This window comes from Prunus persica, chromosome G4 (genome assembly GCF_000346465.2).
Source record: "Prunus persica cultivar Lovell chromosome G4, Prunus_persica_NCBIv2, whole genome shotgun sequence".
Classification (NCBI taxonomy): Eukaryota; Viridiplantae; Streptophyta; class Magnoliopsida; order Rosales; family Rosaceae; genus Prunus; species Prunus persica.
This window is the reverse complement of record NC_034012.1, coordinates 22,485,028-22,555,297: the sequence shown is the minus strand read 5'-3', so window position 1 is coordinate 22,555,297 and position 70,270 is coordinate 22,485,028. Positions and strand designations below refer to the sequence as shown.

General features: G+C 39.8%; 4 protein-coding genes and 2 pseudogenes across 7 annotated transcripts; 2 read left to right on the top strand and 4 right to left on the bottom strand.

Annotated features, from left to right (window-relative positions):
• LOC109948724 lies at positions 1,088 to 2,449 on the top strand (annotated as a pseudogene).
• Positions 2,731 to 4,818, bottom strand: LOC109948723. The gene is made up of 2 exons (XM_020562427.1): positions 4,337 to 4,818; positions 2,731 to 4,222 (listed from the first exon to the last, which is right to left on the bottom strand). Exons 1-2 carry the CDS (start codon positions 4,816 to 4,818, stop codon positions 2,731 to 2,733), a joined length of 1,974 nt encoding a protein of 657 aa, XP_020418016.1.
• Positions 14,506 to 18,774, top strand: LOC18780252. The gene is made up of 7 exons (XM_007213497.2): positions 14,506 to 14,805; positions 15,127 to 15,238; positions 15,575 to 15,736; positions 16,202 to 16,248; positions 17,238 to 17,364; positions 18,155 to 18,221; positions 18,341 to 18,774. Exons 1-7 carry the CDS (start codon positions 14,605 to 14,607, stop codon positions 18,390 to 18,392), a joined length of 768 nt encoding a protein of 255 aa, XP_007213559.2. The 5' UTR covers positions 14,506 to 14,604; the 3' UTR covers positions 18,393 to 18,774.
• Positions 19,655 to 20,558, bottom strand: LOC18778644. Its single transcript, XM_007213442.2, has 2 exons — positions 19,899 to 20,558; positions 19,655 to 19,814 (listed from the first exon to the last, which is right to left on the bottom strand). Exons 1-2 carry the CDS (start codon positions 20,387 to 20,389, stop codon positions 19,721 to 19,723), a joined length of 585 nt encoding a protein of 194 aa, XP_007213504.2. The 5' UTR covers positions 20,390 to 20,558; the 3' UTR covers positions 19,655 to 19,720.
• LOC18780284 (signal recognition particle receptor subunit beta) lies at positions 21,677 to 29,338 on the bottom strand. 4 transcript variants are annotated; one of them, XM_020561334.1, is made up of 9 exons: positions 29,193 to 29,338; positions 28,457 to 28,599; positions 26,874 to 27,026; positions 24,279 to 24,562; positions 24,123 to 24,205; positions 23,131 to 23,217; positions 22,770 to 22,918; positions 22,374 to 22,505; positions 21,677 to 21,972 (listed from the first exon to the last, which is right to left on the bottom strand). In XM_020561334.1, exons 4-9 carry the CDS (start codon positions 24,436 to 24,438, stop codon positions 21,783 to 21,785), a joined length of 801 nt encoding a protein of 266 aa, XP_020416923.1. In that variant the 5' UTR covers positions 24,439 to 24,562; positions 26,874 to 27,026; positions 28,457 to 28,599; positions 29,193 to 29,338; the 3' UTR covers positions 21,677 to 21,782. The 4 variants fall into 4 exon arrangements, with proteins under 4 accessions (XP_020416923.1, XP_020416925.1, XP_020416924.1 ...); XM_020561336.1 differs by having other exon boundaries at positions 26,874 to 26,977; XM_020561335.1 differs by lacking the exon at positions 26,874 to 27,026.
• On the bottom strand, positions 44,791 to 49,512 carry LOC109948722 (annotated as a pseudogene).

Here is a 70,270-nt window from a genome sequence, read left to right as displayed (position 1 = left end):
AAAAGGAAACTTGGGAAAATGCACAATAGGAAAATAGGGGAATAGGAAAAAATAGGCAAAAATAATGAAAAATTGAAAAATTGGAAAATTGGATGACACATGGAAAATAGGAAAATGGAAAAATGGAAACGAATTGAGATTGCTGAAATGAGAAATAAGACAATAACCATATTGGTCAATTTGAATGAGTTGGTCAATTAGGCAAATAGGCAAATCCCTTATTTGAATTACATAATGGGAAAATTACCAAGTTCGGAACGTCCAACATACAAATATATTACAAAAAGGCATACAATCAATTGGGTAATAACTCCTGCCCAATACTATCCCGCCTAAGACTCCCGCCAATCCCTCCCGCCAATTACTTCCCCTAATCCCTCCCCCCAATAACTCTCTGAGTTACTCCAGGTCATTAACACCTGCCTATATTAATCAACCCAGCTGTTTGAAATGAAAACTTCCATCACATTAACTCCTGCTTACAGCCATTACCTTCCCCACTGATTTCACTCACATCGCATGTAGTCCCCTTTTTTTCCAATTAAGTTGTACACCAGGCTACAATAAATATCGAAGACCATGGACCATAACCTCACACCAAACCCAACGCTTTCAATTACTGAAGGAGAGAAGACTGAAACACAAGCCAAGTCACCCAATTCACTCCCTGCAGACTTGGTCCATGGCATGCAGCAATGTCGAGGCAATACCATGTTTTGGAAAAATCTTCATGCAGACATAGTTTCAAAAATTGTGGAGGGCCAAGCTAGATGGGGTGTCATAAAAAACCGCACAATTCGCTCTCGTTATCATGCGCGCATGCATCTCCTACATATAAAGACAATGAAAGCAAAAATTGAAATTGCCCCTGCCACTGCAATTATGGTATTCAAGGAATCAGAAGCAATGGCCAAGTTGAAGCAAGAAGAAGTGGAAAGCGGATTCGAACTATTTCGTAAGTTTGCAAAAATAGTGGATCCGGCAGGAAACTGGGCCAACATCACTGTGGCCGGGGTCATGAATTTCATGGGTCGCGGTCACCGCACTTGAAGAGTATGCAACTTCGAATTTGTCAACAGTAGGGAAATGGAACTATGAGGTGGCGTATTTTTGTATTATGTAACGATGGGGTGGCCTGTTGTTGTATTATGTAAGTTTGGAAATAGGATTTTATGGAATGATGAAGCCTCTTTTTGTATTTGTGCGTGTACAGTTTATCGGTGTCCAGTTCAGTGGCGATATAGCAGCAATAACTATACAATAAACATGCGTATAATGGCAATATTATGTCAATAAGAGTACAATAGAGTGATGATAGAGTTACAATATGATCCTATTACAGTACGTACTGCATCAGAATGTTTTTTAAATTATTTGGTCCAAAAAAATACTAATAAATAAACAAAAAATTAATTACAACCTGGAAAAAGGATGAATTATACATCCCTTAAAAGACATATGGCCTACAGTACAGACCTTCAAAATGAACTCTATATATATATATATATATATAATGCATGCCTTGTAGCACCATCACATCCCCCCCTAAATTACACAAACATGACACCCCAAAACCTCATGCTCCTTCCTCTTTCAACCCCTAAATTATTCATTGGATGCCCAATACTAGATGACTGCTTGGGGGGGGGGGGGGGGGATACCCTGCAACTCCATAACAGAATTGGTAGGGGAGAGTGGTTCTGGGAAAAACCAACTTTTTCTCCCACTTACGGTACGAGCTCAGCTCCCACCCTCACATGGCGGACTAGGGGGCTCCTCCGTCTACATATTCACAGAATTCAGCTTCCCATTTCGTCGATTGCAACAACTAGGCAACCTTTATCATGCATCATACCCCAACTTAATAAGGTTGGAGCCATTGGAAGACATATATGTTCATGGTGTTCATGATGCTCAACAACTCATCCATGTCCTTGGAGACATAGAAGCATTTATTGCCATTGATCACACCCGCCTACCTGTGAAACTCATTGTCATTGATTCCATTGCTGCATTGTTCCGATCACAATATCAGACAACACCAGCAGATTTAAAACGGCAGTCTGAATTGTTCTTCAACATATCTGGGACATTGAAGGGTTTAGCAAATAAGTTTGGGTTGGCGGTGGTTGTCACCAACCAAGTGGTGGATTTTATTGGGCCACATGATAAAGTGAATGGGGTGAGGTTGGGAAACTTGGAGTCCCTGGACACATCAGGCAGACGGGTGAGTCCAGCTTTGGGACTGGCTTGGGCACATTGCATAAATTCAAGAGTGTTCTTGGCAAGACATGAGCAATCTATTGAGGTTAACATTCGTAATGCTCCTTCAACAAGTATATGTAGTCAAACACATAGGACATTTCACCTTGTATTTGCCCCACATCTGGCCTATGCATCGGCCGAATTTGTAATCAGAAAAGAAGGTATAGTCGGAGTATCACAGTAACTGTGTAATATAGGAATTCTAAGAACTTTAATGATTTGGATCCATTTGGAATTACATTCCAGTCCCTTTAATTTCGCACTCAAATTATAATAGCAATCTAGAAGCAATACCAGTACAATAAAAGTCCAATATAATAGCAATCTGTCAGCAATACAGCATGCTGTAGCAATGCAACCCAAATTATGCAAATTTAAAAGAATTCCCATTCAACATAACACGAAACCCACCACAAATAAAAGTAGAGTTTACATGACCTACCAAAGCAACACAAATCATATTGTCTAAGATACATTGCGCAATGGAATATTGTTTTTACAGGTGCTTTTATTGTGGCCTGCGGAACCGCACCTTGAGCATTTTCTTCTAATGGTGCCCTCTCCTTGCGAGGGAATTCTTATCTTCTTTCGTCTGCTTGGCATGACCCTTGCCATGGGAGGCAGCACAACTCGACTTCGAACATCTTCAGAAATATCCCACATTCCGTGAGGTTGTACCGGGTAGATGCTATCCGAATAAGCATCCATCCAGGTTTTCCGAGTGTAATACCGAGAAGCCTTTGCGTATACATTTACTTTCAAGAAGCGGCAAATTGCAACTACATGCTTGCAAGGTAGCTGCTCAAGCTGAAACTTTCTACAACTACAACTGTTGTTCGTCAAATCTACGAGGCCGTCCATATCACCGTCCAAAACATTAAACTGTGCATTATTTACTTTAACCACATTCATCCTTGCAGCATCCTCCAACCTGTTCCTCAACTTCTTCTCTCCAAAATTGGGGCACAATGTTGTTGTGCAATTCAAAGCCAACTCACGATGTTCGGTGAACCATTTCACAAGGAGATTAACAATTTCCCCTATCAAATGAACCACTGGCAGCATCCTTGCAAACCTAAGGACTGAGTTGATTGACTCCGCAACATTTGTTGTTATTACATTGTAGCGGCGTCCATCCATGTGAGCTCTAGACCACTTATGTAACCCTGCCTCTTCAAGATATTGAGCAACATGTTCCTTTCGCTTGATCTTGCGAAAATGACAATCAAATTCAGCAATGGAATAAGATTTCGCAGCCTGCTCAAAGTGCATAAGTATGTGATCACGCTTTTTCAACTTGCAAGTGCGTTTCATGTTCCCCTTCATATGATAAAAGCATATGCCATGTTGTGCAGTTGGAAAAATTTTGTTCCACACATTCTCTATGCTAACATTGCGATCAGAAATAATAACAAGATTGGGACACTCACCAATGGCTTCATGAAGTTTAGTGAAAAACCAATGCCATGATGCATCCGTCTCCAAATCCCCAATCCCAAAAGCAAGATGATATATATTTCGATTACCATCGAATGCATTTGCTACAAACATAACACCCTTGTACTTGGATTTTAAATGAGTGGCATCCACGGCTATCACTGGGCGCATGGAAGAACGGAATCCTCTAATACATGCGCCAACCGCCATAAATAAATACACAAAGTGATTGTTCTCATCAGTTTGGATGTGTGTTTTTGTGCCGGGATTCATACGCTCCAATTCATAGCAATAAGCTGGAAGGATATAATATGCCTCCTCCGCTGATCCTCTAATGGACAATAGAGCTAACTCCCTTGCTTTCCAAGCTTTCGAATAATGGATGGTGCAACCAAAGTTGTGTTTCACATCTCTCATAATGTCACTTGGTGTGTATATTGTCCGAGAATCCTTCAACTTCCTTTTAAGTGAAGTGGCTACAAGTGCTGCGGTTGCTTGACGATGCTTGTCACTTACGAACCTCAAATCACATTCATGGATAGTTGTACACCTCACAATCATGAAGCTGTATTCTCCAATTCTCGATGCTCAGACCCGCCATGGGCATGGACGTTGACAACAAACCACAAGCAACCTCTTAGTGCAAGAGAATTGCACCTTAAATTCAAAGTGGCCTCTTAATGCCGTCAATCGTAACTCTGTCAACAATGCTTTCTTACTAGGGAAAATTTGCCCAACTGTAATTTTCGGATTCCAATCACTTTGTGAAAACCCGCTGTCCAAATATGCTTCTTCATCATTTACACCGGCTGCATTGTACCGATTTTGTTCACCCATTTGACTCCAATAATGTTGACGAGTGGGTTCAGATTCTCCTCCTAAACGCATTATTGGCAACTGGGCAGCTGTGTTGAAGCAGCCCAAATTAGGAGGGGCAGAGTACACTGACACTTCATTTCTTTCAGTACTATTATCACCACCATGCATCTCCTCTACCTCGCTAAAATCAATCATATCCACAAAATATGTCCCTACTTCACCTCCCACAATAGTGACATTTGTATTATTCCAAGTTACTTCATTGCTTTCAACAATGGCAACTGAAGAATGACCCATCCGACTACTATCTGTCGTGATATGCATACTATGAACTACATCATTTGTCAGTCCTTTATCTTCTATACTCACGAGTAAGGGAGCTAGTTTTGAAGGTGTTACCTCGGAATTGTACTTCATAAAAAAATTGACATCATCATCGTCCTCAATCTTTATGTGCTTCCACTCATTCAAGGCCACCAAAACTGAGAATTTTAAGCAAACCTTGTCTTCCCTGCTGTTTATATTACCAATCTGATGCACACGGTCCAACAGTTCAGCAAATTTGATGGTCCCTGGAACTATTAAGCCTTTTGAGTCACCCCCTTCGTATTTGCACATCTTCTTCGAGGTGACCCATTTTTCATTGTAGCACACGAGAATAACAATTGTCTCCATTTCTGACCATGACAAAACAACATTTCATTAACACAATATAACCACAATAACCATACAATACAATAGCAATATAACCACAATATAATAGCAATATAACAGCAATATATAAGCAATATAATGGCAATATAACAGCAATACGACTGTAAAATAAGAGGAACACAACAGCAGTACACCAGTAACACATCAGAATCACACTATACAGATCTACTACATCAAATAGAAAATTCCAAGTTTCAAGATTCACATATCCAGACCAATCTAAATGCAATTGGTACAAACCCAGATGAATGAGCATGAATATTCAACAAAACCTAACCCAAAGAAATTAAAGCCAAAACGAATTTAACACAAACCCAAACAATCAAACTATAACCCATTTCACATAATCCCACTGATATTAAGAAAATAACCATCAACACTACCTTTTCGAGGTCGGCAATCCACTAGAGCTTCAAGGTTGCAAGCAGCTATTCAGAAGACATAGCTAAAGGGAGGGGTTCGCGATTCCAAACAGAGAGCAAGAGATCGAATAGGGGAGAAAGAGACATAACGAAGCTAGAGAGAGAAACAGCTGCGCTATGAGAAAGAGAGCAAAGAGAGAGACAGAGAGTTGTGCTAGAGAGAGAGAGAGCCAAGAGAGACATAGAGAGTTGTGATAGACAGATACCAAAGAGAAAGACAGCTGTGCCAGAGAGAGAGAGAGCTGTGTGAGCTTCTTCTCTCCAAAATTTCTGAACTTGTGAAAAATCAGCAATAAGTGGACAATAATTTTATATTTATAGGTGATAGTTGTACAAAAATTGGGAAGGGGTGGTATTTTTAATTAAAATTATGAAATGGGTGTCATTTTAAGCTATTTCCCAAAAAAAATTGGAATATTATTAAGGAAAATGTTTATGCTATCTTAAGGCCCTTCATTCGAATATGTCTTTGCAAGAAATTAATCATACTTATATAACACTTCTTCCTAAGGCGGAAAAACTACTCATTACCGACATGTTAGTCTTTGTAATCTTTCTTATAAAATCATCTCCAAAATCCTCGTTAATAGATTACGACCACTTCTGCATTCTTGTACCTCTCAAAATCAGGCTGCTTTTGTATTAAATCAGTTAATTTTTTATAAAATTCTTATGGACATAAAATTTTATCAAATTTTCCTCAGTATATTTTTAAGATGTCTCGTATGGCAATTAAATTAGATATGGAAAAAGCTTATGATAGAATCAATTGGGATTATCTCTTTACTTGTCTATCTAAATTTGGTTTTCCTCCACTTTGGTTTGCTAAATGGCAAACCTCATGGTATGATTAAAACTTTGTGTGATTAAACCTTTGTGTGGTTTTAGGGAACTATGTCGTTTATTCGGTGGCCATTCAAGGGGGAGTGTTATAAATATATGTGTTAGGCAAAAAATTGTACAAGTAATTTGTACGAACCTCAATCTAACACAATTTCACTTTCGTCCCTGACATACATGCGTTTTATTTAAGTACGACCCATTCAAGATAAAGTGTCTCTTAATAATAATCTCTCATTAAAAAGAGAACACCCTTTGATTCCAACATGGATTAAACTTTAAATGGGAGGTTTTTGTGTTTCTTTAAGTTTACGACTGCACCTAGGTTGTCCCTAGGTTGCCAATGTACCCCTTTTGAGGGATCAAGCCATTTGTAGTTGTTTAGAGAATTTGATTAGACTTTCAAGGAATGAATGACCCCTTGAAAGAATTTGTGGTGTGAGAAATATTGTATGGAATTTTGATGAATGTGGTTGGACCAGGGATTCAATTTGATTTTGTGGTTTGAAAAGTGTTTGGGGCGAATTTGGGTAAGGTAAACCAGGGATTCTGTTTGGACTTGCGGTTGTATCTGGATTGAATTTTCAAATTGCCTACGTTTCCTTGGCGGAATCAAACCGGACGTAGTTCAGAAGATATATTTTTTAACAAGGGCTTTCAAAGAGTGGATGACCCCTTGAAAGAATTTTGTGGGAATGTGGGTTTTGGCGTGGTTTTGTACCACTTAGGAGATTTAGGACTTTTGTATCAATTATTTGCTAATTGATACATTTTTAGCATGAGAGAAATCCAACTTGTGACTTATGACTTTGAGACTTGCTCGAGAGTTCTGAAGACAATGCCCTTGTTTATTGCTTCAGTTCATAGGCTTTGAGAAGTGTTGGGTCTTGTTCTTCTCAATCTTTTTGTAACTGACCTCATCTTGCTACTTTCTTTTGTTGGCCACGGGTAGCAATGAGAAGGCAAAGTTGTGGCAAGCCTTCTCACCCATTTCTTTAACATGTGGGCTTTGTTTTGCCTTTGTCTAAAATCTTGCTTTGGCTGTTGCAAATTCCTTCCCATCTTATTTGTCTTTTTGTTTATAGCCTAGTGGAATAAGTGTAGCACATCCTGTTTCACAAACCAAATTTTAGAACGAGTGACCTCTGTTGATTTACTTTAATTCCTACAAGATGTTCACAAGTGAACATGTATTACAGAAAGTCTTTGAGAAATTTGACTGAGAATTTGACATTTGTTTTGTCCGTTCTCTATTTAGTTTTGTTTGCACCTTGACTTGCAATTTGAAAGCTTCCGCCATCTTTTATGCCAGTAACATTTGCTGTTATTTTGGTGCCAAATGGAATTTTGAGGATTCCAAACTTTTGAGCACGAGCAATTCTCTTTTTTTTTTTAAGGTGGCAAAACATCTTGTCTTCGATTTCTTAATAATATAAGCCAAGCATTTTATTTTGGTGTTGACAAAAAGTTATTTCATGGCTTGTTGCAAATCATTTGGTGTTGAAAGAGAACAAAGTATGGTTTCTATTTGTTGAGGCTGCATTGAGGCTTGCCGAGAGTACTATCATGTGCCTTCAAACACTCAAAAGGTGTTTCTAGGCACTCGATACAATGGAGTTCTTGCAGAAGCCCATCTGTATATTTTCACAGAAAAGAGGTCCTTGCGAGAGCTCTTTCTATATATGCGATGTTGCAATGACACCACCGTTTTATCTCTGAGAATTATCTAATCCTTTCGTAGGCCCCTTTCCTTGTCATGTAATTTTTTGTGTTCAACAATATGGAAGGATGACCACCATAACATCCACTACCTCCATATTTTAATGGTTTGTAACCTATTGTATTACTATTGTAATTAGTATCTTTAACCTACAATTTATGAGTTAATTTCCTATGGTTATAAATAGGTGATTATCAAGGATGAATGATACAAGTTTATAGAACATAACCTGAGTCCTTTTGATTGAATCATAACCTGAAGTTCTTTGATTCCAAATAATTGAGGGCGTGAAGTTTTGTGAATTTAAAAAGCACATAAGGACATGAAACTCCTTCATTTTGTATTAATCAAAATCAATTCCATGAGGCCTACATATGTCAAGAATCCAAACCAGAAGTTTCAAATGCATATACATTGATTTGAATATGAAGTTCAAAGCACAACTATTAATTCAATTTAATTAAATCTACATATTCGAACCTAAAGCTTCGAATATATGTTGATATGAACTTGAAGTTCATAGCTTGTCATGGATCTTAATACTATATATGAACATGAAGTTCTATATCCATGAGATGAATTATCAAAAACTCAAATTTTATGATTTCATGGAAAGTAGCCTACTTTGATGCACATTGAATTGGTTGGAAATCCGATTTTTAAACTTGTAGTTCTATCTACATATTGAATCCACATTAATATTGGATTATCTTGGAATTTCATAATCTTTAATTAATTTAGTTTACTCCTCGTTTATACCACTTTACTCATTTATTATTATTATTATTAGATTTTATTTAATTTTATTTATGTTGGGTTATTAGTTCATTTTGTTTTACAAATGGTAATGTTTTGTTATCGCCCCAATATTGACAGCCAGAGGTGTCTATTGGAGAAACTTCATACTTTCTTTTGTGGGTTGTATTACACAACCATTAAAATAATTGAAGATTATGATGTCATGAACCAGAAGTTCATTGACCCGATAACTTTTATGTTGTGACATGACTGTCTTGGCAATCCATAGTCCATTATGATGCATAAGATTTTTATAAATTCGTAAGGACATCGTTTAAAGACTCAAAATATTGTCTTGTCTAACAAATACCATTGCAAACCATGCTCACAAAGAAAAGCTATCATAGGACCATCTCAGTCAAAAATTGACTTTGACTCCTCTTTCTTCAAATAATTCAAAGGGATTGTGAGCCTATACAACATTTAATTATGGACCACTTCACCAGTTTTATTGGATATGCCTAACAGATGGTCACATTTGTGTCTATCGTCAAGACGCTTACGAGCACAACTCCTACATTATCCAATCCAGTCAATTTGACTCGATAATTATGGTGCGTTTATTTTCCTAAATTTTGAGACAATTTTCTCACCGTTAGGGGGCAAAATGGCAGTTCCTGAAGAACGTCGTGAAATAGTGTTGAATTAGTTTGCTTTTGTCCCATCAAGATAATGCATGTATAAGTTATACATATGCTAACATGGCTTGATATTCTCGTATCACAATCCATTAACATGACAATAAGTGAGTATATATGTTGCATGACATAAATATAGGTTCTAAAGACTTAAATCCCCAGAAGTGGAGATTATTTGAAAAATTCAAACCCTGTCGAAAATAACGCTCTATAGGAGGTTATGATCCATATATTCTAAATAATTCGTCTTCAAATAGATGTTTGTCCCATAAGTGACAATAGAAGCCCCTAAAAAGGTATTGGTACCCCAAAGCAATGAGATGCTAATAACTCACATGTGAATTGGATCATGAATTGATAACACATTTGGTTTATTAGTAGCTACTACAATCATCAAGAGCTATGATTATATTAAATCATGCTTCATGAATGTTGAGTGATAGGCCAAAATATAGAAATAGGCAATTCCATTTATCACTAAATATGAAGTGTTGGATATTGAATCTATAGCTCAAACACCAAATTACAAATGTTAAGTATGAACGTTACGGATTGGTGTTTGTGAAGTGAAATAAGGTCACTAATATGACATAAGGTTCCCTGGTAGAGACATGGTTTTAGTCTCCCATCTCATCGTAGATGCATCCACATTTCTATAAGTTTTTTATACCATATATTAAATGCATATTGTCACGACCCGATTCGAAAATAAAGAATATTCTAGAATTTGGGTGCGTGAATTGAAAGAAATAAATAAAAAGACTGAAACATTGGTTAAAATACATTACCATTCTATATATAAATTATAATAATCTTATAAGTGTACAAGATATAAATATAAGTTTATCACTCTAAACTAATCCAACTTCTTTGGTTTCAGCTTTGTCTTGCTCACTAATTGATCTTAAAAACAAAATAGGTGAGGGATGAGCAAACCACCACTTAGTGAGTAGATTATGTAATATGCCAGTCAAGCAATGTCATTTTACAAATTCTAAACAAAATATAATAAAAAGATACATAATCCAAATCATATCACATCATTACTTCATATCTTGGTTATCCTTCACAAATTGTACCCAGTATGTGACCCCTATCGGCCTCACTGCCTTATGTCCCCGTCTAGTACATTTATCCTTCGGATACCCTGTCACTGAAGTTCTCGTTCCATGAATAATACATACTTCACAAAAACTCCAAATAATATATATTGTGTGAAATATTGCACAAATTAGACATGCTTGACTGGAAAATAGAGAGAGGTTTGTAAATAGAATAAACCCATGATTTTCACATTTATCGCAAAATAAGAACTTTTAGAACATATTACATAACCCACTCATCATGATAAGTATGAAATATTGCAAGACAAACACACACGCTCTTCGGGCTCGTTTGGAAGTGATTCTTGATAGGCTAGAATCACTTTTGGAAAGAAGCACTTCCCACGTGTTTCTCCATATAATAACTTCAAGTGATTTTAAGTGATTCTGGAGAGAAGCACCCCTCATGTGCTTCTCCATAAAATCACTTAAAACCACTTAAAGTGATTATATGGAGAAGTGATTCTTTATATAAGTGCGTTTTGGCATATCTAGAATCACTCCCAAACGAGCCCTTCATCTTGTTTCTTTTTCTTCCTTATCTCTCTCTCTCTCTCTCTCTCTCTCTCTCTCTCTCTCTCTCTCTCTCTCTCTCTCTCTCTCCCTCTCTCTCCCTCTAACACTACTTTATGGTAGAAATCTATCTTAAAGGATTGGAATGAATGATTGAAATAAGGAAGCATGATACTTATAGGAGAGGCTATGTATGCACACAAATAATATTTATATATACAATATTTTAAACCACCAAATGATAAGATAGAAAGGTACCAATGATATCACAACACCAGCACCAAAAGATAAGATAAAAAGGTAAAGAATAATGTGACTCATCCCCCTTTGGCCAATAATTTCACAACACCACCGCCAAAAGATAAGGTAGAAAGGTAAGGAATAATGTGAGTCATCCACCTTTGGCCAATGATATCACAACATCACTTGTTACTAGCATGTAAGGTGGCATGACAATGATGATTTGATAAACCAATTCTAAGTCTCTACACATGGATAACTAGAATGGCGTCATCTTTCAACTGAAGGGATAATCTCATACTAGGCTTAAGATTTAATAACATATAAGTCTTCACAATAAATATTTAAATAAGAAAAATTCATATTAATAAATAATTAATATGTAGTATGAATAATTATTTAATATGTATATATATATATATATATATTACAGGTTCTCACACATATTTATTAAGACTGTATGGTAAAAGGAAATCCTCAAGCTCATGAAATATTTTAGATATATCACATGAAGCAACTGCTTGAAGGATATAAAGTACCACAATATTCTTAATTAAGACTTAACACTAAGAGTCTGAGTATTTTGAATTCAAATTTGACATTGGTGTAACATATTCTAACTATTAGATTAGTTGATGATGTTCCTAAAGAGTTCAATCATTTGAAAAGTGAAAAGCAGGTCGAATAGTGTGATAAACGATCATGTATGAAGACAATGTTGCTTGTATTGCTCAAATCAAAGAAGGGTTCATCAAGGGTGACATAGTTTAAGAAAAAGTCAAGAGATTGGAGTCAAACAAATTCGTTCATAAGATAATCTGGCGAACCTTTATTTACCGAAGCTTTTCTGAAGTTTAGATTCCAGAAGTTATTCAAAATCTGGGGGAGATATCAATCATGGGGAGCATCCTAGTTCTACTACATACAAGACATAAGTGCGTTGTACTCTTTTCCCTTCGACTAGATTTTTGTCCCACCAGGTTTTTTCTAGCAAGGTTTTAACAAGGCAATATAAGCGCTTCCAACACCATATCAATGATCCAGAAGAATGTTGCACTCTTTTTCCATTTCCTTAGGCTTTGTCCCATTGGGTTTTCCAAGAAAGTTTTTAATGAGGCAACTATGTCGTTTATTTGGTGGTGTTTATGTGGTAGTCATCCAAGGGGGGAATGTTATAAATATATGGAATGTGGATGACCACCATAATATCCACTACCTCTAGGTTTTAATGGTTTGTAACCCATTTGTATTACTATTGTAATTAGTACCTTTAACTTCAATTTATGGGTTAATTTTCTATGGTTGTAAGCCCATAAATAGGAGATTATCAAGGATGAATGATACAAGTTTATAGAACAAATTCTATTGTCTTTCTCTTCCTCTTATTTCTCTCTACAATTCCTCCTAGTATTATAACAAAAACTTTATTCTGCAGATGATTGTTTACTCTTTTCATATGATACTTAAAAGGCTGCTAATACAATTAAACAACTGCTTTATATTTTCCAACAAACTTCAGGACAAAACGTTAGCTATCATAAATCATGATTTACTTCTCTTACCATACTAATAGACAACTCAAGGAAAAAATTTCCACAATTATCTATTAGTTCAAATTGGGGATAAAGGGATTTTTAGTAAGTGGGTCCGACATTGGCGAGATGTCGAACGGGCAACAGGGTTCATCACAGATTCGAAGAGGGAATCTGGTGCGGTTCCTGTCATATAACACATGATAGTAGACTTGTAAATGGGGGCGGTGGTGTTCGGTGGACGGCGGATGACTGATGGTGGTGGTTGGCAGTAGTGTAAGGTAGCCCCTTCTTAAACAAAAAAAAAAAAAAAAAAAAAGAGTAAAAACGTAAACTTAACCCCATAGTAAACATGCATACAAGACATGATAGTAGACTTGTACATTGGGGCAGTGGTGTCTGATGGATGAGGGATGATCGGTAGTGGTGGTTGGTGGTAGTGTAAGGTGGCCCCTTCTTTATAAATAAATTAAAAAAAAAAAAAAAAAAAGAGTAAAACCGTAAACTTAACCCCATATTAAACATGCCTATAACATATGGTAGTAGACTTGTAAATGGGTCAAAGGTGGATCATATATAGAGTGATCCGATTTGATTTAAATATTAAAAAAATTTCAATGTAATTTGATTCAATAATCATACGGATCATTCACGACTATATCCATATTCGGTTTGTTAGATTATCGGAAATCAAATCTAATAACATGACTCGATTTCTTTTATGTCATATAAATAAATAAATAAGTTGAAAAGTATCCTTATTTATTGACAAAAAATTTTTTAATGTGCATATATATATATATTTAGTAAATAGAAATGTAATAAAATACAAGGGTTTTATCATATAAGGACAAATAGGAGGGCACAAAGACAAAATGGTCCAACGCCTCCAAATAAGTATAAGCCGGTCCAGTTATTATGACCATGTCATTCTTCAACAGTGACCTTGATCATGTCGTTCTCCGACAATGACATGATTAGTATTTTGATTTTGAGATGGGTGCATTTTTTTTGTTAAAATGATTGGTCTCTAATGGAGTTTTTTATTCACTTTTGTTGTCTTGTTACATTTAAAATGGACCGAAATAACTTTTTTTTCTTTTTCTTCTGCTTCAATCGGAAGAAGAAAACTTAATTATTTATACTAATTAGACAATTTAAGGCTTGAAGTGAACTTTTTAATCATTTTCTCTAAAAATATATATAATATCAAATTGGACCGGATTTTTCGATCAAATTAGGACAAATTAAGATTTGTTTCGTTAAGTTAAAAGGTTAGGAACACAAGTATTATCGTATTATGTCATCAAATGCATCTCTTATTAATTACATTGGATTTTGATCAGAATTCAATGAAAATGGTTCATTTATGATATGCTAATTACAAAAGATTTTCTTGATTTAAACCTAAAGTTTCTAAATATTTAGATGATAATTTTTATTAAAAAATAATTAGGTGATAACGAAAGAAAGGCGGAGTCTAGAAAAAAAGAAAAAAAGAAAGGCAGAGTGTTTGTTTAGTATCTTTTGAATTAATGCGAAGACAGTTTGGATGATTGATGAATGGGGTTCGAGGTACATTTGAAGCCTATCTTCGGCCACCCCAAGGTCGAGTGGGCGTCTGGTAACGCTTCTACTCCGCCGCGTCGGTTCTTGTTCCACGTCCACGCCTCCCCTGATTCTCTGCACCTCATAATCCATGTCACTGATTTCCACTGCGACACCTGGGAGGCCGTACGGTCGGTTTCCCAGCTTGACGACATGGTTTGCCTCTGACCCTTTTCTTCCTCATATTTCGATTTTAGGGGCACCCAAATATTTATTTATTGATTTTGTTTAAATCTTCGCATGTAACATAGTTAATGGTTAAGAAATACTGCTTAGTTAGGGACAGGCTGAATTATTATCCAGTTGGGGAAATATGGTTAAATGTTCTGTTTTGTGGTTAAAGTTCAGCTTTTTAGTGGAGTTGCTGATGGGTTGTAATGGTTGGAAGTAACTATAATGATTGAAACCTCCATCAACCTTTTATTTATTTCTTTTTGTGGGTTTTTTTGGATTAACTTGCTCTAACCTCGTGTGCAGAGGGACAGCATAGGAATAGGAGGCTCCTGGTCAGACTTCATAGACTATCTCATAGCTTCCATAAAATCCGAAGATGTAAAGCTTGTTTTGGAGGGACATTCAAACTCCGACGGTAGGCATTAGCCTTCCTTTTTTTTTTTTTTCTTCCTGTTTTTTTCCTTTTAACAATGCATGATGGATGCAATACTGTAGGCATTAGCCTTCCTAAACCCTGTTTTTGTAATAATGTATAATTTCTTGACAGTGGTTTGGTCATGGCAAGAATAAGTACAAGAAAGAATTGATGTCAATCATTTAGATCACATGGACAGTGTGAATTCTGTGCTAACCCTTTAACGGAAAGTGTTACACAAATGCATTCTTGTATCTACATCAGCTTGTAGATGGAGAAACTTTGATAAGGGAAATATGCTCATTGCTTACATTACCCGTGCTATGTGTCTTACAGGTGCTGCATATGCAAAACTAGTGGCTCAAAAATCAAAAGGAATGCCTGTAATTTCCATTTCTCTTACAAAACTTGTGGGGACTGCTGGTAGTGAGGCTATTGCAAATCTATCTCTTCAGCTCTTCGAAGAATTCAAAAGCATCCATGAGTTTTATGTGGAAGGTTGTCTTCTCATTTCCATGCAGCAATGTGTGTTTGTTATCTATAAGCCTGTATTCTGATATCCTTTCAGCAATATGTGTGTGGGCATGTGTTGTGTTTTTTCTGAATTCCCTTTTACAAAATTGGAGGTGAAAAGCGGGAAGGGGAAGGTTAGGGTTGATAAGTTGTTCATTGATGAAATGTCGACAAGTAAAGAAATCAAATGTCAATAAGTAAAGAATTTCATTTGAAGATGCAGAAATTAAGTTTTTCACTACTTTACTAAATGTGTTTATACCTATTTGTCTGTCAGTGCATCTGCACGAGTTGCCTTAGTTCTATATTTGTTGCATCCCATTTGTTTTTTAGCCACGATTCCGGATCTTAAAGCCCTTCTTTGTGCATTACTGCTTGATGTGTGTACTTGGCATACATCAGAATAGTTGTGCTGGAATTGACTGTTACTACTTTCTCATTGTGCCCCAGAAAAACAGCATTCTATTGAATTGTCAAAAGTGATATCAGCTGAAAAGGTATGTCTACCTGTTGTGCACTGTAATACTTTATGGGTATTCATGCCATGCCCCCATAACACAAAGACATGGCAACATGTCAATATTTTCTTCTGCCATACTCAATTTTATGTCTACATGTTCGCATTTGAAAGAATATTTGAGATGTATTCTCACACATGTACAAACATATCATATATCATCATTAATTCTTTGCACAATGTTCATCTACTTTTGGCATATCATTGGTGTGACTTTTGTGTTGTATGGAAGTGGTATTAGAAGTCTGGTATGTGCAATTGGGTTCGACCACTGATTTCAAACTGCAGCAATACTAGTGTTTTGTTCAAGTCATAGACAACATAAGTCGATGCAAGGGAAACACATTGATGCCAAGACCACCATCCACTTTATAGTCATATACGTTCAATATTTAGTGGGACAATGAATAAACCCATACTCAGTCCCAATTCAGTTATTTGGTTTACTGAGAAAGTTGCACATTAAATGTGAACGGGGCCAATGGCCAATGGCCACAAAGAGACTGGTTTCAGACCAATTGGTGGTGATCTGAACCTTATGTGATACTATAATTAAATCCTTACTATCAGCAATTTGATATCAGAATAGGTTATGTGACTCAATTCACTAATATAATTCAGATAATAATAATAATTGAACTATGAAATTCTCTGGTTTGACATTATCTCTAAAGGTCTGTTCCTCTTCTTCAAGTTATAGTTTAGATTATGAAGACTGAGTGCTGCTGTAGAAAACAGGCAAATAATAATTAAAAAGTTCATTTTACAAGTGGGAGTTTGTGGATCTGTGGTTTCTTTGCTGAGCATTAATTTTGAATAGTAGTGCAGGATTTTGTTCACTCCGGAGTTATTGATTATTTGAAATTTGTGGCAGGCATATTATAGATCTGTTAGCATATTTGTCCACTAATTTATCTTTAAATTATCATCAGGCCATTCCTTACTAAACTTTGTTCTTTTTTATGTTAGGAAAGAAATGCTAGTATCCAGAGCCAACTGGAGCAGTATTCCAAGAGGCAAAAGTTACAGAGGATTAGTTCCTCAGATAAAGTAGATGTTTCTGGACCATTCAGTAATGGTTTGAAAAGCTCTCCAGGTAATTCTTTTTGCCTGAAGTGTGTACCATTTTGGTAAAGTGATAAGTTCTGTATTTTCAAACAGAAGATTGCCATGTGTGTGTGTGCCCTTTGTTATTAGTAAGAAAATTTACAAGTAAAACTAAATTGTGGATCATGTTTCTGGAACTTGATAGGTGTGTTGGGTTAACTTTTAAATATCTTCTTTCATGGAAAATCTATTTTGTTGAGTGCATCTCCATTTTGCCAGTTATATGCATGTCCTCTTTTGGGTGTTTGTTGAACTACTAATTGCCAGAAAATAATTTATCCACATGCCTTCGCTGCAAATATATATTCGTTCTCCCCAGCAGCAATTGACTTGATAGCACATGTAAGGCAGAGGACCTTTTTTTAAAGGTCTCTTTTTGCGTGTTGTTGCATGGTTGATCACTCTCCAAGGGCGATCAGTTTAGAATTGTTTGTGTTCAATCAATATGCGAAAATAAGCCTCTTCACTCTCAAAGGGAAATTCAAAAGCTCAGCTGCATTTGTGTATGTCATTCATAGTACATGTTAATTTTGGGATTTAGTCGATTTCTTAACCTTATGAGCGAAATACTGTTCAGGCATCAATAGAGCTCCTCCAAATGTCAACTTTTCATCTTGCATCATATCTTTATTTGATTGTCTTTTCATTGTTTCCTCAGCATTTTCAGATTCCCTGCTTACATATTGACTTTCGTGTTACCTGCCAATAATTGGAATTCTTCACATATCAATTGTATTATTATCAAGTGTCAACTGAATATTTATTTGCCAATACTGCAGATAAAGAAGCAGCTCGAGATATAAACTCAACAACAGTTGCCAATCGGGTTGTGCCTGCATATCGTAGGTAAGTTGGCCTCTCGAACACTGTTTACTACATCCATCCATTATCTGGGTATTTCCACTGTTAAATACCATATTCCATATGTTCTCTTTACATAAATAACTGTCTATATTCTTTGGCAGGGCAAAAGTAAGAGGTGCCCTTCTGCAGGATATAGAAGAGGAACACAAGTAAAAGCTGGGGTGTCTGACAATTTGGTGTGCACCCTGTTGTGTGAATTAATTCCCCCCCCCGTTTCTGGTACAAAAGTTAGATTAAGGTTTTTGTTTTTCATCCTTTAGACCAGGCTGTAGGACAATCGGGGAAAAAAAAACCAGTTTTATGCCTCTTTTTATTGCCATGATAAATATTTGGAACTCGCGTTTTCCGCAAGTGCTTGCAATTTTGTACTAGTGCTAATCTAGAAGGCCTTTTACTTTGTAGTAGGAAGCTTTTAAGATAATTAGAGGTTGGCTATTGATTGATTTATGAGCATTTAAATGGCCAGCCTCTTTCCATCGCAATGCTCCAATTGCAACCGAGAGACTATATATACCAGGAGATCATTAGAAGCTTATTGGATTGGATTCTGGTTTGTATTTTCTGACCCAGTTCATTGAATCTCGTTCATCCTCCTAAGGTAGTTTAGTAGATAGACCATAGGCCTCCCAATGCCGTTGTGTTTGGATGGAGAAATAAATTTGAAATCTGAACATAAATTATAATTTCTGAATTGGCATATCCAAGTCCCTTTATTTGGGTTTATAAAGAAAGAGATTTAGAAATTCAATGTGGATAAAAAAAACATGGAATTCGGGAGTCGAAACTCAATTTTAAATTTCATCTCATTAAGGTGTCATTTCTAAAATTCAATACACGGCCTATGTACTCTACCACCACCACCATCACCACCTTAGCTACCACATCCTTATTGCAGCCACCACCACCACACCTCAACCACCACCATCACTCGTTTATTGGCCGATCACCGCTCATTTATAGGTCAATGTTTTTATAGTTAGTTTAAATTATGTATTTAAATCCCACTATAACAAGGAACATTACAAATTCCCATCATTTTAGATACTGTCAATTTTTTATAGTTGAATTGTTTCTAGTAAAGGTTGTGTTTGGCGTCATTCAGTTTTGTTGGGATTTTGAATCACGTATCATTTTATTAGCCAACTTGCAGTTCCTTTTAAAAATTTGTGTCTAAATTGAGCCTGCCTCATTTTCTTAGTAAATTTAGGTTTTACCCATAAAAAAACTTTCACTTTTGGAAAAAGCCAAAGCTTTTTCAAAAAAGACAGAAAAACCTCTCAATTTTCAAACCAAAGACATGCAAATGTAAATGATTCCTTAGGAAATCCAAAAATAAGTAAGGGCAATTTTGTCAATTTTGGCTTCTTTTAAAAAATTTATCTCTCCTTTGGACTTTTCTAAAGTCTCCCCATTTTCTTTAGGGCATACATACATATGATCGATATACATATACAGATAAACAAATTGGCAATATTTTCCTTTTACAATAAGCATCCCTTTTGTCTCTTGGTTTTGCTTTTCTTGCTGTGGAAGAAGAACCAGCACCCAGGTAACGTATTGGTCTCATCAGAAAACCTGCAGATTCAACAAAACAAAATCAATTTGTGTTTCTTATCAACAACAAAAAAATAAAAATAAATAAATAAATAAATTACATACCTAGTTCTGCTGATGCAGCTGCTGTTATTTCCCTGGTTGTTTTTATTTACTCCTGCAAGGAAAAATGTCCTTATCTTACACCAATCTTTATGGTTGTCCTTCAATGATAATGAAGGGCTTGGGGTAACTTTTGAGGAGCGATTCCCAGGTGATTTTGGTTTCTTCTTTGAACCTAGAAAAGTTGGAAAGAACATCTTAAGTAGGAAAGTTTCACTTTCCATGCTTGAACAAGTCCTTGATATTTCGCAGCTGCTTTTCTTCTTCACGTTGCTCTTTTGCTTCCTGATTTGGACTTCTTCACTGCGAAAGCTGAAACTTGTCTCTTTGGCATCAGTTTCTTCTTCTCCAACCTCCTGAGCACCTTGTTGCTCATCATCAACAATATCTTTTAGAGAAAGTTCGTAACATGACTCGGGCATGTCTTGGATCATTTCCATCAGCTCCCTCCTACTTTGAACAATCGCTGCTTGTCTTTGTGACAACGTCGTCATTGTACAAGGATCACTATAGTGGTGGTTGTTGGGGAGCAAAGGAGAAGACTCATCTTCGATGTTCCATCTCAACAACGTGTTCGTTTCCCAGAAATCAAAGTCTTTTTCTTCTGCACTACCGCGACAACTGCTGCGGACATGGCAGCTTGGAGAGAGATGATTCCTAGGAAAGTTTTGACACTGATCAAGATCAAGCATGGTAGTATATGAAATGAAGAAAGAGAATATGTAGGTGCTGAAACGTTAAGCAATATATTTTTTTTTTTTTTGTGAGTGTGGGAGCTACAAGTAGTATGGCTATGCTAGCTGCTGCTGCTGCAAATTATAATATCATATCAAATCATCACTGCGATGATTTGGTCAATGTCATTTTCTCCGGAATTCAATTTAATTATAGGGAGGGAGAACTAAAGTCATTGCCGTCTAAGATGGGAAGGTCAATTAAACAGTCCAATTTTTCCAATTTTCCACCACTTGTCTAACTCGAAGTTTTTATTCCATAGACAAAATTTGATGACTTTTAAGTCCTTATTCTTTCGCTTAGCTTCTTTGTCCTGACTTTACTGCAATAATCTCTCTCCACCATAAAATAGTCTTGTCTATTAAAGCAAATAGTACTTCTTATATGCATCTTTAGTACGAATTCATGCTTAACGAGAACACAATTCAATGGTTATTGTGATTACTAGTAGAAAAAGGTGAACCTGTTGATCTAACAACGGCAACAACCGCAATCATACCAAGTGCGAATTTGTAACTTGGAAAAATCCGAACTTATAACGTAGAAAAATCCGAACTTCGGGTGTGGATAAGTTCATTGAGTTAAAGAAAAATGAATGGTCCAAGTCCTAAAAGCTTAGATGGTCATTCAAAACCATTTGAGCTGATTTAGGACATGCAAAGGGCGATCCAGATGCCAAAATAAATTTCCTTGGAAAAATTATCTGATGTTGAATGATGTTCTAGTAGTCATTGTCAAAGTTCCGTAGTCCAACATTTTGATAGGACTTTGGTTTGCAACTTAACTTATAATTGGGACATTTTGATGTTGAATGATATCCTTTGATCACGGTTTCTAGACCTCTAACAAATCCTTAAGATTACAAAAGTACATATTTTGGCCTGATAATTATTGTGGCCAAAAAGATTTTGTTGTGTGATTTGCTTGGAATGAGCTGCGTAAAAATTCAATCAAAAAGCAAAGAAATATTTAACACAAGTTGATCAGCATGAACACAATCCACTTTACTTGAAAATTTCAAATGGTTCTGAGCATCTTCGTTGAGGTTTTTTTTTTTTTTTTTTTTTTTTCCCTCCAATCATCAACAAAACAATAATTAAACTCAACTCTCAAAGAAAACCATGACAAATTCATGAAATAGGATGAAACATACTAAGACTTCACATGGTCCCTGATAAACTGCTCCACCTCAGATATTTCACCAGTTACACCAGAAGCTTCTGCAACTTTAACTTTGTTCTGGCATTGGGAAAAAGAGAATGGTTCGCCAGGCACTCCAAGTGTAATGTCGTTTGCAATATCAGCTGTTGATATCACACTTCTTGATGCACGTAATTTGTCACTATAAGATATTATATGACAAATACATGAGGATAATGAAATAGATATATAAATCAGAAACTTATATCACAGAGCACTCTCGACAAATGAACAATTAAAGAAACAAGGAAAAACAAATCAGAATTGAATAAATTGAAAAATTTGTCTTGAATGCATCATTGATGAAAAATAGGAAATCACAGCAAAACTGTTAACTGTAAGCACTATATTTATGGAATTAACGAAAATAAAGGATATTTCTTATACAAATAAAAATAAAGAACAAAGATACAGGATATAATTTTCGAGTGCATATAATGAACAATTAATATAATCCCATACGCAACCACTGAAGGGCTTGGAGTAGAACATTATAATCAATCGGATAAAAGACACCCACAGTAAACAAAACTCAAATCTTACATTTCTTTCTCCAATTGTTTTCGAATGAATTCCTTGCTATGTGCTGTCACTTTGTCTGTCTTGTTGCAGAGAATAAGAACTGGAATTTTCTTCCTCACCACACTCACCTTAGTCAAAATATCATACAGGTACCTGTTGCAAATAAAGTGCCATAGGTCAGCCATTATATAAGTGAAAATCTTATGTTGCATGCAAAGCATGCATCCATATCCTTAAACCCCATATTTAGGGTCCTCCATTTGTTACTAGCAATTTTACACACTATTGCCTTGGACCAATAGGGCTGGCACCCTTTACCACCACGTGGTAAAATGGATGTAAGCATATGGCAAGCAGAATAGGCATTTTTAAATAAATATCATATATGTAGCTTTATACTGAAAAAAGAAATCTTACTCTGAAGCGGCACGGCAATTTGGTAAGAACTCCAAAGCATCAACCACAAATACTATACCAGCTGCTTGAGGCAGAACATCGTCTAGTTTGGCTCTAAGCCGAGAATGCCCAGGAACATCAATAAGATGAACAGGATTTTCCTTTCCATTCTGTCAGGGACAACCAAAAGAAGGGTGAGCACAATCAAGTTCCAGATGTGCAATCAACAAAAACAATAGTAGAAAGAAAGGGAAGAATATGTTTGTGGCTAATGTCTTCTGCACATTGAAGGCAAATAGATGAGTTAGATCTGCCCTCATTACAAGCAATACATATTAAAACACGGTTTATTCGCATATGAGCACGAGAAGCTGAAATGTACCTTTGATTTTTCAGAATGGAGCACAAAAGTTCCCTCATTTGGTTCCATTGATGTCAAAGTACCATGATGAGAAGAGCCATCCCGCAGCTGGCACGTGCATAAAATCATGCCACAAAAGTTGGATCAACACTGCTATGGCATAAATAGATCATCAAAGAAACTGAAAACGGGGAAAAAAGGACATACTTAATACAAGGCATTTAGAATTTTTAACCAAATTTTATTTCCCAAGTACTAAACAGCACCTTATCACAAAGAATGACAGAGTTTCAAATTTTATCAAAAGGAAAAGGATACAACATAAACAAAGGACAAACTCAATATTCAAAATAACATGATATTGTCTAACAAAGTTGAGTAATAAGACGAAACCAGAAATTCTTATTGCAAAACCAGTGTTTTCAGAAGTGAAGGTATGACAGGGCACTTAGGTCTCGTCAGGCAAGAATTAAGCCTTGAGGCATTGAGACATAAGCCTTTCAGGCCTCGAATTAACGTAAAAAATCATAATACATATTGTCATTCAAGCACATGGTCAGTCAAAGGGTAATATTTCAGGTGGAACAGGCTTCTGCCTCTTATTTGGATGGTTTATTCCCTTTTCCAAATACCCCAGCCAAAGGATGTCGTCTGGGTTGGGCACACTTAAAAAAGGGGGTCTCTTCCACTTTTGCAAAACAAACAGTGAGAAGTATGCTACAATAGAAAGGCATAAGGCTTTGCAGCATTTTGTAGCACAGATGGATGTCTGAGCCTCAAGGTGAGCCTCATGCACGCCTTTGAAAACACTGCAAAATTAATTAGTAGAAAGCTTGCATAATTTTGAAGTTCTTAATTGGCATAATGAAAATAACCAGAGTCATATGGTCGAGATGTAATTTGTTTGCATTACATATCATGCACGAAGAAGCATGACATTAGTCGAGTCCGCTACACATTGAGTCTAATAACAATGTTTAAGGAGAACAAAATCCAATAATGTCAATGCTTACTTGATAGAAAAGAACAGTCTTTCCACTCCCGCTAAGCCCAGTCAGCAGTATGGTATTAGCTTTTGGGCGTTTAAACAACCTAACTACAACACAAAAGATATCAATAAATATTATCATAGTAGAATTTTTTGAGAAAGTGAAGATAAAAGAGCATACCCAGTAAGAGTAAAAATGAGGTAAATAGCAAGATGGCGACAGCAGCATAAATCTGTTCAGATGGAACCTGATGAACATATTCAAGGGCTTGAGATGACCATTGCCCTGCCAATTTCTTCAATCGTCCTGCTTGTGTCTTCAATTGTTCTAATCCTTCCATCTTCTTTTGGAATTTTAAGAAACTTTCAGTATGATTTGTGATGAATCCTGGCCTCTTCACTCAAACTGAAACCCTTGGGGGAACGCCTCAAGAAGGAATGGAGCTCAAGTAGGGAGAAAGTACACTAAGGGGAGACGGAAATGGGGGTGTTAGGGGCTTCTGATTAGAGAGTTGGCAATTATGGATGAAACAATATGATACGGGTGTTTGACCAACTAAACATGGAAAACATATCAAGATCCAAACAAAGAGTTCTAAATCCAAGATGTGCAATTCAAAAGATATGACTCCAACTAAAGAATGTGTACACATGCTAACATAAACTATCAATCTTATGAAAACCTAGACAATTGTTTGATAAACTAAAAAATTTCAGATTCACATTGCCTGTTTTTAGTATGTGAAAGATACAGTCATAGAGAAAATTGTTAAATAACCGCACACTAGATCTTGTTCTTTGATGTAACCAACAGCAACAGACTAAACTAGCAAATATTAGAAAACTTAGAAACACACAAGAATTATACTGGTTTGACAGAACTTTTGCCTACGTCCAGTTGTGATTTCTCTAGGTAGAGAAATCACCGCTCCTTTGATTAATAATAGAGATTACAGAACTTTTGCAACCCTAGAACTAATCTCAAAACTCTCGGCTGTCTCTGGCTCTTTTTCCTCTCCTAAAATAAGCCTTGCCGTGCTACAAATGGTCCAATTGAACTATACTGATCTTCTGCAGGCATGCATTCTACTTCAATTAACATATTTTGATATTCTTTTTCTCCTAAAATATGCTCTAATCCTATATTTAAAATTAAATCTTTCATTTCTTTATCTGATAATCCTATATTTAAAATTAAAACTCTGATAATCCTATTTAAAATTAATTTAAATAAACTTATAAAATTTAAATCATATTTAATATTAAAAATCTTCCCCTAGCCTAGGCATAAATCCGCCCTTGATCATAACAGATCCAGCCAAACACCAACCGCCACCTCCAATTTTCTTGATCTAGAACCCAAGCTGACAAGCAAGGGAGACCAAGATTGGCCTCTTAGCCTGAAGAAAATTCCGAAGAAAGATCTTCATAATAGGAACGTTCATCGGTTGCCAAGCCCACGAACGTTCCATACGAGAATTATTAGGGAGATCTTGGAGACCCCTTGAGGCTGGTCTCCTCCGCCTTGTCAACAAAATCCGATTTAAAAACTATGCTTACCAGAAAAATCCATGCCATTAACAATCAGATGCCTAACACCAGTTTTCGTACGCTTTTGATTCCCGCTTGGTGGCGCATACTTGTCATCCCCTTGAGCAGAAGAGGCGGTGGCCACCTCCATAGCGTTAAGATGGAGACCCCTCACCAGTGACTGGCTCCTTAGGAACCTAGAAAGGAAGCCAACGCAGCCACCCTATGGAGAACAAAAGAGCCACAAAAAAACGTTGTACCCAATTCACCAAGAAGAACCCAAAGAGACAATCAGAGAAGACTGAGAGAGACGGCGTAGAGAATGAGTAAAGAAAATTGGAGAAACCCTAACCCTAGCCGTCAAGGCTCTCCTCGCGTGAACGAGAGAGCGACCCAAACCCTATTCTATTTATAGATATAGAGTTGGCTTACATGTCCCAAGGTTGATTGAATTCCTATTTCTAGGTGGACTAGGAAATTACACTTACCCAAATCCTAATAGACTTCTAGAAATCCAAACCTAAATTGAATAAGGAAAACTGAAATTCTTTCCTAATCCCTCCAAGACAAGAATCGGTATACCTCTAATTTTCCTAAAACAAATCCTAAATCAACTAGGACATATTTGACGAGCCAAAATCCTAACAAAAATTTGGCAGAAAATGTTGAAAAATAATGACTCCCAAAATTAAGCATTCTTTAAATTAATTGACAAGGATAAATGACTTTATCGATGAATCAAAGCAGCCGCACAAGTTACAGATATCTTACATTGATATAAAGAAAATACAGACATTTGCATCTAATGCAAGGACTTAATGGAACAATGACAGAGTTATTATGAAAAAATCATCCCACAAATAAAAATTTCTTTATTAATTCTAAGAGCAACAACCACAAAAAGAACAAAATCCAGCACGTCACAGATTTGTGAAATGTTCCCTTAGCCAAACTCTAACCAAATCTAGGTCTAACATATATACTAAACAAAATACAATTTAAGTTTTAGTCATTAGGACTCCATGGAGTTTCAAGAGCCACAACAAACTAGGTTTACAAGGATGTGAAGAGCAGAAGTTTCATGGGGTTAACAAGTGACAACTTAATTAGGATGCTTTGCATGGCATCATTCAACATATTAGATTCAGTAGTATATGGTTGTAAGCAGTAATAAACATGGGCTGAGGTGTGCCCCCGCTCAAATGTTTTTTGAGAAATAATATGTAATGTGTTTGTCTTATTTTACCTTAATATCCTGTGTGCTAATAAGCTAGCTGAAGTGGTGAGTACTGGGAGAATGATGCCATGAAAAGTATCCAAAATCAACAACCAAAGAGCCCTGATTGCATCCTTGAACAGATATTGATGTAGTACATCCCGTAGGTGTTAGATTAAAGCACTTAAACAATAGAACAAAGAAGAATATAAGAGACCAAGGAGAAGAAATATAGATCGAAAAGACGAGATAAAGGGCAGAAACAGTAGAACAAAGAAGAATATCGGAGATCAAGGAGAAGAAATATAGATCGAAGGGACGAAATCAGAGAGTTCTAGGAAAAGGTTTACTCAACATTCAAATCTGCATTTTAAAGAACTGCATGGGGGTATTTATAGCAAACTAAAACCTAGACATAATAGGATAAAAATCCCTTGCTTAAACAGAAATCCTAACCCAAATAAAAAAGGAAACTTAAAACTAGAAATCTGGTAACCTGGAAAAGTTGAAATCCTACTAGAATTTAGAAAACTAGAGAATCTAGGAAACTAACAAATACATTAGGAAACTAATAAATTTAGGTCCTACGCGTCCTGCATCAGATATATTAATCTCCCGCACAATATATAATTCCAAAAAACAAATCTTTGTTGCATAATTTTACACTATGGATACAGTAGCAGAGTTAGGCCTTTAACATTAAATAAGGTGTTTGTCTGTGTAGGTGTATGCGATCATGGATACACTCTGATGAGATAGAGTGTTTGGCAGCTGGACTGTGTCATTGATCATGCCTATAACTAGAGTTACTTTTAGTTAATAAAGCCTAAAATTAGAGTTATTTTCAGTTAACATACAAGTGGATTTGCCAAACAGATATTCTCTCCAGCATAATCATGCATCATAAATACCATGACAGTGCTTCTCTAAAATGATTTCAGTTTATTGTATATCTACTAAAGTGCACAGACCCTAGTGAACAATGGTTCAGTCTAAAGCATTACACGATTAATTAGCTATCTTTGCAAACTCTAGGGGGCAAATTACATTAATTAATTTTATAGGATACAGAAAGGGTGATTATCTTGATTATCCCAATTAACTATGACGACCACTTAATGGGCACAGGACAAGCTCCACATTTAGAAATCTGAACCTACAAATTAATTCATCCTTAATCTAATCTGAAACTATAATCATATATACTAACCATGGAATTGTTCCAATGAGGTTAATATAATTACTAAGAAAATGTATTTAATTTTTTTCACAATTCAAGAAATTGCAGAGAAAATCACAAAATATATATATATTTTTTTAATAGCAACTTTATAATTTCAAAAGAGAGAAACAAAGAAACAAGCAAGTGGATAAGGAATCCACAAGAGAAAACAAAAGAAAAGCTGCAGCCTCCAGAACAAAACAATAAAGGAAACATTTATGGAAACACTAATCCCATATAAAAATAGACATCATAAGAAAAGTTTGAAAACCTCACTTATGGAAACACCAATCCAATATAAAAATAGACATCATAATATCCAATCTTCTTTAAAAAAATAATCGTATTTTGATTTTCTGATGTCTGAGGGTAAGAGAGAGAGTGATCATACCTGAAAATCACAACATAGATCTGAGAGTCTGAACAGATACGGACTGAAAAATGGGGTGGGAACTTTTAAGCAAATTTTCCTCGGTCAAAATTGCCACAGAGTCGAACTTGCTTTCCAATTCCAAATTCTAGTGCTTTCCAGAACTGAAATTACATTTATAATAAAAAATTAATTAAATTGCTAATGTCACATTACCAGTATCTCAATTATTTCATACTCAATTTATCTTATCTTAGCTCGGTTGTTGAGAATCATTTGGGAGTAGACTCCAACTAGGCAGTTTTCATTCGACTATTATGTTTTCATTAATTTATACATGGATTCACACCCATGGGGTTCTTTTATTTTTTAGTGACCACTATTTTATTAGCAAAAACACATCAATGAATAAATGAGCTTTTGCACTGAGAATTTATTCAGTACAGTTATACTAGTCTCTGTAGTTTTCACGTTTCAGAAGCTATTACAGTTTGCAAAATACAGAGAAATAGCAGTCATTCAACTACAAAAACTTGGAAAATCATATCCGCTTCCCGTTCCTTGCTATTGAATATAAGCACAACCCATAGAAGCAAATTTTCTTCCCATGTATTTCCACCACACAAGTCTGTAATGTCATAAACCCTAAATCCCTCAAATTCTGAATCCCTAATTTAGAAAGAAACAGTAACAAAGTTAAATTAAAAGAAGAAGAATTAAAAGAAGAAGAAGATTACAAGAATAAAGAAGAACTTACAGAGCCAGCAGCTGCAGCAGTCGGCACTGGCTGATGGTGAGGTCTGGCCGGCTGAGGATGGAGCGAGCGGCTGGGACGGACGTCGGAGTTTCTTTTGGGGTAAACTTTTGAGTAAAATTATTTTTTAACTCCCCAACTACAGGGGTCATTCCATTTTGAAAGAGAGGTGATTTTCACACATAATTATTCTATTTTTACGCTCCTTACAATTGCATTTTTCTTTATTCTTTTGAGTTTTTTTTATTTAAACCCCGCACCGTACTTCTCTTTCTTCACTTTATGTTCTTAGTCCACCTAAATTTCTAATTAAAAATTTCACAAGTTTTTAGAAAATCTAAGTATCTTCCCAAACTACCTCTAAATACACACCTAGTAGAAAAAATAAAAAATAAAAGAGTTTTTCTATTTAAACCCCATGCTTTTCTTTGTTCACTCTAATACTTAAATCATTAAGCTCTTAAGTTTTATTATTATATAAAAAGACAAAATAATCATACATTGTCATGAGACAATGGTGAAGAGGCAGAAGTGGTGAAGCATGATCATAAATACGAAAGTGAACAAGAACTGAAAATGTAGAAGGATGATTATTGTGGGAATCTAATTAAATCAAACCCTAGGTCAAATAATTCCTACTATTTGGGGATTATTTGACCAAATTGGGAATTAATCAACCTAATTGGGAGTTACTCAATTTAATTGGGAATTACCCAATTAAATTGAACGTTACCTAATTAGGTTGAGAATTGATTTGGTTAATTACCACGATCCCCAATTAAATGAGGAGTTACCTAATTGAATCAGGATTTGATTTGATACCTATCACAATTAGGAATTTGATTTACTCTAATAAATCAAATCCCTAATTAATCAAATCAATTCCAAAAAGGGGAGGAATAATTCCCTTCCATCTACGGAATTATTCCTCTGAAACCCTAGCCTCCGAGACCACTATAAAAACATAGCCACACACAAGGGTTGAGGTACGTCTAAATTCATACTAAAACTCTGCATAAATTATTTCTCAAAAACCCTAGCCACCTCCTCTCTTTCTCTCTCTCACATAAGGCTCCGGCCACCATACACGGCTCCGCCCACCCGGTTTTCCTTAAAACACCCTACCTGACTTAGGCATCGGAGGGTCTTTGGCCAACACCCCCCGGGTGTGGTCCTTTTACTCCGATCTGTTTTGCAAGGAGAGAGGGAGAAGCAGAGAAGACGAATGAATCTTTGGCGAATATTCTTGTGGGACGGAAATTTGCTCCCACAATTATGATTCTGAAATCATGATAATGATCTCCTAATTACTCAGGCAATGGTTTATTTTTGGGGTGTGGTAGGTCTCTATTTATAGAGGGAGATGCTAATTTTAATTATATTATATTATAATATTAATAATATGTATTTAACATGATCATTGAGAATTAACTTGATAGGCATGCATGTTCCCCTTTCAATTTTATTTTGATGCTCATAGAGTTAGAGTCAGTCAAAGGTACTGGACTCGACTCGAATTTCCCTTGGAAGTCGTGCCAAATCATGCTTTCCTTTCAACACCCAAAGGATATCGGGCCCACTTTCTAACTTAAAAGGGTCAAGACTTCTACCGAAATTTCGACAGAGTCTTTCCCAGAAAAACAGACATTTCCAAAATTTTACACATGCAATAAAAGCACAGTTAAAGTACCCAAGCGCCAGCACACATAATGCAGTAGCACACATAAATTACAAAATGGGCCCCCGACCTCATAAATAATCCTTTAAAACAACGTACTAGAACATATCAAACAAAACTCAAACAGATCAATTTGCGGCTGCACCTAGGTTAACCCAGGTTGCCTACGTACCCTTACAGAGGGATCAAGTTACACGTAGTTCTTCCAAATAAAAAGGATCACATTTCAAAACATACAGATATTGTCCAAGTAAAACCAACAATGAAATTTAGATTCACTCTCAACTTCAATTTCCACAAGGCATAAAACTAAATATTTTATAAATTCTTTTCTACCAATGATTGATAACTCAAAACCATTTCCCTGTAAAGACTCACATGTACTATGCATAACTCTTTTAAAACTAACTGTGGGAGCAAATTTCCCCATGAGAATATTCGGTTCGGAAGATTCCCCTTTCTTCTTCGCCGCCTCTTTCTCCCTGCAAAATAGAACAAATAAGAGGACCACACCAGGGGGGGTGTTGGCCAAAGGCCCTCTGATGCCTAAGTCAGTTCAATCGATCCGTATAGAAACGATAGCTAAAATAGGGTACGGGATGTGTTTATAATATAAATCGGGCGGCCGGAGCCTTATGTAAAAGAGAGAGAGAGAAAAAAGGTGGCTAGGGTTTGAGAGGAATTTTCTGTAGAGATTTAAGTAGTAGTTCTGACGTACCTCAACCCTTGTGTGTGGCCATGCTTTTATAGAGCCTTGTAGGGTTAGGGTTTGGAGAAAAATAATCCTTGTTGGGAAAGGAATTATTTTTCTAATTTTAGGAGATTTAAATCAATTAGGGATTTAATGCGAATCAAATCCCTAATCAAGGCAAGAATCCCCAAATCAAATAATCCTCAAATGGAAGGAAATATTTGACCTAGGGTTTGCTTAAAATTAGGTTCGCACAAATGCCCCCCAGCTTCTGCATGGCGCGTGGTGGCATGGAGGAGGTGTGAATTAACTGTTGGGCTGTCCAGCTGTAACTGGGCTTCCTTATTGGATTTGGGGTCCCAATTGGAGTCGGCTTTTGACTGTTCTTGGAGTTGGGTTCCCAGTAGGAATGGGCTTGCGATTCTTTCTTGACCTAGGATGCCCAACCTGTATAAATGCAGGGCTTCTCTTCATTATTCTTCACATCGCAAACTTCACTTCTTTACTTTCTAGCTTGAGAGAGATCTTGGAGAATTTGTACTGCTTGTCGAAGAGAGGAGTTGTCGTGCATCCCAAGGTAAGTCGAGCAAGTATATTTTTTTCTTCGTCTTCTCTTTTTTGTGGCGAGGACCAGCTAGATGGGACCAAGCTTGTTGTCGTCGCTGGTGGCTAAAGACGGTTGGAGTAGCGGTGGCCGTTGGTGGTCTGCCCCCTGCCCAGTATGTTGAGAGATGGAAGTAGAATAGTCTAGACTCTGATGATCTGCCGGCTGGGCAGGAGGAGTGTTCTGCCGGACTCCTTTAAAAAAGGATGGCCGACATGTCAAGTTTTCAAGAAATAAAGCTACAACTTTGCTGGCGAAAGATGCGACTCCGTTGAGGAAAAAGCCAAGGATCCATTCTGCTGAGAAGACTCAAGTAAGAGCTGTTCTGCCGCCATCAGCAAGGTTTAAACATCTTGTTGGTGCAGATAGCAAGAAGATTGACGGTATACACGATGTTTGGGATGTTCCACTTGAGTCTTCTACAGACAAACTTGGAGACCGTGATTTGCTCTATGAAGTGGTCTGCTTGCCGAGAAGTAAAAAGATGTTGGCATTCCTCTCTGAAGTTTGAGTCATCTGCACTAGTCAAGGGATGAAGATCGAACTGGGAGGTGTGCTCATTCGCTCAACTATCGCGATCCAGCTGTTGAGTCACAAGTAGTCAAGCGTGGAGTTGATTCAACATCGTCGACTCCTTTATTTCTTTTCAGCTTTTGTAGTCTGCTTTCTTGTTTAGAATAACTTGTCTTACTTGACCATCTTCTTTTTGTTGAACTTGGCCAGTTGGTCTGTTTGTTATGGAAATTTCAGTTACATTTTTCAACTTCAATTTGCATATTTGACTTATGAACTGCTTGAGTAACCAGCCTGTGTTTTGATTGCACGTCCTCCTTTAGAGATTTGTGAGTACCAGGGTCCCCCTTGAAGGACTCCGGACATGCACTGCATATCCCGTAGGATGATTCCCCTTAGGAAGTTGGCGAGCACTAGGGTCCCCCTTGAGGGACTCCGGTTGTGTTTTGCATATCCCGTAGGATGATTCCCCTTAGGAAGTTGGCGAGCACCAAGGTCTCCCTTGAGGGACTCCGGTTGTGTTCTGCACATCCCGTAGGATGATTCCCCTTAGGAAGTTGACGAGCACCAGGATCCCCCTTGAGGGACTCCGAGTGTGTTCTACACATCCCGTTAGGAAGTTGGCGAGCACCAGGGTCCCCCTTGAGAGACTCCGGGTGTGTTTTGCACATCCCGTAGGATGATTCCCCTTAGGAAGTTGGCAAGCACCAGGGTCCCTCTTGAGAGACTTAGGGTGTGTTCTGCACATCCCGTAGGATGCCTTGGTCGTCGCCCTGCGTCTCCCGTAGGACGCTGCTTATGGGCAACTACATGATTATCCTGCATCCCTTAGGAAATGGATAGGAACCTGGATATTTCCCGCAGAAAGCGTGGAGACCTCCTTTTAAGAAATTTCCGGTGCACCCTGCGTCTCCCTTAGGACGCTTTTTTAGCGGGTTGCGTCTCCAAACGGATGCTTTTAGTTGTCACCCTGCGTCTTCCTTAGGACGCTCCTTATGGACAACTGTGTGACTATCCTGCCTCCCTTAGAAAACGGATAGGAACCTGGATATTTCCCGCAGGAAGCATGGCGACCCCCTTTTAAGAAACTCCTGGCGCACCCTACGTCTCCCTTAGGACACTTTTTTAGCGGGCTGCGTCTCCAAACGGACCCTTTTAGTCGTCACCCTGCGTCTCCCTTAGGACGCTCCTTATGGGTAACTGTGTGACTATCCTGCCTCCCTTAGGAAATGGATAGGAACTTGGATATTTCCCGCAGGAAGCATGACGACCCCCTTTTAAGAAACTCGTCCATTTCCTTGTGGATACCTCGGGGTGGACAAGTGTTGCTTGATCTTGTATTTCATAAAAAAGGCGGTGATCTGCTTGCCAATGAACTGTGAGCCATTGTCGGTAACCAGCGACTGTGGGCAGCCAAACCGGCATATGATGTTTCTCCAGATGAATCGCTCCACATCGGCTTCTTTAGTAGAGGATAGAGCTTCGGCCTCGATCCATTTAGTAAAGTAGTCGGTGGCGACGATCATCATTTCTTTCTTGGCGGGCGCTGGTGGCAAGGGACCCACTAGGTCGATGGCCCATTGCATAAACAGCCATGGACTGTTTTGCGGATGATAGACTTCGGCAGGCAGGTTAGGGATCGGCTTGTATCGCTGATAGCGATCACACTTCTTGACATATTCAGCTGAGTCGTGACGCATGGTAGGCCAGAAGTAGCTTATGTTTAAAGCTTTTTGGGCGAGCAACCTGCCCCCAGAGTGGTTGCCACACTCGCCGTCGTGAATTTTGCAGAAAACCTCAAGTGTTTGCGGGTACTTTATGCAGTGAGATGAGGGCCAGAGTATGATCTGCGGATGAGCTTGTTGCCGTGCATGTAGTATCTCGCTGCTTTCTGCTGGACCTTTCTAGCTTCGGACTTGTCCGTTGGCAGGTTTCCATTCGTCAAATAGTCGATGATGGGGTCTTGCCAACTGGGGTCCTCGTCAATCTGCATGGTATCGATTAGCTCTATTTCTTCAATGCTTGGTCGGTCAAGGTGTTCGACCAGGATGGAGTGTCTGAACTGGGTATCTAGCATTGATCCTAGGCTTGCCAGTGCGTCTGCGTGAGCGTTCTCTGCCCGGGGCACTTGTTGGATGGTGAAGGTGGGAAATGCCTTCAACAGCTCTTGGACTTTGTCAAGGTACAAGATCATCCTTGGGTGCTTCGCCATGTATTCACCTGAGGCTTGATTCGTGATCAATTGTGAGTCTGAGTAGATGGCTAGCTTTTTGATTGCGAGCTCCTTTGCCAAGCGTATGCCGGCGAGCAATGCCTCGTATTCTGCCTCGTTGTTCGAGGCCGGGAAGCCAAGCGTAATAGCTTGTTCCAACAGGGTTCCATCCGGGGTGGTGATGACGACCCCTGCTCCAGCTACTTTTTGGTTCGACGCTTCGTCTACGCGCAACTGCCACATGTCTCTTGGTTGGCTAGGTTTTGCGGAGGTCCCGTCTGCTTTTGAACTTCCTCCTTTTGGTTGACCAACTTCTCTTTTTCGGCTGATGGGGTGAATTTTGCAACAAAGTCTGCTAAAGCCTGGGCTTTTATTACAGTTTTTGGCCGGTAGAGGAGGTCATATTGGCTTAGCTCTATAGCCCACTTCATGAGTCGCTGAGAAGCATCAGGGCTGTGAATGATTGATCTCAAAGGAAAAGTCGGTCATGACGATGACTCGATGAGCTTGGTAGTAGGGTCGCAGCTTTCTCGCAGAAACTACAAGAGCCAAAATAAGTTTCTCCAATTTTGGGTAGCGAGTCTCTGCATCGAGGAGAGCTTTTGACGTGTAGAATACCAGATATTAGGCCCCCAGCTCTTCTCGAATGAGAGCTGAACTGACAGCTGAGTTGGATACTGCCAGGTACACGAACAAGTCCTCGCCAGGGACTGGTTTTGAGAGCAGGGGAGGTGAGGTGAGGTAAGTCTTCAGATTCTGGAAAGCCACTTCGCACACCTCATCCCATTTGTCTCTTTGTCCTTTCTTCAAAGCTTTGAAGAATGGTCTGCACTTGTCAGTTGATCTCGAGAGAAACCGGTTGAGGGCCGCTGCTCTACCCGTCAGACTTTGTATTTCTTTCACCTTGGAGGGCGACTTCATCTTGAGAATAGCTTTGATTTGACGTGGGTGTGCCTCGATACCTCGTTGCGTGACTAGGTGTCCCAAGAATCGGCCGGAGGATACACCAAACGTGCATTTACTTGGATTCAACTTCATGCGATACTAGCGGAGCAAGCTGAATGACTCAGCAAGATTTCCAATGTGATCTGCACATTTTGGGGCTTTGACCAGCATGTCATCCACGTAGACCTCCATAGTTTTGCCTATCTGCTCCTTGAAGATTTTATTTACAAGCCTTTGATAGGTTGTTCCGGCGTTCTTCAGCCCAAAGGGCATGACCTTGTAGCAGTAGGTCCCTCTCTCGATGATGAAAGAAGTTTTCGCCTTGTCATCCTCGTGCATCAGGATTTGGTTATAGCCGGAGTAGGCGTCCATGAAGCTGAGCAGCTGATTGCCAGAAGTGGAATCCACGAGTTGGTCAATTCTCGGCAATGGGAAGTTGTCTTTAGGGCATGCCTTGTTGAGGTCTGTAATCGACGCAAACTTTCCATTTGCCCTTTTCTTGTTTTGCCACCAAAACAATGTTGGCAAGCCATTTTGAGTAGGAGACCTCTTCGATGAAGCCGACAGCTAGGAGTTTGTCAACCTCGGCTTTGATGATAGCGATTCGCTCAGGTGCGAAGTTGAGTCTCTTCTGCGCCATTGGCTTGCATGCGGGGTTGACGTGGAGTCGGTGACAGATGATGTTCCGGTCGATGCCAGGCATGTCTGACTGCGACCATGCAAACATGTCTTTGTTGCTCAGGAGGAAGGTGGTAAGCTCCACCTTCTCTTTTGGGCTTAAGCGCGAGCCGATCCGCGCTTTCCTATCTGGCTGGTCAGGATCCAAGGGTATTAACTCGACGTTCTCCTCTAGTTTCCATCCTTCTTCAGGAAAGACCTCTGGGCGGATTTCCTCGGCTTGGTCCTGACGCTTTGATTGCTATAAGATAGCAAGATTTGGTTGCTCAACCTCTTCCAGATCTGCCTAGCTCACAGGGAGGAACTGCACTTGTTTGCCTTTCTTCAGCCCTTGGGCGGAGTATTTCCTCGCCATTGCTTGATCGTTGTTGATTTGGCCGACACCGCCCCCAGAGATTGGGTATCGAATTTTCTGATGTGTGGCGGAGGTGATGGCATTGATCTTGCCAATCCATGGTTTGCCCAGGATGCCATTGTAGGGTGAGACCTCATTAATGACCATGAATGTTTGGAGCTGATTACAGGTGGGGAGTAGATGTCGAGGTCTATCGTGCCCACGGTAACCGTTGTTGCACCATTAAAGCCAGTCAGCGATCTGGCTAACTTGTTGATCTTTGTCTCCAAGCCCATCTGTTGGATGACCGCCAGTTGTAGGATATTGGCTGCGCTGCCCTCGTCTACATGGATTCGGTCAACCATGGCCTGAGCGATTTGAATGCTGATGGCAAGGGCGTCGTTATGTGGCATGTCGAGGCCAATCAGATCTTTCTTTTGGAAGCCGATCACAGGATCGTCTTCTGCTAGTGGAAGGTCGGTCGAGACTTGGGAGATCATAGTGGCATGTTTGATCTTCCTCTTCTTTTCCTTGTTGGTCAGCCTAGACTCCCCGGAGTCGGCTAGGATTGTGTTAATCCTTATGACCTTCTGAGGCGGCTCCTTGGCGGTGTCTCGATCTTCAATCCGTTGGATGGCCTGCTTTGCAACGAATTCAGTAAAGTGGCCTTCTTTCACGAGTTCTTCAAGATGCGCTTTCCGAGCGAAGCAGTTGTTCGTATTGTATCCGTGCGTTCCATGGAAGGCACAGTATTTGCTAGTATCCCTCTTATCCGGATCTCCCTTCAAGGGTAGTGGTCTTCTTACCCAAGGTTTGTTCTTCACTTGGGCTAAGATTTGATGTATGGGGATGGTGAACTTGGTGTAGTTCTCTCCTACCGTAGCCTCCCCTTGTGGGTGCCACCTGCGCTTGTCTTTGTTCCTGTTGTTAAATCTGTTGCCTATTTGGTCTGCCCGCTTAGTTGGCTGATCTTCTTGCTTTGTAGACTTCTTTGCGGCGATTCGATCGTCATCCCAGATCGCGTAGCATTCCGCAGTCGCGTAGACCTCTACCAGAGTCTGGCTGGGAGTGATAGTCAGCTCGCGGTACAAGTCGTGGTCAACTGGAAGACCTTTCTTGAAAGCGGAGGACGCGATTCGGTCGTCACATCCTACAATGTTCGCCTTTTCTGCTTTGAATCTATTGATGTAATCTCGAAGGGATTCGTCAGACTTCTTGCGCAGGTTGTACAAGTGGTTAGGGTTCTTCTTGATTGTCCGGTAAGAGGTGTATTCTTTGGTGAAGACATAAGCTAGCTCCTTGAAGCTGCTGATCGACCTGGATGGTAGGGTGTGAAACCAGTCTTGGGCTGCTCCTCGCAAGGTTATTGCAAATACCTTGCACATTAGTGCGTCGTCGGCCTGATGGAGGATCATAACACTTTTGAAGTGTTTTAAGTGGCTCTCGGGATCGGAATCCCCTTTGAAGTGTATGAACGAGGGTGTCGAGAATCGCTTCGGGTGAGCGGCCTGCTCGATATCGAGGGTGAAAGGCGTAGAGTTCACCTGGTCCATCTCCTTACGTAGTGAATCCTCGAAGTTTCCTCCGGTCTTCAAGTCTCGAAGTCGGTCATTCACGAGCTTCTCAACGTCTTCTGCACACATTGCTAGTCGGTTACGTTGGCGACCTCCACAAGATTGACTGACTTCCTCATTGTCCTCCGAGGGTTGACCTTCTCGCCTGCGCTACCTAGTTGGAGTGTTGGTGGATTGCGCATGCGAAAGATTCTCTGTAGCTTGTCGACGAGAATCGGTTCTTCGAGAGTGAGTAACGGAGCGTCTTTCCTCATGGTTTAGGGTTTAGGGTTTAGGGTTATCCAACTGGCCTCCCTGGGGGCCTAGGCTTTTGAGAACGCTTCTTTGCGAGTAGACAGCTGAACGCCTTTCTTCGCGATCCTCGTTGCGATGGTTGTTTGGCTGACCTCCTTGGGGGCCTAGCCTTTGATGTACATTTCCCTGCGGGCCCAAGCGGGTGCGGACGTCGAGTCGTCTACTGGTGCATTCGTCCATCCTTCTCTCCTCGCCCGGTTGTCCAAGGCCAAGGTTTTGAGGAAAGCCTATTTGGTTGAGGAGCTGCCTCATTAGATTGCTTTGGTCGTCCATTCTCAGAGCTAGCTGGTCAACTCTCAGATTAAGGTCTGCTTGATTTTGTGGATCGGGATGAGAGAAGTGTGTGGTGTGGAGCCCAACTGCACACGAGCTAGGTTTTCATTGGAGGTGTATGCGGGAGCGCGCGTCGAGTGTGGAAGTAATGGAGGGAATGCTTGAAGTTGCTCCAAGACCGGGCCTAAGTCAGTGGTGGTAACGAGCCCACCTTGATGGGAGGTTCCACCATATTCGGCGGCGACGGCCGGTGCGGTGGTCTCAGCTGGAGGTCCGGTAGGTGGCACAGTGGTGAGAGGTGGTGGTGCCGCCATGTCGACCGCTGGATCGTGGGTGGAATGGCTTTGGGTCGTTGTGGATCTAGCCATCGCGGCGGTTTTGCCTCTCGTCTTCTTGCTTTCAACCATGGTTGTTTGGAAGGCTTCAATGGATTGGAAAATAGGAGGAACGGATTCCTTGAGCACGCGTTGAGTATAACTCGTGCTCTCAATGAAAGCACCAATTTGTGGGAGCAAATTTCCCCACGAGAATATTCGGTTCGGAAGATTCTTCTTCGCCGCCTCTTTCTCCCTGCAAAATAGAACAAATAAGAGGACCACACCCGGGGGGTGTTGGCCAAAGGCCCTCCGATGCCTAAGTCAGTTCAATCAATCCGTAGAGAAACGATAGCTAAAATAGGGTACGAGATGTGTTTATAATATAAATCGGGCGGCCGGAGCCTTATGTAAAAGTGAGAGAGAAAAAAGGTGGCTAGGGTTTGAGAGGAATTTTCTGTAGAGATTTAAGTAGTAGTTCTGACGTACCTCAACCCTTGTGTGTGGTCATGCTTTTATAGAGCCTCGTAGGGTTAGGGTTTGGAGAAAAATAATCCTTGTTGGGAAAGGAATTATTTTTCTGATTTTAGGAGATTTAAATCAATTAGGGATTTAATGCGAATCAAATCCCTAATCAAGGCAAGAATCCCCAAATCAAATAATCCCCAAATGGAAGGAAATATTTGACCTAGGGTTTGCTTAAAATTAGGTTTCCCACACTAACCATTTACTCTGAAACTCAAATTACTTTTCCAAAATCATTTCTTCCCGCAATCTTACCATATCCAAGGCGTATATTGCAAAACAACACTGTCCAAGCATGATAACAAAGGTCACACCTACGCAGAGCACTCACCATGCACATGCTCAAGAAAAATCCCATCGTTGTTCCCATTATACATTTATCTTTATATAGACACCTTTCCCAGATACACACGACAGAATCCTCGACTCTAGTGCTGCTGAAACTAAATCCCCAAACACGCACAACAGAATCCTCAACGCCCGTGCATCTAGAACTCAAAATCACTATCCAATAAATCAATAAACATTATTCACTTACTTAATAAAATATAATAACTCATATGAATACGTAAGACATTTATAAAAAATAATAAAAATATCAAGTATCTAAATAATCCATTTTATATCATATAAAACTTGGTTTGTCCTTGCAAGTGCACAAGATTGATGTAGTATAGCGTTTGACAAGTCCAAGTATTGTTCCCACGAGCAGTGGCGGATCCAGGAATTTTTCAAGAAAGAGACAATAATGATTTTGGTATTGACCAAGGACTGAATAAAAAACATATTTTGAAATGAACTAGACCCTTAGATAATTTTAGGGTTAATTAGCACGGTAAAATAAAAACAAAATTAATAATAATAACATATTATCACAGTAAAAAAAAAGATTAGATCAATAAACAAGTTGTGTCAATCAAGTCCTAATTAAACAAAAACTCTAATATTCAAATTGTGATGTGAGAGCATCGTGCAAGGATTCTTCTTCTTTATTATTATTATTATTTTTTGGACAAATGGGCTTCTTCAAATTGGGAGCGTAAAGCCTTTTGCTATTACATTATTATAATGAAATATTTATTATAACAACCAAGTAATTGAAGCAAAATAATGAATCTTGAAACTTCTGTTATCTAGGTTGCACCAAAACCAAAGAGTTTGATTGTTAAACAACAACCTTATTGAAACACACGTTTCATTAAACATAAACGAAGGACGACGACGTTTGTGAAAATTAAAAAAAGGGTTGTCTTCTTCATTTGTGAAACAGCGCCTCCATAAGCGATCTGCAACTCGTTCTGCAACACAGCCCGTGCCTCAATCGTGTAACTTGCCAAACGAATGGTGCCTTGATGCAATTTCAGGCGCCTCAGATCGATGGACTCCATGAAGTGGGCCTTGATAGCACCTTTTAAAACGCTAGAGAGCAAAAGGGCAAATCCAGCACCTCCATGATTTTTTCAGGCAACCGGAGGTGCAACTGCACCTCCTTGCGCCTCTGTAGGTCCGCCACTGCCCACGAGAATTCCAAATTAATCTAATATTCGAATACCTAAATTAAATCTAACTGATACGCAAGTAAATTTGTAGAGATTGTTGTTGTGAAAGTTTATGAAACGAACAAGAAATTAATCAAGGCAATTAAGAATTAAAACGTTGACTTTTAAAGATTGAAAAAGAATGATGAAGGTCTAGGGTTTCGGAATCAACCACAAGCAATCCAAGTTAGATTTCAATGCATTCAACAGATTCTTTCGGTTCTTTAGATGATAATTCCCGTATCTAAGTCCTTTTTAGGCACTCAGACCATAGTTTTCCTTAAGTGTAAGATTCTTTTCTAGTTCAGACAAAGATCATATATCCAATCCTGCAATCTATCCTGGTTAAGGCATAAATTTAACAAGTTGAATTCATTACGTTCTAGAAAACGAGAGAACCAAGCAAACCATTATTCTTCGCAAGCAATAATGTAATTCAGCACACTTAATCACAAGAAGCTAATTGAATTATATTGCGAGTTCTGCCTCATATTCATCTTCCAATTTACTAGATGCAAAGCCCTAAGGTGATCAATCAAAGAACTTAAACAAATAGCAACAATTAAAATAGTGATTAAACATTCATCTAAAAGAAACTTAGAATCCATTAAATAGCATTAAAAATCATAACTATCCATGCTCGGGCGTCATCCTCGCCCTAGAGAATAATTTAGTTACTCATGTTCAAAGAAAACATAATTGAAAAACTAGGAAACATAAAATAAAACTTATGGATTATGACGATGCTTGAGAACTTGACAATGGCAGGGCTCTTTGACTCTCCTTCGAATTCCAGCATAAGAGAACCCTATTTTCTGGTCTTCTTTAAATAAGGAACAAATCCTCTTTTGACTTGGTAACTATGCTTTCCAAGTTTGGCTTCAATTGTCTTTGATGAGTTGGCATCCAAAATCCTACTAAATATAGGATCAGACTTCAGAAAATAACTCCACATCCTTGTAGACACTTCCCAAATGTAATTGACACAAATTAAACTCCAAGGATTGGACTTCAAAAGGATTATTTTGCAAATCCCGCAGAACACATTCTGCCCAAACTGTCTGTACTAAAACGGCCACAACTCTCTCCACACACGTCCGAATCACGAACCGTAAAATTCTACAGAAAGCTAACATCCGTGTCTTTCCAACGATATAAGGTTCAACATCTGGTTCCCTCTAAGGAAGTACAGTATATTTTGTCAAGTTGACTGTTCTGCACAGCACATTCTGCTCCCAGGATTGCACATCATATTTCAATCCCAAAATTGCTCATTTTGCTTGCTTTTCCATCTTTACTCTTCAAACCTGGTAAAACACTAAGTAAAAATGGACTAAACTCACTCAAAAACATAGCAAGAATCTAAGAGAGAGATAATAAAAAATGTACGAAATAATGGTTATATCAAATACCCCCAAACTTAGACTTTGCTTGCCCTCAAGGAAAACAAAACAAAACAAAGACTCAAAAGAATGTTAGGCCTCCACATATTTGTCTCAATAAACCCGCAAGGTATATAACTCTAAAGAATCAAATAGCCATCATATAAACCACAAGCATGATTCAAAAGTTAACAAAACCGTACATAACATTCTCAAGTGTAGTGTGTGAAATAGCCAATATCAATACAACTCACTCAACCCGGATAGGTATATGCACATCAAAGCTTCAACTCCAAATATCACCAAGAATGTCACTCACAAAGAAAACGCTCAAAGTTTGGGTTAAGTGTTTCACTCACAAAAAAATGAATGCATGGAAACAAAATCAAATCCTATAAGCTTGCTCTTCATATCATATCTCCACAGATTAAATTCACACAATTTCTAGGATCAAAAGGTCTTAAAATACGGTTGTAATGGGGTTATGGGTTAAGGTTTAAAGAAAGAAAGGGTATGGAAAACAAAAATATTCTATGAGAATTAGTAGAGCACGTGACGACCATGAAGGATTGCAAATTCTCTTGTATCTTTTGTGGTATCACCAATTGTGCACTTCATTGGAAGCCAAATTTCATTGTTGGGCTTCAACTTCATTTTGATTAACATATTTCTCAAACTTCTTCAATATTGACAACATTGAGGTAGCAAAACTATTTTCTTTCTCTTTTTTTTTTCTTCTTTTTTTTTTTAACAATCACCAACCTCAAACTCATCTTTGTTTCTATTTTTTTTTTCTTTTCACAACAACTTTGATACTCACAAGGTAAGGTGCAATTCTCCCAAACTTAAAGCTCCACCAATTTTCATAGAACAAGGTAGGATAAAGTGTTCAAGTTTATGGTTAAGGATAGTGTGGTTCATGAAAGAAAAGGCTTATTTAGGCTCAAGGGGGCTATCTAAGGGATAATATAGTAGGGACAAAAGCTTGTTTGGCCATGGTGGTGATCCTAGGTGCCTTGATCCCTTCCTAGATAGAATTATGTGAATCAATACAAAGCCTTGAAAGATATTAAAGCAAGTTCTAGTAGATGATAATGCATATATGAAAAGAATATATAACTCTCAAGAAAGGAATATGCATGAGGCTCAAAAACTCACAAGGGTTATACAAGTCTTACACTAAAATCCACATATAATTCTCTAAGTCAAAAGAAAATTGCATTCAATTGGCTATGTGCATTGAAAAATATGAGAATAATCATGTAAGAAAAAGTTAACTAAAGAATCACACTTTAAATTCATATAATGATTACCAATCCTCAAAAGCTATATAACAAGTAGAATTCAAGTGTTATCATTGACTTGTGGAAAACTTAACTAAAATTACTCAATAAAAGGAAAAAGAAAATCTTTTTGGATTTTTTTGTAAATTTTTAATTTTTATGGGTTTTGTGACTTTAAAAACAACAACTTAACTACTGAACTACATAAAAACACAAAATAAATAAGATAAGACTCAAACAAACCAAGAAAACAAAGAGTTTCAAAATGCAGTTTTTGGCAGTTTTCGACCTCTATTCAGATTTTTGCGCATAACTTTCAAACTGCTGGTTCGATTTCAACGTTCTTTATATGGTTAGATTCAGAACGAAAAAACAAAGAACACAAAGTAGACCAAATTGTCAGAACAGTTACCAATTAAAACAGTTTTAAGCAAAATGAAACCCTACGTTTTCAGACATTAGAAATTTGCAAAACACAACAGCAAGCAATAAAGCAAATCATTCCCCCTAAACTTAAATGAAACATTGTCCTCAATGTACAAAGAATTAAAATGCATGGAATGAATGAAGCATAGGGAGAAAAGAATTTGAACAAGAAAATTGATGAGCCGGTAAGAGTAAGGTTTAGAGCTCCCTGGGCATATAATCTTGAGTAGGAAGTGCTGCAAACGCCAAGATCCTCTCATTATCATCATGCATCCAAAACATGGGTTGCCTCCCAAGAAGTGCTAAATTTAAAGTCTTCAGCTGGACTAAACGATCTTCACATAGACGGGGGAGTATCGAGGTACAACACCTCGAGAGTCTTAGTTTGTTCTTGCAAAGTATCAATTTGCTCCAAGTAAGGTTTTAGGCGATGCCCATTCACCTTGAAGACAGAACCTGTTTTCATGTCTTGAATCTCAGCAGCTCCATGTGGAAATACACGAGCAACTAGAAACGGTTTAGACCATCTTGAACGAAGTTTGCCCGGAAATAATCGAAGTCTTGAGTTGAACAACAACACCTTTTGATTGGGCTCAAAATGCTTGGGTACTAGTGCTTTGTCATGGGCAATTTTTGTCTTGTCTTTATAAATCTTCGCATTCTTGTAAGCTTCATTTCGCAATTCATCCAATGCATTAAGTTGGAGTTTCCTTGCAATCCTAGCTTCATTTATGTCAAAATTCAATGTTTTTAAGGCCCAAAATGCCCAATGTTCTAACTCCACCGGAAGATGACATGCTTTCCCAAAGACAAGCCGATAAGGAGACATGCCTAAAGGAGTCTTGAAAGCTGTCCTATATGCCCAACATGCATCGCTCACCTTCAAAGCCCAATCTTTACGGTTTTGATTCATGGTTTTCTCAAGGATGTGTTTAATCTCCCTATTGGAAACTTCAACTTGGCCACTTGTTTGCGGGTGGTAAGGAGTGGCAACTTTATGTGTGACATTATACTTCCGCATGAGAGCGTCGAAAGGATTATTGATAAAGTGGGAGTCTCCATCACTAATGATAGCACGCGGGGTTCCAAAACTGGTAAAGATGTGTTCTTTCAAGAAATTTAACACCACCTTGTGATCATTGGTCCGTGCTGGCAGCACCTCTACCCATTTAGAAACGTAATCCACCGCAACAATAATGTAGAGATAACCATGAGAAAAGGGCCCATAAAATTGATGCCCCAAACATCAAACAACTCAACTTCCAAAATATTGGTTAAGGGCATCTGTGATCTTGAGGATAAGTTCCCCGTTCTTTGGACCTATCGCATGTTATAACAAAATGATGTGCATCTTTAAATAAAGTAGGCCAATAAAATCCACTATGCAGTACCCTTAAAGCTGTCTTCTTGGCACCAAAATGCCCATTGCAAGCATATGAATGGCAAAACGTCAAGATACTCTGAACTTCACTTTGGGGAACACATCTTTGAATGATTTGATCAGGGCAATGCTTGAAGAGATATGGATCATCCCAATAGTAGTGACGCACTTGGGAGAGGAAGAGCTTCCTTTGTTGCTTGTCCCAATTTTTCGGAATATACTTTTGGGCAAGGTAATTTACTATGTCTGCATATCAAGGAAGTTGTTCGACAAAGAAGAGTTGCTCATCTGGAAATGATTCGTTGATAGGGAGATCTCCATCTTCTTGAACCAATCTCGAAAGTTGGTCGGCGACAACATTTTAAGTCCCCTTTTTATCTTTGATGTCAAGATCGAATTCTTGCAAGAGGAGAATCCACCTGAGAAGTCGTGGCTTTGTGTCTTTCTTGGTTAATAAGTGTCGGAGTGCTGCATGATTAGAGAATATAATCACCTTAGAGCCGATCAAATAGCTCCGAAACTTCTCCAATGCAAACACTACTGCAAGCAATTCTTTCTCGGTGGTTGAGTAGTTCATTTGAGCATCATTTAGAGTTCTACTTGCATAATATATGACATGAGGAAGCTTGTCAACCCGCTGTCCCAGCACAGCCTCTATTGCATAATCAGAAGCATCACACATGATTTCAAAAGGAAGAGTCCAATCTGGGGCTCTTATGATAGGGGCTTGTGTCAATTCCTTCTTGAGAGTTTCGAAAGCTATCAAACACTCTTCATTGAAGTTAAAAATGGAATCCGTAGCAGGCAAGTCACACAAGGGTTTTGTGACTTTTGAGAAATCCTTGATGAATCGTCGGTAAAAACCTGCATGTCCAAGAAAGGAGCGAACTTCTTTGACTGAGGTTGGAGGGGGAAGCTTCGAAATAAGCTCCACCTTGGCTCTATCTACTTCAATGCCTTGAGAGGAGATGATATGGCTGAGAACTATTCCTCTTTTTACCATGAAGTGGCACTTTTCCCAATTTAAGATCAAATTGGTTTCTTGACACCGTTGGAGCACCAATGAAAGATGGTGGAGGCACTAATCAAAAGAGGAATAGGAAACTGAGAAGTCATCCATAAACACTTCAATAAACCTCTCTACCATATCTAAAAATATGCTCATCATGCATCGTTGGAAGGTTGCTGGAGCATTGCATAAACCAAAAAGCATTCTTCGATACGCAAAAGTGCCAAAGGGACACGTGAATGTTGTTTTGTCTTGCTCTTCTAGAGCTATTGGAATTTGGTTATACCCTGAATACCCATCAAGAAAACAATAATGACTATGGCCTGCAAGTCGCTCAAGCATCTGATCGATAAAGGGCAATGGAAAATGATCCTTTCGGGTTGCACTGTTGAGCTTCCGATAGTCAATACAAACCCGCCAACCCGTGACTATCCTCTGAGGTATGAGCTCATTGTGTTCATTCTTTACTATTGTAATTCCGGATTTCTTAGGTACCACTTGCACTGGACTCACCCATTTACTATGAGAGATAGGGTATATGATACCAACATCTAACAACTTAAAAACTTCTGCACGTACCACCTCTTTCATGTTTGGATTTAGGCGTCTCTGAGCCTCCCTAGAAGGCTTTGAATCATCTTCAAGGTGTATCTGATGCATGCAAAGTGAAGGACTAATCCCTTTGATGTTTGCAATACTCCATCCCAAGGCTTGCTTATACTCCCTAAATACCCGAATCAATTTTTCTTCTTCGGTTTGACTAAGGTCAGCAGCTATAATAACAGGAAGAGTCTCTGAATCACCCAAGTATACGTACTTCAAAGTTGTTAGAAGGGGCTTGAGTTCGAGGTTTGGAGGTTGGACAATGGAAGGAATGAGTTTGGCATGTGAGGAGGGCAAAATTTCAACCTTAGGTTGGCTCCAAGGGAGATATGTTGTCACAACATTGAGATCTTCCTCTGCTGCAAGAATGGTGGCCTTCTCAAAACTCATTCCATGTTGTGAGATGCATATTTCCAACGGATCTTTTAGGCTTGATTCAATGAATGTCTTCTCTACAATGCGATCCATAACTTCGACATGAAAACAATCGTAACGATCTATGGGTCTCTTCAAAGCTTCAAGGACCTGAAAGTTGACAGTAATATCTTGCACAGTCATGGTCAGTAAACCTGATTTAACATCAATTTTCGTACCTGCAGTGGCCATGAAAGGTCGGCCAAGGAAGAGAGGCAGTTCACAACCTAAAATTTCAGCTTCTTCCGTATCCAAGATGACGAAGTCAGCAGGGAGGATAAATTGATCAACGTGAATGAGTACATCTTCAACAATCCCTCTAGGGTACTTCACAGAGCGATCCGCAAATTGCAAAGATATAAAGATATGCTTCAATCCCCCTAGCCCAAGGTGTTCATAAACAAAGTAGGGCATTAAGTTCACACTTGCTCCCAAATCAAGCAATGCTTTGTCAAATTTTCTTTTTCCAATAGTGCACGAGATTGTAAAGCTCCCAGAATCCTGAAGCTTAGGTGGCAACTTTCTTTGAAGTACAGCGCTCACATTGTCGAATAACATCACTTTTTCATGCGCTTCAAACCTCCTTTTGTTGATGCAAATATCCTTCAAAAACTTTGCATATGAAGGGATTTGTTTAATAGCCTCAAGTAAAGGAATATTAATTTGTACCTTCTTGAATTGCTCCATAATATCTCTCTTATACTTATCGTTTCGAACCTGTCTACTACGTTGAGGGAAGGGTAGAGGACCATAGTGTTTGTGTTTTGAGTAGGAAGAGTGTGGTTCACAGACTCAACATGATTGTTAGACTTTTAGGAGTCTTCAGACTGCTTATCAAGTTGATGCCCTGATTCTGTCATGACCGCATCTTCTTCTTTATCAGTGATCTCTGAATTTCCAATCTTATTATCAATCACTTTTCCACTTCTCAGAGTCGTAATAGCTTGGACTTGATCATGATTTCTAGGATTGGCTTCTGTTTGGCTTGGAAATTGACCTTGTGTTCTCTCTAATCTGTTTAGAGTAGTGGCTATTTGTCCCAGCCGAACTTCGAATTTGGATTGACTCTTTTCCAACACCGATTGACTTTGTTTAAGTGATGCAACCTCTTGTTCATATCTGTCTAATTTCTTCAAGAGTTGAGATAGTATCTCCTTAATAGAAGGATCTTCGTGTTGTGTGGGAGGAGCTTGATAGGGTTGCTGGAATGGCTTTGAGGAATTGGAAGTTCCCATTGTATTATGTGAATTGCTCCAAGAGAAGTTTGGGTGTTGTCTCCACCCCGGATTATAGGTATTGGAATAAGGATCATTTAGGGGCCTTCCATTGAACGCATTGACCTCTTGCACATCTTCTAGGATAGGATTCGATGGGCAATTTGCAGTGTCGTGGGCGATGCTGGCACATAAGTTACATGGTTGTGCAGTTACCTTATGTACCAGTGGGGTGAGAAGTTGCAACTTGTGCTTCTAAACCTGTGCTGACACTAACTTCATAGATGCCTCCTTTCTGTGTCGATAATGTAGGTGCAACTCTGAATCTTTTGTAGGAAAGTCCCAATGCTTAGAGTTCTCACAAATTGTTTCAAATGCGTTGATAGCTTCATCTGCAATCTTGTCCATTAAGCTTCCACCAACTGTTGAATCTACCATGCTCCTGCTTTGCGAGTTCAACCCTCTATAAAAGTAGTGAACTTTTTGCCATATGTCGAAACCATGATGAGGGCATTGAAGAAACAAATCCTTATATCGCTCTCGACATTCATGAAATTGGTCACAGTCTTGTTGACGGCAACGCATAATATTTGCTATCAAAGCATTGGTTTTACGAGCAAGGAAAAATTTTGAAAGAAATTTCTTGGATAAATCAGTCCAAGAATTTATAGATGCTTCTGGAAGAGGGTCTAACTAGTTTGTCGCTTTATCCCTCAGAGAAAATGGGAACAGTCGGAGTCGAATTTGCTCTTCACTAACACCGCCATAATTGAATGTTGAGCAGATGGTGAAGAATGTCTTGAGATGATGGTAAGGATTTTCCTCCTCCTTCCCATGAAAACTAGGTAGAAGTTGGATAGTTGTTGGGCGAATTTCGAAACGCTGTGTGATTGGAGTCAAGACGATGCACGACAGTGCATTTCCGCTGGTGCAGTGTAATCCCTTAAAAGCCTTTGTTGTGGTGGTGAGTCATCTCTACCATTGTTGACTAGATTAGCCATGGTTGGTCTTGGTGAAAAATTCTTCCTTCGATGTTTTCGTACCGTACGCTCAAGTTCTTGATCAATGGGAATTAACTCCAACTTGAGAGAACGCCTCCCTTGCATACAATTTTTAGAAATTAGGTTTTTGTACGATGGGGTTCTCCAATTGGAACTAAGAGCTGCTTCGTGAGAAGAGTTATCCTGTTTCCTTTTGTTGAGCAGCCCCAATTTTTGTTGGTTTCCTCTTTTGATGTTAATGGCTGCACCTGGAAAAGAAAACGATTTTAAATGGCAACACAAACAGGATTAGGAGAATAAAATTGAATGGAGAAAAAGGAAACACGAAAGCCTGATTTCATGGGTTTGGAGTTCTCCAATAGGAAAAAGGAGTTTCCAATTTGAATGACTGGAGCAGTGGTGTGAATGCTTGAAGTGCAATTCCCCAATCAATTGCTGGAAGTAGCTGGCATAGAGTTTTTGGAAGACCAAACCCAACTCTAATTGGAATTGCTTTCCAGTTTCTGGAGATTTGGCTGTTCCCTAGCCACATGTGTATTTGCCCTCCTCACATGATGATGATGTGGGTTGTGTAATATATATATAGATAATGGGTACAACCCACATCAACCCACATCATCATCATGCACCAGGGGAAAACAATCCAACACGGGGATCGTTTTAACTAGACCACGTGGCAGAATCCTCAATACTCATGTGGCTAGGGAATGAGCAGTCCAACCGGGGGACTATTGCTCCCTAGACACACACGGTAGAATCCTCAATACACGTGCGGCTAAATATCCCTCATACTCGCGCAGACTGCTGGTCAAGGCCTTAGGTACACCCAATCAAGGGTGCCCGGTATCTCGACACACCTCCGAAGAGTCACCGTGTGTCTAATATATCAAGTATCAATATTAGGGGAGGTACCTATGATAGTGCACATCATGTACCGGGGGAAACAATCCAACACAGGGATTGTTTTACTAGACCACATGGCAGAATCCTCAATACTCATGTGGCTAGGGAATGAGCAGTCCAATCGGGGGACTATTGCTACCCAGACACACACAGTAGAATCCCCAATACACGTGCGGCTGAAATAAGTCTTACGAGCATGGAAGGCCGGTCAAGGCCTACGGCACACTCCGCCAAGGGTGCTCGGGTAATCAACATCGCACACGTCAGAAAATACTTCAACGAATGTGTGGTTATCATCCATATCAAACCGGGGAAGGTACATATGATGGTGCAATTCACAAACCCATATCCCAATATTATATATATATATATATATATATATATATATATCCCCACTTCCCACTCAACATGCAAACCTTTATACATAATAATGATAACGATAATAATAGTAATAACCATCATAATATTGACTATATATTCTCTGAAATCCTCATGTCACACTATAAACACCGAAACCAATCTGAAAACTCATTAACTTGATTCAACCATGTATAATCCTTCAAAACGTTCTATAACTAAAATTTGAATATGCATAGTAAACCGTTTAGAAATCTGGTATTCATAATTCAAAGAATAAAGAAACGGATGTACATAATTCATCACTTTCATAAAAGCAGTACAACAAATAATCAAATGCCAAACTAGAGAATAAAATAATAAACGAACCAATTCTTAATAACCCATTATTGTAATCCCTCGTCCTAAACCGTTAATAAACCTTTCTTTTATTCATTCATGAAACAGTTCACACTTATCAAACTAGCCATCAATTTTAAACATATATACACATTTAAAATCATCCCAAGCCATATTTGAAAAAATAGTATGTAAAAACATCTTACTTGGGAATAAAATTGACAAATACATTGTCAGTAAATATTTAATAAATTCAAAAGCATAAAAGCAGATTTTAGAACAAAAGTCGATTTAGCAATATAACTTACTATAAGGCAACAACCGAGCCGACATGGCCCACTGTCTAAGTCCACTGGGCTCACAAGGCCCTAGACCTCAAATTGTTATCTGATAAATCTTATTGGCCCATAACGATAAGTTAAACTCAAATTAGAAATTTCGTCACGATCCGACGGTCAGTTTGACCTCGATTGCGGAAATTGGTCAATTAGGCCAGCGAGGCCCACTACCTCCAATTTCGATCTGAAGGTTCCTATAGGTCCAACAAAGTTTACTACCCAAGTCTTGAAGGTTTGGTCTCGATCAAGGGGTCGGATCACTATCGATGGCACGATTTCTGGTTCATCTAACCCAAGAATCATTCATTTGGAGTATCCGGGACTCTGACTCTCAATCCACAAGTTTCTATACATTCCTGGAAATACGAGGAACGATATATTTGAAAATGAGACCAATCGAACGATCCGAACCTATTGAACCCAGATATCACCTAATATGTGAAGTTTCGTTCGGTAGTCGAACAATAACCTATTGCTAATCCGAGCATATCGTCGTGTTCGGGATGACAAGAAGATTATTTTGGAACCTTAAGAGCCGCCACAATGGGTCCTATGTGCCTCCACACGTGTTGGCAGCGCGTAGGGAAGGCAACGAGCCGTGTATGACAATACCATCCCTGTCCTTGTCCCGGCCCAATCCCTAATTTAAGCTTTTCGGGGAATCCCTGTCCCTGTCCCCGTCAGGGAAGTGCCTCCCATACCCGCCACAATCCCCGATTTTCATATATGACCTACTTGATGGCGTATAAAAACTTAGCTTTTTTGTAAACACTTCTGAGTTTTAACCTTCCACTTTTATTTCCTCATCATTCATGGTCTGTTTGAGGATTTTGGTTTTCCTAACAACCAATAGAAGCAGCAGCACGTGGCCAACCCCTCATCTTCATTCATGGTATGTTTATGATCCTCACCATATTAGACCAATCCACTATGCTATTGCCAAGTTTGGTTAAACAACGTATCATATAAGCTCATTTGACTATGCCATTGTGCATACCAACCCTATGCAATGTATTAGAGATAAGGAGCGACGATTATATTAATATATATTAATATATATATTAATTATAAATAAATATATTTCTTATCGGGCCGGGTTTGGGGATGGGGATAACAATACCATCCCTGGCCCATCCCCGACCGGGGATTTTGCAAATTCGGGGATCCCCGTACCCAACCCCGATTTTCCCCCGAAAACTCCCCCCGTTAGGAGCGGGAACCCGACGGGTATTATTACCATCCCTAGCAATGCATGGGTGTCTTAAGTAGTTTCCAACGATTGGAAAGCTCCAAATCACCGCCCAAAACCTATACCTACAGAACCACCACAACTAGGGGAGTCACTTTTGGTCTTGGACCTAGGCCAAAAAGTGGCCGGAGCTAGCCGGAAAACACCTCAACAGTCGGCTCAAAACCTGGGATTTAGATTCGATTCAAAACAACCAAATTGACCTAAACCACCTACCAAAACAGCTAGAGGACGTTAAGGAGATGAAGAACCATACCTTGGTTGATGGAAATTGTTGCTAGAAATGACGACGAAAAAACTACGATATTTCTCCTCGTTCCAGTCGTTAAACTGTGCAAAATCGATCGGAGAAAACTAGTGGGCTAGGTAGAGGAGGAAGAGAGGAGAAATTTAGAGGTGATTTCATCGAAATCGATGGCCCGGACGGCGACGAAATTCACCGGAGAAGATGAAAGTTATTGTAGCAGTTGCGACTACTGTAGCAGCAAGCTGATTCAAAGAGGAGTGAATAGTGCTATTGACGAATCTGATCTGGTTTTAAATTAGGACTTCGTAAAAAAATTATGATTGTGCCACTGCACTTCCGTAGACCATAACTTCTTCATTTTAACTTCGAATTGAGCCCACTACGTGTCTACGAACTCATGAGAGCGAGCTCTACATAATGTGGCCACTCAATTCCCCAAAATCATTTCGGAACAAAAGTGATTAAAGTGACCCTACCCTAAGGGTAAAATTGTAACTTCACAATTAAATAAATTGATTACAATGATTAAATTGTGTCGGGATGTTACAAAGGGAGGCATGCTTTTTGTATGATTGATTGCTTGTATAGTAAGACGAGTCAAACTCTAAGGATTACTTTTCTAGTTTTATTTATTGGCACTGTCAAATTATTAATGGCAAGTATATAAGAGAATTATATGCAAAAGCACAGTCAAAAGTGCACAAAGATAGAATGAGAGGGGTTTTCTCGCACATTGCAAGGTGTCATAGGGTTCGAACCTCAGGTCGGATGAAAATAAAACTACCGTAACAAAACATCTAATAGTAAGGGATCAATATACATCGAGATGCACATCAAATGAACTGATAAGCTCTTTCCAATTGTCAATGCAATCTCGATATGGACTATAACAATCAAATGCTTGGATGTTGGAAATATCAAGCCAACGATTGATAACAGGTGGCATAGGATGGTGTGATTGCAAGTGTAGCTGTCAAAATAAAATAAAGTTGTCAAATGTATGGTTAAAACAACAAACAAATTTTATGAGGCAATACTCCCAGCTATAAATAGAAAAAATTTATAATAATACATGCACAAAGTGTTTTTCAACCAATCTGATGGCAATTTCCCGACACTGATATTCAGGCGAAGGATGACTTTCCATTAGTAGGAACATAAGAGACATGGTATTTAAAAAAAGTATCACGACCACATTGTAACAATTTGCAATAAGATAATCCATTTCTGGTATGAGCATCCACCTATCTTCTAGAGGGGAATTATCAAAATAATCCAAGCGGTACTCAACCTCACTCTTACTTTCAACACTCTGAAAGATGAATTCATAAAGAAATTCATCATTTTTCAACTCATTTAGTAACTCCCTCCTTACCTTACGCCAATAATTCTTCCCATAACCTAGCAACGCAACAATGGCTTTAAAGCCACAATTGCCATCAGATTTTACATCTTTAGCCCCCCATAATAAATGGCCTTATAGCAACTGGAAGTTTGTCATTATATTGCTATGTCAAGTCTTCGGGATTGACAATTTATTGCTTATGCACCTGAATAAAAAAAGTGTAAGTTGATCTTTTGAAATTTTGATGCGTTAATCAAAATAATATAAGTAAATACCAGTAATTTTGGTGGCCGCTTCTTAGGCAGTGTAGTTTCAACATTTACAATTGTGAGTGCTAATGATTGAGTATCATGGTTCACCTCTAAAGTAAAGAAACATAAGGAGCAACAAGTATAATTGTAATATGAAATACTTACCGTCGGACAGTCGAGAATTCCTATTACAACCGGATTCGACAGGCTCAAAAGCTAAAGGCAATCTACGAGTAGACTTGTCAAAATTACTCGGATGCCCTTTTGTCTTGATCTTCACTTATGGTTCTCTAAGTGTTGAAGATTTTGGATCCATAATCTCTTGTAACTACATACCAATGTGTCTCTTGGTGTCAGCATCATTACTTTTAAACCAATTGACAAATACGTCAATCTTTGCATCTTCAGGAGAATCTAAGTTGTATTAATTTGAGCAGCAGGAACATATCTAATTTCCTCCAGTGAGGATGAACACAATGAAGAGGAATGGGTCGAAATACTAGACTTAACTCAGCCATCTCATGAGCACATGGTAACCCGTGACTGCATTTAATAACGCAACCGCATGCAGTGAGATCAACGCCGACATATTTCATCCTCTTTCACTCACATAAAATTTCCTCTAAGGCAACAATAGATACATACCCTATCAAGTCTTTAAGTAGGCTCACCTTATTGAATTCATGTTGGACAAATGATTGACTTCTCTCAAATGAAGCCTTTATCACAGTGTTTTGCAATACTAACATGGTATGAATCTTGGCCCACAATGTTTCGAAGTTGCATCGGCTTGTGCCAAGTTGTCGCTTCAGTTTTGAATGTGCACTTTCTGCCCTATTTATAAATATTGAAACAAGATATTTAGTATAAGCTAGGAATAACTAAAGAAATATATAGATGATACGGGTTATCATTAAATAGTCGACGTACCTATTTGATGTGGTGTTGCCAAAATGCATGCAAGTGTCTGCCCATACAGCCACAAACCTATTCTTATACTCTTTTAACCAATTGAACTTCACATAATCAAGCGCCTTACTATACTTTCCTTCAAAGATCCTATCCATCTCATGTAGATTTCTTTCATAATCAACCTCAGGCTTTGCTAAGACCAGCATATTCCATAACACTATAAATTGTTCCCATTTTTCACCATTTTTAAGTATACCCTTGCAAGCCTTCATCACACAGCTGTTGATATGCCATCTACATAATAAATGTCGGGCACTAGACAACACATTGCGAATGACATTCATAAGTCCCATTTCCATATCAGTGACAATCACACCTGGAAGACAATTTGTATTCATGATGCTCTTCAATCTATTCAAAACCCACACATAGTTGTCTTCCTTTTTAGAAGAAATATAAGCAAATGCAGCTGAGAATGTTAGTTTTGTCGATGTCACCCCCACAATTTGTAATAATGGGTATCGAATCTTATATGTGCAATCCATTACTAGTACATGAGGAAATGAGTGCAATAGGTTTACACTATCAGGGTGAGCCCGAAAAAGATCGGTCACACAATTGGTGTCATCAGTCCTATGCCAATGAATATACTTGTGATCAGATAGTCTGCATAGCAATAGTTGCATCTCAACCACTCTGCTTTTGTGTCTAGCATTGTAGATTGTCCTAATTATTGTTACATTTTTTCCATCTCTTTGTTTAATGGTGTATAATATATCTTTTGGCCTCACCAAGCTTTTAGACATATCCACGAGCAAGTTGTTTTCTTCCTTGCTTAACTGCCCTGCATATTGTCACGGGTCGCATTTAGACAAGTGCTACCGTGACTCCGTTGGGACATCTATGCGCTTATGAGGTACTCTAAGTGTGGACAGGCGATAGCTTAAGAACTAGAATGGTTGGTGTTGGCCAAGTTGCACTTGTGAAGGGTATTTTGGGTATTTCCGAAGGTTATGGGAGGAACCTGAGGGAACCAAGAATACCGAAATGTCCGTGATGTCGAGACGCAGGAAACGCAACTGACGGTTCGCCATTCGGAGTTCGTATGAAGGAGTTATGCCCAATTATGACTCCTCGTGCATAGGTGATGTTCCCTCCTGGCAGAAGGCTAAATGCATAAAATGCTATATAGGGGGTGACATGGTATCATGCTCTCCACCACCCCTGGTGCTTACACCCTTGTGGCACTAAGCGAGCATCCTTATGACATTGGAGATAGTCATAAGGGCGGGCATAAGATTGTTGAAGGATAATCTGTGCCTCCGAGGGAAAGGAACTCCCGAGGACAGTACGAACACGCAGGGCCGTTCGTATTGCGCATCGTTGGAAAGAGTGAGGTCAACATATGGCATTCGCTATGCCATCGGCTAGCGAGACATATGACAATACTCGATGGACTTGGCTTGGGTTCGGCCTTGTCCAATATTGAAGGAAGATATTCGGATGCCGATACGCATGGGTCGCGACCCCACGCAATACATAGATGGTTATGTGGGACATTCGGAATACATATGTCGCCAAGGCTTGGGCGACATGCAAGTATAACAGCTTGCGTGTATAGCTTGAGGATGTGGGCTATCGTGGACGTTAAAGGAATGACCAACAGAAGTGTGGGTAAACCGATGGTGTGTTAGATCGCTATGTCTTGACATGGACATGAGCGACACATGAGGAAAGCATGCGACGTGGTCGATGCAGTTGACGTGTCTTATGCAACGCTTGATGTATGGGCGTCAAGGGTTCGTTGCCGGATGCGGGGTGATTGTATTGTCACACGGTAGTGTGACTCGTTGTCTAGTGGAAGACGACACTTGAAGGTAAACCTCTCGCGAGTTGTGAGAGTCATGTGAATCATGAAGTGGGAGAAGGCTGACCAGGATTCGAAGGGATCCTGGGCCGCACGGGCGTGCTTTGAGTGGCGAAATGTGTGTTTCGCTTCCGCCGCGCCGCGCCGCTCGCTCGTCCCGTGACAGATGGTATCAGAGCGAAAGCTCTAATAATTCAGAGAAGGATGTCAAGGAGCTGATCGATTCAGATGGTGGTTTCTGTGTGAGAGATTCGTACCTAGAAGAGATTGGTGATTGAGAAACTTTGATAGCCAGGTAGCAGGTCATTGCCTGTAATGGGTAGTGTACTTGTGAAGTTGGATGAAGAACCCAACGTCACTGTAGATGATTGTTGGAATCAAGTTGTGTGACGGTTGTTGGAAACCCGTCTTGGTGCTGGATCCTATGGAAGGGTGAAGGTATCCAAAAGTTTGCCTCGAAGTTTTGAGAAGACATCAAGTAGGATGACTCTAAGATGTGGAATGATGGTTGGTGTTGCTACTCGGTTGCCTAGTTTTCTAATCCGTGCACCAAGCGCCCGGAAGTCGGGTAGGCAGGGGTACTGGCTTGTGAAGTAATGTAGCTTGTTCAGTTCAGGATGTGGGGAGGATGGGAGCATGAGTTTGGTGAGAGTGTTTCAGATTGGCTAGCACTCGAACCGTGGCATACCATTGAAGGTTGTGACAAACTTTGTTGGTAACAAGTGTTGAGCAGACAGTGCGAGACCTGTGTTCTGGGAAGATTTGTGAGGGCGGAAGGCCGAAAGGGGGCTGTCTTTTAAGGAAGTAAGTCACTGACGGACTAGGCTCCATTGAGGGAGTAAGTTGCTAATGGACTAAGCTTTAATGAAGGAGTCACTCAAGTGGTTGCTCTTGCAATTGTGGAGAACGTGTGGGTGAAGTGCAATGTTTGACACAAGGTTGCTGACTAATATTCGGAATGCAGGAGTGTTCCAAAGGTGGATCCCGGAGTCTTTCTTGCGAAGATGGTGGCTAAGGACTTGGGATGTCCGCACTTGATGGGAGGCCAAAGATGAAGTAACTTAAGGGAGGATGTCTTACTTGTTCCCTTGTGGATGCTACAGAAGTATGTTCTACCGAGTTCAAGTTTGGGCGATGTTAGGTGGTTCTACTTGTAGTAGGGATGACATTAAACCTTGGTGAAATATGAAGGCCTAAAGTGTAGTAGAGCTTCGCTTCGGAGGTACGTTGACGTGAGGGTGCGTCGACGAGATAAGTGGGGGAGACCCACGAATGCCATTGGGGTATGGCAGCGCACATGCGCAAAACAGATGCTACATAAGTAAATTGAGGGAGGATGTCTTACCTGTTCCCTTGTGGATGCTACGGAGGTATGTTCTACCGAGTTCAAGTTTGGGCGATGTTAGGTGGTTCTACTTGTAGTAGGGACGGCATCAAACCTTGGTGAAGTGTGAAGGTCTAAAGTGTAGTAGAGTTTCACTTCGGAGGTACGTTGACGTGAGAGGGCGTTGACGAGATAAGTGGGGGGTGACCCACGAAAGCCATTGAGGTATGGTAGCGCACATGCGCAAGACATGTTGAAGAGCCTTGGAGGGTACACAGTTGACAAAAGGATGTTGCGTGTTCCAGGCTAAAGTTTGAGGAAGATGGCAGTGTGAGTTTGGTGAGAGTGCTGGAGGTAGGCGATACTCGAACCATAGCATGTCATCGACATTTGGGTTGAATTCAGTTGGTGATGAGTGTTGAACGAATGGTGCAAGACCTTGTTCGGGGAAAAGTTGTGGAAGCTCAAGACCGAAATGGTGCAGTCTTCGAAGGGAGTAAGTCGCTGATGAACTAGGCTCTATTGAGGGAGTAAGTTGTTGACGGGCTAGGCTTTAATGAGGGAGTCACTTAAGTGGTTGCTTTTACAATTGTTGAGAACGGGTGGGTGAGGCACAATGTTTGACATAAGTTTGCTAATTGATATCCGGAACGATGGAGTGTTCCAAAAAAGGGGGATCCCGGAATCTTACTTGAGGGCATGGTTGCTAAGGACATGGAGTATGTCCGCACTTGATGGCAGACAAAGTTGGAGTAACTTGGGTGTTGACATCTTGCTTGTTCCCGTGTGGATGCTATAGAAGTGGTTCTGCCGAGTCCGAGTTTGGGGCGTTGGTAGTCAGGTGGTTCTACTCGTAGTAGGGATGATGTTTAACCTTGGTGAATTGTGATGGCCTAAGTGTTGTGGAACTTTGCTATGGAGGCACCCTGAGGTGATGGGTGCTGATGAGATAAGTAGGGGAGAACCTTGAATGCCATGAAGGTATGGCAGTGCAGATGCACGGAATGGAGGTGCCGTGGAGGACACACGGTTGGCTTACGAGTCACACCCAAGTGGGGTGCATCTCTTTGAATGTGGAAAATGTGGAAGTACTTGACCAACGAGCTATGTGATTGTTCAAAGGTTGAGTGCGACAAGAGACAGAGGTCTCGGCCCAAGAATAGGGAAAGGAGTACAACTTTGAAAGAGAAAGTTGAAAAGGGTTAAGGCAGTGGTGCTTTGTGGTCCTTGGAGCGAAGAGAAGAGGATAATCCTATATGGTGTTGTTATGCAGCAATGCAGTGGGCAAGTCGACGAGGACGTCGCCATTATCAGTGGGGGAGAATGTCACGGATTGCACATAAGTGAGTGCTATCGTGATTCCAAAGTCGGCAGTGCAGTGGGGCACGTCGACGAGGACGTCGACATTATCAGTGGGGGAGAATGTCACGGGTCGCATTTAGACAAGTGCTACCGTGACTCCGTTGGGACATCTATGCGCTTATGAGGTACTCTAAGTGTGGACAGGCGATAGCTTAAGAACTAGAATGGTTGGTGTTGGCCAAGTTGCACTTGTGAAGGGTATTTTGGGTATTTCCGAAGGTTATGGGAGGAACCTGAGGGAACCAAGAATACCGAAATGTCCGTGATGTCGAGACGCAGGAAACGCAACTGACGGTTCGCCATTCGGAGTTCGTATGAAGGAGTTATGCCCAATTATGACTCCTCGTGCATAGGTGATGTTCCCTCCTGGCAGAAGGCTAAATGCATAAAATGCTATATAGGGGGTGACATGGTATCATGCTCTCCACCACCCCTGGTGCTTACACCCTTGTGGCACTAAGCGAGCATCCTTATGACATTGGAGATAGTCATAAGGGCGGGCATAAGATTGTTGAAGGATAATCTGTGCCTCCGAGGGAAAGGAACTCCCGAGGACAGTACGAACACGCAGGGCCGTTCGTATTGCGCATCGTTGGAAAGAGTGAGGTCAACATATGGCATTCGCTATGCCATCGGCTAGCGAGACATATGACAATACTCGATGGACTTGGCTTGGGTTCGGCCTTGTCCAATATTGAAGGAAGATATTCGGATGCCGATACGCATGGGTCGCGACCCCACGCAATACATAGATGGTTATGTGGGACATTCGGAATACATATGTCGCCAAGGCTTGGGCGACATGCAAGTATAACAGCTTGCGTGTATAGCTTGAGGATGTGGGCTATCGTGGACGTTAAAGGAATGACCAACAGAAGTGTGGGTAAACCGATGGTGTGTTAGATCGCTATGTCTTGACATGGACATGAGCGACACATGAGGAAAGCATGCGACGTGGTCGATGCAGTTGACGTGTCTTATGCAACGCTTGATGTATGGGCGTCAAGGGTTCGTTGCCGGATGCGGGGTGATTGTATTGTCACACGGTAGTGTGACTCGTTGTCTAGTGGAAGACGACACTTGAAGGTAAACCTCTCGCGAGTTGTGAGAGTCATGTGAATCATGAAGTGGGAGAAGGCTGACCAGGATTCGAAGGGATCCTGGGCCGCACGGGCGTGCTTTGAGTGGCGAAACGTGTGTTTCGCTTCCGCCGCGCCGCGCCGCTCGCTCGTCCCGTGACAATATGAATGCCCTTCATGATACTCAGCATAATGATGGTTATGAACTCCACATACAACCCCAACTTTCCACTCATCTCCATGATCAATATTTAACCCCTTCAGTTGAAACGAGCAACCACACTTCTTTGTACCAGTGCTTTTAGGACGCTTTTTTTTCGGTGATCAATACATACATCTACACTAGAATTCATTGGTTGTTCGTCATTTGAATCTACAGTAGGCTTCTTAATATAATGCCCACCTCTCTCACAACCTAAAGTAATTCTAGCTCTCCTTGTTATATTTTTCCCAGCTCCGTCAGACCTTTTAATGACAACTACTATGCCACACTTTTCGTCCTTGCACACGACTCCAGTTAAGCAATGCATCTCAACTATTCAATATCTATATAAAAGCGTATATGGTAGTTGTAAAAGATTATCAACCACTCATAAGTTACAACATCATAATAATAGTTTATTTACCTCATCATTTGTGAATTGTTTAGTTGTGTCCAAAATACTTTCTGTCCTGGTACCCTGGCTTAGAGTAGAAGTATTTTGTTGTGGTTGCCACAAAATAAAAAATAAAAAACACGGCTCCAATTAAGCGATGCATCTCAACTATTCTTAGTTATATATATTTTTTTTTATCTACATAAAAAACATATTATGATCAAACAATATAATATTAATTCTATAAGGATTACTATGCTTAGTTATATCAACCAAAAATCCCATTCACACACAATAATTTTAATTGACAGCCTCACAATACAAGTTAGTGTAACGATAGAAAGAATTTATAAATTAACTACTAGCGACTTCTGGTCCTACGAATGGTGAGCACATGCAAGGTAACAAAATAAACATATTCCAAAAAAATAGTTACAAATGGGCATTAGTTAATAAATTCATTTAAGTTGAGTTATGATGCATTCCTGTTATAGACCATAGTAGAATTCCAAGACATTTTCTCAAACCCAGCGAATGACACATGAACCTTAATGAAATCCCAATGAAAATAGAAAAATAAGATAGAAACTGGAACAAGATAGGTCAAACCTGTAACCCGACAAGTTCATTTTGAAAATCCACAAGCTTTAAATGGACAATTGGCTGTGTACTTGAAAGTAGACTATCATAATCCTACCAGGAAACACAAGCATAGTACTCATGAGTCATGAGTCGTGACTGCCATAAAGCAACAATTGAAAAGTTGGATATATGAAACAAAGGGAAGAGAATAAGATCATTACAGCCAAGCAATCAACAAGCCTTTCCATCAGCTCTCACGTAGCTTTTAAAGAGGTAGGCTCCTCAACATTCTACCTCTTTAAAAGACTAGTGGGGTGTGTGTATAGATGTACTGGGGTTAAGTATTAGGTTGGTGACTCTTTGGGAAGTGTTCTTTTTAAAAGGAAGACTTTGTCAATTTTTCAATAGAAGTCTTTTCCTTTCTTGGGAAAGAAGGGCAGTATAGTAAAATGGGTCCGGCATCGGCAAGGTGTCAGACGGTAACATGATTCGTCACTGGTTTCGAGGGGGAATCCAGAGCAAGTCCAGTTATGCTCAATACACAATGCTAGGAACGCCACAATAGAAAGGTGCACCTGAGAGAAGAAATCGAACCTTGAAAGATATGGTTCGCAGAGTGATTTCAAAAACTGATTTGCCTAAGTATCTTTCGGGAGATGCGACAAAATCGCAAACTGCATACTCAATAGAGTGCCTAGCAAGTTAGTACCTAAGACACCTTTCGAAATCTAGAGTGCCAGAAGGCCTAGGTTGCAACATCTCCATGTTTAGGGTTGCAAAGTTGAAGCTAGAATCTACAACCCTCATGAGAAGAAGTGATCCTAAAATGATTAGCTATTGTTTTATTGGATATTGTTCAAGGTCAAAGGGTTTTATATTTTACTCTCCAAATTATAGTACCATACTTGTTGAGATTGGTTGTGCAAAGTTTATAGAACATGAGGAGAATGGTACTGAGAATGAAGATTTTATTTTCGAAGAAGAATGTGATGTAATTGTGATAGAAAATGCTGAACAAAATGCGACATCCATGATTCCCCTAAGTGATATTGTTCAACTACAAGCTACCGAGAGACTGCAAAATCACCAATTGGAGCCTCCTTAGTTTGATGAACCAATTGATCAACAACAAAAACAAGTTGTTGAAAATGTATGTAAAAACTACCTTCATGAATGGTGAACTTGAAGAACCTAATTTTATGAAACAACCTGAAGGGTTTGCAAATGAGGGAAAAAGGCATATGGTTTGCAAACTTAACAAGGTGATTTATGGTATGAAGCAAGCAAGGAGAAGCTGGTATTTCAAATTTATAGGTGCTTCATGTGATTGGTGATGGAATGTTTGATAAAGAATAGCAGTGCTTGTCTATAGTTCGTTTTGTCTAATTGCTTTTCACTGTTGATAGAAGGGAAGGACTTTACTTATTTAAACTCATGGCCAAATAAAGATAATCAAACTTTTAGAATACAAAAACTTAGTGTTCTAGTGCTTGATCTAGTGGGAGAATGTTATATTTTCCTACGTAGATCCATGAAATAGAAGCTAGTTTAGATTGATGAGTCATCGACTTATTGCAGTTTGATAAGAGTTTAAGTTTTGGCTATACCTGCAGCTCACAGTTGTGAATTAAGGAAAGTTTTTGTAGCCAAGTAAAGGGGTCTTAATAATTTCCTTTTAAGTGAACTGTTGCTTGATAGGTTTACATTGCTAGTTAAGTTAGGTCTCGGTGATGAGTAGAGACAACTTAAGACCTGCTCTTATCACACACATTCTCTAACCCTAGTCTCATAGAAAAGAGAAAACTGTAACATATTTGAGAAAGAGCAGAAGCCTTAAGTTGCTAACCCTTGTAGGTCTCGTGTCTTGTTGCTTGCATTGCAGCTGTTATTGGATGAGTTCTGAAGTCTTATACTCTGGAAAGATGGTGACATGTATGAGTGCTATGTGTTTTAGTTTGTGTGAAAGATCCTAACTCACTTTCAGCAACCTAAGGTAACATATTCTAATAAGCAAATGAACAACAACCCACAACACTATGACACATCAAAACCAGCAACCTAAGGTAACATATAGGAATGCAGAATTCATGCAAGGCACACCAACATATGGGACTAAGGAGGCCTATATAACAAGAGCCTTAAATCACAATCGTTAGCAAGCAACGAGTGTGATATTCCCCATTTTTTGTTTATGCTAGGAGAACAATGTGGTGTGTTATTTCTGAATGTTACACTTTTGACATGTCAATTGTAGTTAAAGAGAACAATTAATACTAGGCAATTCAGGCCAATGGAAGATGTTGCTCCATCTTCTAACCCTCCTAACTCGGCACCTCAATTGATTGCTATGCCTCATTCTTTCCAAGTCAATTTCCTAGCCCACACTACTACATTTTACACTTTGCGCGACGAAGAACAAAACGTCGCGCAAAGTCTCATTTAGTCGCCCCAATTTCAGCGCGACAAAAAAGTCGTCGCGCATATTCCGTCGCGCGAAGATCGTGAAGAAAGCCTTTGCGCGACGAGGTACAACCCTTCGTCGCGCAAAAGTGTGCGACGGGTAAACCATCGTTGCACCAACGGTGTGGAGACGAAACAACTGTTCGTCGCAAAATCATTTGCGCGACGATCAAGTATGCGGCGCACGTATATTTGCGCGACGACGGGAATTGCGCGACGAAACATTATTCGTCGCGCAAAATTTGTTCGGGAGACGTATATGTTCGTCGCAGAACAATTCGCGCGATGAGAAAGTTTTCGTCGCACATATAATTGCGCGACGAACAATTATGTCGTCGCCCAAATATTTTGCACGACGAAACATTTCGTCGCGCAAAACGTGTTTGCGAGACGTATGTGTTCGTCGCACAAGAATTAAAAGTGATAAAAAAAATTTGAATTTTTATTTTTTTTTGTTACATGTTGGTTTGCGCGACGAAATATTTTCCGTCGCGCAAAAATAATATTACAAATTTTTTTATATTTTTTTATATTTTTTATTTTAAATAAAATTGGTTTCTTTTTATTGATTAAACAATGAAATTGCAATAAAAATAAATTAGAATAAAATTTTGTTATAAAATAAAATAAATGTATTACAAATAAAATAAATACACTAATCAAATAATGAATCAAAATCAACCGAGTCGTCGCCAGTATGCGGCTCGGAGGGCGGGGCGTTCACCGGGGCAGTGGTCTGGTGGGGATGCCCGGGATGGACGGGCTCGGAGGTCGGCGCATCAAAATGCGGGACTGGAATGCCGGACTGTGCGAGGGACTGCAGAATGACCGACATCTGGCTCTGAAGAGTGGCCACCTGTGCTGTCAAAGCAGTGACCTGACTGTTTGACTGCGCCGACGAACGAGGTCGATGTTCCCTCCGCCGGGCATTCCCCATCCCTCGACAATATGTCCCCGGCCTCCTCCCGAGAGTCTGATCCAACGTCTCCGTCAAGATCTGAAATCCAGCATCCTGTGGAGGAGCCACAGACTCGATCGGAGTCTCGGGAGGAAGCTGGGAGGCGGACTCCTGAAGAACAAGCTGGCTCCTCTCCACCATCGTCGTCTGTTGAACATAACATAAAATATAAATTAAAACATGCATATAAATTGAATGCGTAACATAAGAATTAAAATTAAATAATACTTACATGAAGGGACTCGGCCAACTCATTCCCGGGTCGAACATAAACGTCACCAAAGACGTCGATCTCTGGGAACTTGGACCCCTCCTAAATTGAACAAGAGAAGAAAAATATTAGTATGAAAAAAATAAATTAATAAAAATGACATTAAAAATGAAATAAAAATTTTGTGATTATTACCCGACGCCGTGCATCCATCCTATACGAAAAGGGTCTGGAGCCGGAATGGTGGAGAAGGGTCTTCTTCTTCCTATTACCCTTATTCACTTGGGCTTTATTCTGTTATACAAAAAATGAAACGTATTAGTTAAAATATAAAAAATTAAATAATAATGAAATAAAAAAATAAAATAAACATTAATAAGTAATAAGTAATAGTTAAACAAATATAATTAAAAAAATACCGCAAATTCGGGCGCTTGAAAATGAGCGCAGAGCCACTCCCAACTATCCTCCCGCCCCTCAAGCTCCTTCGGGCAACCCTCCTGAAGAGCGACTTGCGGATCATCATAGGCCTGAAAATGGTGGTGCAAGTCGCTCTTCCACTGCTTGTACCTCTCAGCGAAGAGTCTGTTGACGTACGTCAACGACTCTTCGTCGAGATCCTTCAAGTTATAGTTCGTCTGCAATCAATTAATTAGATACGTTAAGTAATAGAAATATACACAATTTTAAAGAAAAATAATGAAAATGTAAGGTACATACCAACAACTGGCCGCGAACCTCCGCCTTGATCTCGTCAGGCATGACCCTCCAAGACTTCCATTGCATCGGGCAATGGGTCCGCACGACGTGGCCAATGTCGTGGGCCAAGGAGCTATGCAACTCCGCCGTCGGTGCAGCCCGATGGCGCTCGTCGTATCCGATGCTGATACGACTGTTGGTCACCCGGGTGACCTTCGCCGTCTTCAGCTGACGACACGGTCCTCGGGTGTTCTTCTTCGCTGCAAAGAAATAAGGTATTAATGTTAAATAAAAAAACATTGTCAAATTTCAATATAAAATTAACAATACAAAAGTGTAGTTATACCTGGCTGTGATCCCGAGGCACCAGTACCGTCGGTCGATGTCGTGTCGATGGTGTCGGTGGGCCGGTGCCGCCGCCTAGCACTAGCTGGCTGCGCCACGGATGACGCAGATGACACAGGCGCCTGGGACGCCCCGGGACCAACCACCATGTGGTCCAGCAAAGCAGGAGCAGTGGCAGCAGATGCCGACTGAGCCGGGGGATCCGAACTCGGTGCAGTCGTCATCGACCTACCACGTCTAATCAAGTCTGACATCTGCACATATAATTTCATTCAGAATTTAAACTAATTAATTAAAAGCATAGCCTGACCTAGGGTTTGGAATTTCGGAGTATCCGGGACTCCGATCAACGATCGGTCGAATCCTAAACGATCCTAGAAACACAAAGGTACAACTACGTGAGTTTCAGTTCGATCCAACGGTCCAAACATATCAAACCTGGAAATCGCACAATAGGCGAAATCCGATCAAGACTCAAACGGTAACCAAATTCAAATCCGAGCAAACCTACGCGCTCGTGACAAACAGGGGATTGCTCTGGGACACAATGCCCCACTGCCACAGCATCCCACGCGCCACCACACGCGCCGGCAGCGCGTGGGTGTCCTAAGCGATAACATTCGCCGGAAAATTCTAAAAACTAACGGCCAAGGTTCCTACCCTAGGTTGAAAACATTAATTGGAGCCACTTTTGTTCTCGGACCTACCCCGAAAAATGGCCGGAAGTGGCCGGATTTGAAATTCCCAAACCGGCCAAAACCTAGGGTTTTAATTCCTATTTCCTATAGCGAAAATTCAACAAATCCTAACCAACCATCAGCTAGAACACAAAAAATAGTCCAGAAAGCATACCTCAGGCGTCGGAAATTGTGGCCGGAGGAGAGAGAAATCGGACGGCGAAGAATCGGGAAAAAACCGGCAGGCTCGACGGCGCGCTCGACAGCGAAGGCAGGGGAGGCTATGGCAGGAGCGGCGGTGGCTGAGGTGACGGCGGAGAGAGACGGCTGAGGTGGCGGCAAAGAGAGAGGGAATCGGAGGAAAAACCAGAAATGGGGAAGAAGGAGGCTTCGGGCCGTTTTTGCAAATTTTTACGACTTTGCGCGACGAAGAACAACATCCGTCGCGCAAAATGCAATTAATGAATCTTGCGCGACGAAATATCCGTCGCGCAAGCTCTCCCAGAACGACAAATTTTGCATTGGGATTAGGTCTGTGACTTTTGCGCGACGAAAAAGACATAGTTCGTCGCGCAAAAGGCTGTCGTTCCGCCAAATTTTTGGGATTTAGGGTTTAGCGGGAGGCTGAAACTGAAGGGTTTGTGGATTTTGCGCGACGAACAAAGATAACGTCGCGCAATAGGTGCTTTGCGCGACGGAATATAACATATTTGTCGCGCAAAACGCTGTCGTTCCGCCAAATTTTTGGGATTTAGGGTTTAGCGGGAGGCTGAAACTGAAGCGTTTGAGGCTTTTGCGCGACGAAGATATTTAACGTCGCGCAATAGGTACATTGCGCGACGGAAGATCACATATTCGTCGCGCAAAACGCTGTCGTTCCGCCAAATTTTTGGGATTTAGGGTTTAGCGGGAGGCTGAAACTAAAGAGTTTGAGGCTTTTGCGCGACGAAGAGAGTTAACGTCGCGCAATGGGCCCCCGTGCGCGACGGAAGATAGGTTATTCGTCGCGCAAAACGCTGTGGATTTTGCGCGACGAAGAGAGTAAACGTCGCGCAATGGGAAACATGGTTCGTCGCAATGTATTTCACTTTCACTTTGCGCGACGCATTACTCTCTTCGTCGCACAAAATCCAGATTGTGATTGAAATTTTTACTAAGTGTTCAAAGGGGATGGATGTGTGAAAACGGTCGCCCTGATTGCGCGACGAACATACAATGTTCCGTCGCGCAATCTATTTCAATTTCACTTTGCGCGACGGTTACAAAGTATTCGTCGCGCAAAACCTACACCCTAAACCCTTGTAAACCCTAACCCCTAAACCCTAAACCCTAAAATAGTTTCAATGATCCAACCGGCAAACTTATTTTTTGATACTTGGAGATCATATACGCCAAAAATCAAAAAGACCAAACATTCAGATATCAGGGAACGAGTCTAGATATTTCGACGGTTATAAATGAAAAGTCATGATTTAACGGTTATTTTAACTCCGATTTTGATCATTTTTTACAGCAACATTTGTTGACCCTATATGAATACAATGACTGAATGTGATCTTCAATTTCAGATTTTTACACTAGGGGATACCACATAAACGTTTAAGTTACATTTTGCAAATGTATGAACAAATTTTAGGGTTTTTGGTGAATATATGATTTTGATAGCACACGCATTCTACGAAACAAGTTTCAGTCATCCAGCCGTCAAATTTGTTTTTTTAGACTTCGAGATCATAGACAGCAAAAATTGGACAAAAAAAACATTCAGAGATTAAGTAACGGGGCAAAACTTTTTGACGGTTGTAAATAAAAAGTGATGATTGAACGGTTATTTTAACTCCGATGTTGATGATTTTTTGCAGCTACAGTCCTACAGTCCATATGAATACAATGAACTACTTCGATCGCCAATTTTAAATATATATGTGTGTATATATAATACTATAACGTTACCTAATATATATTTGCGCGACGAAGGTCTCCTTGTCGTCGCGCAAAAATACCATACGTGTATTCGTCGCGGAAACTATGGGCGACGACGTGTATTCGTCGCGCAAACTTTACGCGACTCATGTATATGCGTCGCATATGGTA

Coding starts and splice junctions, on each gene's coding strand:
- LOC18778644 (XM_007213442.2), bottom strand. CDS start 20,389: ATGACGACGTTGTCACAAAGACAAGCAGCGATTGTTCAAAGTAGGAGG. Junction 19,815..19,898: donor AGCTGCATCAGCAGAACTAG/GTATGTAATTTA, acceptor TTGAATCTGCAG/GTTTTCTGATGAGACCAATA.
- LOC109948723 (XM_020562427.1), bottom strand. CDS start 4,818: ATGGGTCATTCTTCAGTTGCCATTGTTGAAAGCAATGAAGTAACTTGG. Junction 4,223..4,336: donor CAATTCTCTTGCACTAAGAG/GTTGCTTGTGGT, acceptor ATGTGATTTGAG/GTTCGTAAGTGACAAGCATC.
- LOC18780252 (XM_007213497.2), top strand. CDS start 14,605: ATGGGGTTCGAGGTACATTTGAAGCCTATCTTCGGCCACCCCAAGGTC. Junction 14,806..15,126: donor TTTCCCAGCTTGACGACATG/GTTTGCCTCTGA, acceptor CCTCGTGTGCAG/AGGGACAGCATAGGAATAGG. Junction 17,365..18,154: donor TGGTTTGAAAAGCTCTCCAG/GTAATTCTTTTT, acceptor CCAATACTGCAG/ATAAAGAAGCAGCTCGAGAT.
- LOC18780284 (XM_020561334.1), bottom strand. CDS start 24,438: ATGGAAGGATTAGAACAATTGAAGACACAAGCAGGACGATTGAAGAAA. Junction 23,218..24,122: donor AGACTGTTCTTTTCTATCAA/GTAAGCATTGAC, acceptor TGCACGTGCCAG/CTGCGGGATGGCTCTTCTCA. Junction 22,506..22,769: donor AATTGCCGTGCCGCTTCAGA/GTAAGATTTCTT, acceptor TATTTGCAACAG/GTACCTGTATGATATTTTGA.